Source organism: Amblyomma maculatum, chromosome 1, assembly GCF_055883805.1.
Source record: "Amblyomma maculatum isolate TAMU_Amacu chromosome 1, ASM5588380v1, whole genome shotgun sequence".
NCBI classification, from domain to species: Eukaryota; Metazoa; Arthropoda; class Arachnida; order Ixodida; family Ixodidae; genus Amblyomma; species Amblyomma maculatum.
This window is the reverse complement of record NC_139344.1, coordinates 330,211,048-330,283,136: the sequence shown is the minus strand read 5'-3', so window position 1 is coordinate 330,283,136 and position 72,089 is coordinate 330,211,048. Positions and strand designations below refer to the sequence as shown.

General features: G+C 43.4%; 2 protein-coding genes across 3 annotated transcripts; both read left to right on the top strand.

Annotated features, from left to right (window-relative positions):
• Nucleotides 1-3,328: 3,328 nt before the first annotated feature.
• LOC146207413 (uncharacterized) lies at nucleotides 3,329-10,172 on the top strand. Its single transcript, XM_084576737.1, has 3 exons — nucleotides 3,329-3,395; nucleotides 5,547-6,332; nucleotides 9,561-10,172. The coding sequence occupies exons 1-3, from the start codon at nucleotides 3,329-3,331 to the stop codon at nucleotides 10,079-10,081; spliced, it is 1,374 nt and encodes a 457-aa protein (XP_084432863.1). The 3' UTR covers nucleotides 10,082-10,172.
• A 14,159-nt stretch (nucleotides 10,173-24,331) lies between these two features.
• On the top strand, nucleotides 24,332-44,732 carry LOC146207412 (uncharacterized). 2 transcript variants are annotated; one of them, XM_084587186.1, is made up of 3 exons: nucleotides 24,332-24,497; nucleotides 39,543-40,328; nucleotides 43,316-44,732. In XM_084587186.1, exons 1-3 carry the CDS (start codon nucleotides 24,458-24,460, stop codon nucleotides 43,834-43,836), a joined length of 1,347 nt encoding a protein of 448 aa, XP_084443312.1. In that variant the 5' UTR covers nucleotides 24,332-24,457; the 3' UTR covers nucleotides 43,837-44,732. The 2 variants fall into 2 exon arrangements, with proteins under 2 accessions (XP_084443312.1, XP_084443306.1); XM_084587180.1 differs by lacking the exon at nucleotides 24,332-24,497 and adding an exon at nucleotides 35,171-35,430.
• The last annotated feature ends 27,357 nt before the right edge of the window (nucleotides 44,733-72,089 follow it).

Here is a 72,089-nt window from a genome sequence, read left to right as displayed (position 1 = left end):
GTTCTTAGCCGCTTGGGCCATCAGAGACTCGAGGCCACATTCCAAGCAATTGAAAGCACCTTCCTCGATAACGCGCTCCTTGTCCAAGTTTCTGGATATAGCCTGGTTCACTGGCGCGTGCAACGCATGGCTGAGACAGAGCGCGGAGCCTAGCGCATATAAGCGCAGGTGGGTCTAGGTGGGTCCAGGTGGGTCCAGGTGGTTCCAGGTGGGTTCATAGCGCATATAATCCTTGTAGGTCCACCTAAAAATGCGTGCTACGCTCGATGGTGCACCGATGGTGTCGTGGTGCACCGATCAATATAGCAGACTTGAGCGCCGATTCCTTATATGCAAATTTTAATTTGCTCTCAATTTAAAGCCCTGTCGACAGTAGACGAAAATATTTGAAAGGAACTCTGGAAGAAACAAAAGCTTTGTCCGCTCGACTTCTGACATATTAACAAATGCTGACGTAATAACAGCGGCACCAAATCCTGTTCTATGAAGATCGCCGCCATCCCTTCCCCATATTTGTCTCCCTTTGAGATCTCCCTTCGTACTAATTATTTAATTATTTACATGCAGAGGAAATCATGGGAGTTTTCCTATTCTTCCTAGCGTATTCAAAGGTTTCCTTTGGAGGCTTATGGAAGTTAAGAAGCTTAAGAGACTTGCTTCATCCTAATAAAATGATCCTAATTCTATAAAAAAATACAAATAAGTGACATGTGCAGGCCCTCATCTCGGTCTCATGCAATTTTTTGCTTAGGTGGAGCGAGGAACCTCATGCCGACAGCTCAGGGCGTTGGTGTGGCAAAAAAAAAAAAAGGAAGAAAAAGCCTGACGGGGCTGAAGAAAAAACGGATCCTTATCTCAGTAGCCTGTGTGTTACCGTGCAGCGACCAATGTGACGGACTTAAGCGCAAGTTTTTTAACTTAAAAATTTCGATTCACTATTTGTTAAGGCCCTGCCGACAATACAACAAAAAATTGCCCCGAAAGAAAGGTTCTCTTCTGCCTTTTACGCAGAAACGACGTCCACGAGTTTTAACTAATTATGATGCACAAAAAGCGGCACCAACTATTGTATTATAAGTCTACACTCTTATTTCTATTTTGTATCTGAGCTCTCAATCTCCCCATTGACTTCTGAATTCTTTGTGTGCAGTGTGAACCCTAAGTGTTTTCGTATTCTGCTTAGGGCATTCAAGGATTTGCTTTAGCCTTAACGAAGTTAACAAGCTTATGAGTCCTTTGCTGATCCAAATAGGTTTATATTAATTAAAAAAAAAAGTGCCATGTGCCGGCTCTTCCTCACGTGTGGTGTGCAGATGTTAGCAGGGCTTAGCTGAGAGCTTTGTTTGAGAAATCAGGCGGGATCACAGTAACGTAGAATTACTGCAACGTCAGGGCGACCTTTGCGAAGAGCTTGCTGTGGGTATTGATCCGGGTAAAAAATACTTTGGGAGCTTTTTGCAAAATTTTTTTAGGAAATATTTAGTATTGGCCATGCATTATAAGTAGGGGGGGCCAAAAAAAAGAGCTCTGCACGCATGCAAAACAGGCTTCGTTTTAATGATTTTTCATCCAGGAATCGAAAAGTTCATGCTTATCTTTTCAAACCGGGTCACAAGCGCCGCGATGTAAACAATGAGCTAACCAGGAAGTGCCAGCTTTCAGTACAGCCCCAAATAATTTATAGGCCGTTTCCCCCTGTGCACCAAGATTCATGTTTTATTTATTTTATTGTATTCACATTGTCAGCCCTGTGTAGGGCTTTTACCGGAGTGCGAAGAATACGAAAAGCGCAAGAACGTGTAAGTTATCAGTGCAGGTAATTTTAAAAATAGCAAGTGATGCATACAGTTATTAGCACTTGGAAATACCAAACTATTTGCTGTCAGCACACAATCAGTCAAAAGGCTATATAGCAAGCCTACAACGCTCGATACCCTCAAGGCGATGGTCATTATCCGGAAAGAAAATTAGTGTGCTGCCGATAAACTTCTTTGAGATTCCAATGAGCTAAATACCAAGTAAAATTTACATCTTAGAGTTTATATCAAATTTTCACTGTTGTGAATGCGAGTAAATAACTGAAAATCAACCTTCACAGATCTCAGCGTCCTAACTACGAACTTTGGTGAGCTCTGTACAGAGAACGCGATTTTTTTTCTCGTCTCTTTGGACAAAATATCAACTTTACACTACTGTTGCCGCACAAATTGCAGCCCGCTTAGAAATGTCTCGCTGCGCCCGCCAATTCACCAAAGGACGCTGTGCCACCTACAGGTTTCGGATGACACGAAGAAGCTGCTTGCACGAGCTTTTACATTTCGTAACAAAAACAACAGAAATACTGAGTACAATTCTAAAATATTTATAAATTGGTAGTGCTGTGAACTGAGCGAGTTACCGCTTGCGTTCACCTTTGCTCTTTGACTGGCATGGACTAATGGCTTCTCTTCACGCGCTGCTGGTCGAACCGTGGAAACGCCAGTTACGGCTTTTATGTTGGACGCTAGCACGCCTACAGGCTCTGAGCAATTACATTTTCCTCGTGTTACAATGGCGCTTTAGGACAGCCTAGTAATATTTTATTGAGAACTATTTTTAGGCTAAGTTTAGAGACCTTCCAAAAGGCTTGCAAGGTTAGAAAAGCAGATGCCTCTTTTGAGCTACCTGCTGTTTCCGTCAACAAAGGTTGCATGTGTGCAGCTTCCCTAACATTGCGTTTTCGCAACAGTTCGTGCACTGGTAAACCCACATATACGGAAAAAGAAAAAGAGAGCCCAATTACACACGAAGAAGCGCAAATCGCACACCTGCCTCATTTCGCCCCTGTTGTCTAAAGCGGGGCAAAACAAATGTAAGACAAGAAAAGTTGTCTTTTCCTCTGCGAAGTGGTAGACGGCCCATGGTATGACCATGCACCGATCGGCTAGTCGTCGGGTTCAGGGACGTCCCTATTCCATACGATATGACCGCGTTAGTGGGCGCTGCCAATTCGTGCTCTTCCTCTGACAAGGGTCGATGAGATCGGAAATCGGTGCTCCAAGGTCCTTGTATCCTGAGTTAGGCGCGTTGCCCCTACGTCGCGCTGACTTTTTTCTACTGCTTGATTGAAGCGATGCTTTATACCTATGTGGGGTGGCATTTAATATAAAGGGGTAACTTACGACCGTAAGCTGATGTGTACGTGTGGCATAATAAAAAGAAATACATTAAGACACCGCTTCAACAAATGACTGTTCTTCCAGGACAACCTGGCACACAGCGCGTGATGCTCCGAGCAGAGGCGAGAATATATTAGTGATTACACGATAAGCAAAGTCTATATACGCGAATGTGGACCCGCAAATGGAGCTATGAAAGAAAAGTACTGCTCATGTCAGCTGATGGCAACATGCAGGGTGGGCTGAACTGCCAAAACAACTTAAAATACGTCCATATTCTCGTCATCACCAGCATGCCATCGTCCTTAGGCCTTGTCCTCTGCTGGGCAAACGCCCTTCTCACGTCCCTCCATTTAATCTGGTCATGTGCCAGCTGCATTCATTTCATTGCTTCAAAAATCCTAGCGTCATTCTCCAGCCTCACTTCCTGCCGTCCCCTGCTAGGCTTACCTTCATTTTTAATTTACGGTCACCTTTACGGACTATCGGTTCTTTCCATTGAATTACATGACCTGCCAATTACAATTTCTTTTTCTTGTTTTCTAACAAGACATCCTTCTAGACCGATACGCAAGCTTCCTTTCTATTAACCTTAGGCCTACCCTTAGCCGTTCCATAGCTCCCTGATTGGTCCTCAATTTAACCTGAACTCTTTTCGTTAGCCTCCAAGTTACTGTCCCATAGGTGAGCAAGTGCTGGTGCTATACAGCTGATATATTCTTTCTTCTCGAGGGATATTGGCAACTTGCCATTTAGGATCTAATAGTACTTACTGAATGAGCTTCATCCCAATCTGATTCTTGTAGATATTTTCGTTTCGTGGTTCGGATGTGCGTTTATTACTTGCCCTAAGTAGACGCATTCAGTTAGCACTTTAAGCTACTCCCTACACATCGCAAAGTGATGTTTCTTTCAGAGGATGTAGAACATTACTTTAGTGTTTCTGTTTGTTAATGTTTATGCCTGCCGTTCTGCTTTGCCTCTCTAGATCATTAAGCATTTTATCTACAATTATTTACCTGAGCTACTTAGCAAGTCAATGCCATCCGCCAATCTCAAATTACTGAGATATTCTCAATGAACGCTTATCCCTCAGTGTTCCCGATCCAGCACTCTGAATACTTCTAGGTAAGCAGTGAATAGCCTTGGAGAGATCTTGTCTTCCTGCCTAACGTACCTACCCTATAAAATTTTTATTATAACTTTCTATAAACAACCACTATAAATATCATCTAGCATTTTCACATATGGCTTATCTACACCCTGATTTCACAATGATTGCATGACTGCAGAGGTTCAATTGAGTCAAATGCTTTCTCATAATCAATTAATGCTATGTATAAGGGTCATATTCCGAACATTTTTTATTAGCTGATTGATTAATAGATACGATGTGTAGTACAGTACCCTTTACGAAAATCTGCCTGATCTTTTATTTGGTTGAAGTGTAAGGCTGTCCTGATTCCAGTTGTGAGTACCATAGTAAATACATTATACCTAACAGACAGTAAGGTGATTGGTCTATAATGTTTCAAGTTATTGACGCCAGCTTTCGCCTAGATAAGGTTAATATTAGTGTTCTTCCAATATTTTGGTACGGTCGAGGTCATGAGGCATTACATATGAAGAATGGCTAGTTAAAAGCATAATATCCCGAGCCTTGTTCAAAAAATATGCAGTTGTCTGATTGTACCACGTTGCTTTCCCCGTTTTCACAGCTTCTAGAACTTTCTATAACTCAGACTTTGTTACTGACGGAACGTCTGATTGATCTGCATTACTGCATTTATCATTATCGTCCTGACTGCTTCAGCTGCTGTATAAAACAGTGTAGAACTCCTCGTCTACTTTATCTTATCCACGCTCATAAGGATATTGGAGTACTGGAAAAGGAGGTAGTGGCAAATTGTTACACCCGAGTGGCTGGATATCCTAACGCCTCAGCAAAGGAATTATCTTATTCATATCGATGATAACATTGGAGCACTCATGTATGAGATGATGGCAAAATACTTCTGGGTGGGTGGATATCGGAAAGCAATCTGTGCGACTTCTTGAGTTTGGACAGATCGTGGGGTTTGTCCTTCAGCAACTCCAATGTGCAGAAAAAGGTCTGGTACTCAGGTGTAAGTGCCTAAAAGAAAGCGCAAGCATATAGACGCAAAAACCAAGAACCATCTTTGATTAGCAGATCGGATCAGGATGACGTTGAGGCCAATTGACGTTTAGACTGAGAGCCTCACCAGTGGCGACACGAAAGAATAATTTCTTTCATTCAGTGTTCATTACATGTGTTTCTTCTTTTGCGGCGTGCGCGAAACAGGAACCAGTGGAAGCTTCAACTTAACAAAGAGTTAACTTTACCTTAATGTATATTTTTGTACGCAGGTACTGAAGAATCCGATGAATCGCCCTTGAGCTCCTTCTGGTACACGACTGGGCCACTTTTTCTAATCATCGGAGCATCGTGTGCAGTTTTCTGCGCAGTCAACTTCGTAATCACCCATTGTTCATCGGCGAGTCTTGCATTCGATTCAGGCTTCCTGCGCTTCTTGTACGATTCCTGGACGAAACGAGGTATAGGTACCATGGACTCCTGGCAGTTTTTCGCCGTTTTCATTCTCTACAGTTCACTGTCCATCGAATCCTTGGGTGGGAGTAAATATCAGGGCCCGCCTACGTCGACTGGATTTACGCCCGTGTACTGGCACTCAGGGTTCACTTACTATGTCTTGACGATGGAATTCGCTGGTTACTTTCTTTTGGGAAAAAACCTGCGTTGCTACAGTATTTACGAAGGCTTACCAGGGTGCACTGTGGTACTGGCAATCATGGCACTAATCGTGGCAGTGGCACTGTACGCGAAGGGAATTCTTGATCCCAGTCCAGGAGAACATAGCCGCAGGGAAAGTATCGTGTTTGATTTCTTCTGGGGCATCGAACGTTTTCCGCGGGTCGGCGACAGATTCGACGTAAAGATGTGGATCATGTCCAGATTCGGCATGATGCTGTGGCAGCTCCTAGTGTTGACGAGCTGGAAGGCGCAAGTAGATGTGTACGGCTGGAACTGGGCCATGGCAGTGACGGCCTCGTTGCAGACAGCGTACATTGCAAAATTCTTCTGGTGGGAAGATGGCTACATGAAAACAACAGGCGTCAGTGTGGACCGAGTAGGTAAGTGAGGATAAAGCAACCTTGGTAATTGATGCCTACATATAGAATACGTAGTTCAGAAAGGAATAAGAAAAGAAAAAATGTCGATGTGCCGCTAGCTGAGTCGGAAAAGGGGGTGATTCCAAGGCATTTTTTTGTATACAATAGTGTGTGAAATGTTCTCAACGTAAAGTGCGACAGAGCTACATTTATAACCTTGATATGGTGCAACGTTCATCCCACAAGGCAGCAGTAGAAACACCATTAGTTATTAACAACTAGTGTCATTTGACGCTTAACATGTCAGCAGTCACCTTTACTGAACAGTGAACAACTGCATATGAAAGGTAGTACAAAGGAGGAGGGGGAGGGAGAACATTAAAGATACAGGGAGCGATCACCTGAACGCTGATCATACGCAGGTCAATTAAAGCGATAAATTCATAGCATCGGTAGTAGTCATCTAGAACTGCAGCTCTCAGCAACGTAATATACGCTGGTGCGAAGCTTTAATTATTGGTTTGCTTACAAAATAGTTCGCATTCCTCGATGTCTATCAAAACACTTAGAGGAAGCAGTATTTGCCAGGAAGACGTGCTGTGGGCGTCCACACGCGATGGAACACTGGAACACACAGAGCAGGGGCTTGCCTGCTATATAAAGCGGGAAGTGATATTAAGTAGTCTTTCATAAAACTCATCAGTATTGTTTAATTCGAGAAGTGCGTTTCTTGATTTCCCTCGTTAATGCGCTATGATATCGCAAAGGAAGGGGGGGGGGGGGGGGGCAACAGTTCAGCGACGACTCTTGAAAGCGTCAAAATCGAATGGCTGAAGAAATTTGGAGAACTGGTAAAGTCAGACTGCCAGCATCGGTGACTAAATGTAATGCTGTTCGATTGGTTTAATTTAATCCCATCTATCTCTGTGTTAGATGTTTTCACAGTCATAAAGTTTTATTCAATATTTCTGCACTCAATTAGTGGTGTACAGCACTGGCAGTCGCACACCGAAGAGGGGCATAATGGAAGGGCATAAGGGCGACTTCGCATGCCTTACGCTAGAAACTCATAAATATTCATAGAGAAACCTGAGCTCATCTTTGTCCGATATGGCACTTTTAGAAAATTCCTAACACCTGCCCTAACAAGGTACAAAATGTTAGGTAAACAGACAAGAACGACAGTTGATGATGTCCAAAGTTGCCATAAAAGTTAATGGAGAAGTTTTGTGAAATGTCTTTTTATTAGCGATACATTCAGGTATGCGTTGACCTCATAAATGCAGCCAGTGTGCCGCGAATCCCTCTGTGACGCAACGTCGCAGTGGTGGTGCTGGGCCAAGAAAAGCTTGTAAATTGTCGCCATTCTCTGCTTTAAAAGGTGACTACAAAGAAAACCCTAACGTTTTCTTTTATCTCACATACACGAAATCCATTTGGTGCAACGATATGAGCGGTATTGTCAACAAGCACTTTCTAATTTAGATTGGTCTATGATTTCTTCATTTAAACATTACGGCCCGGAACCTGCTGATGTTTGACGTCTTGATTTAGTGCATACCTTTAGCATGGAAAAAACCTATGCTAGCCTATACGTATACTCGAGTAACGGACGCCCAGTGGCAAAGGCGGTGAAAAGTTGAAGCTTGGGCATACGGAATATCCCACTGAAAATCTGAGCGCCTACTAATCCAATCTTCTGTAGCACTCTTCCCCTAAGCTGAATGTCTTTTGCATAGGAACACGCTGTGGTGGCGCCGAATTTCGCCAGCAGATATAGTCATAAAAGGGATGCCAGCACTGTATACTTAGCCTAGTTCATTCAATAAAGAAATGGAATATTAGTATTCTGCTGACGGCAAGAATCCGCGGAGAAGATAGCGGTAACGCTAAAAAAGCCTCCTCCATGATAGCCACGGTGAGCTAAAATGCCGCAGCTCTTCAAGTGATTCCCAAGCTCTCGTGGCACATGCATGCGAAAATGCGAAGTAAAATGGCTTATACAAATATTTATTTAAACCTTAGGAGTGGCCGGCATGCTACACTGTCTGAATTGAGGTCGAGAGCTTGATGTGGAGTGTAGCGCAAGAAACAAGGAAAATTTATTTGCAATAGACGTCTCATAAGCCACATCACGAGTGACTCCCAATAGATGCCAGACAAAATTTAATGCGCTAACGTAGAGGTGACAACACTCTGGATCGCGACTCTAAGATCTGTAGCCCCCTCCCCGGCTATTAGCCCATGTACAATATTTAAATGAGCTACTCCACAATGCTACCGCGCTATTCGAACCGACCTTCAAAGCACTTCCTTCGCGAATTTGGCAGCACGCGGCAGGGGTACAGTGGATAATTGCTGCTCGATTAGCATTGACTGCGATCAGCAGTTTTCTGAATGAAATAAACTTAATATTTCCCGTACCCTTTTATACTGTGGCTCTTGACTAAAAAACGTGGGTACTCGCGTACGCCTGTTTACCTCTCTCTATGATGGCTACATGCATATATGCCTGTTTGACAACCCTTCTTTTAATGTTTCTCGTAAACGTTTTTCCATTTTACATGCGGTTGCGTGAAGTAATTAAAGAAAAGTTAGACTGTGAGCGATAAATGAAAAAAAAAGTAAAATATGGGATTTCACAGTCTTCTAACGGCCTCTGCCAGACGGGTTATACTGCAACGTGAATGTGCACGGGAAGGGCAATTAAAGTGCACGATAGAGGAGGGCGAGTAAATGAAGGGAATGGAAGCTGAAGGAGTATGTAAGGAGGAGAGCGGAGCTACGAGCAGTTCTGCAAAAATGCGTGGAGATTAGCTGCTTCCGCTCAGGTCAACAGCAGCTTTAGGACGTACCGAATGCGTTTCTTCCGGGCCATGTGAGAAAATAAGTGCCTCTAATGAGGCGTCGAGATGTCTGAGTTCTAGCGCCTATTGTGCAAGGAGGTATTTTCGTGACATAAAAGTAAACATCCAGAAAAGATGTGTTCCAGTGTTTCGGTGTGTCCGCAACGCACAGACAGTGGGCTGTGCGAATCACTTCGACGATGCCAGCTTTCTGTGGCCCATACACGTCCGATGTGTATGCGGAAAAGGATGGCCTTCACTCGCGCAAAAGAACGAGGTGGCGCTGGAAGAGTGTGCACCAGTTAGCTTTCAGATAGAATTAAAAAAACTATGTGAAGGGAGCTTGTATTTATCACATAGAGAGAACTGAATCGTGGTTTTTATTTCGTGTGTGCATGCGCAGGTTTCTTCCTGTGTTGGAGCGGCATCTGTTTCCTGGGACCTATGTACTCCCTAACGAGCTTCTACATGGTGGATCACAGCCCAAATATAAGCGTGGGTTCTGCAGCAATCATATTAGCGTTTGGATTAGTGATGATTGCGCTCACCTACTGGTGCGACTACCAAAAGCGCTTGGCCAGAGAGAAGCAAGATAATTGCGCCATATGGGGTTCTCCGCCTGTGCTGATCAAGGCGATATACCAAGATTCCTCTGGCGAAAGCCACACTGGCGTACTGCTGGCATCGGGGTTCTGGTCCATTTGCCGACATCCGCATTACGTCTTCGAAATTCTCACCGGGATTCTCTGGGCTCTGCCTTCAGGATGTGAAAGTGTTGTGCCGTACACGTACTCTATATTTCTCGTGGGGTTCTTGATATATAGGACTTACCGCTTAGAGGATATGTGCGCAAAGAAGTACGGTGAGTACTGGGAAGAATACTGCCGCCTTGTGAGGTACAAAATAATACCTTATATTTATTAGGGTTTCCGTGCTTCCTCGTAATTATTTTCTAATCCCGTTGCAAACCTCAAACGCTCTATATTTCTGAAATAAACCATTGCAAACCCACCCTTGCCGCCTGCATCGAACGGCAGACAATAGAAATGATCAGCTCATCCTTAAGGATTCTGTTAGAAACCGCAGCAGTCAAGAAAGCTTTACTCAGGGATTATCCACGATATGCATATTTGCTTGCTTCATATATAGGATAAATATATTTTATTCTTGACTACATTTTATGCTTAAGAATGCGTTTTTCTGTACCTCCTGGTGCAGCTACCAGAAATTATTCTACATTTTTCCTTTTATGTTCAGCAAAATGAAGAAGACGGCGATAATGTAAAACATTGCACTATAACTTTCTCGTCATGTTACATTTCATGATATTTGAGGTGTCAGTTTTGGTTCCTGCTGAAGCGGTAAGGCCTGTGAAATACTAGTTCCCAGATTTGTAACTCCTTACGAACCGCCACGTACAACCATATCAAGCCATGATAGTTAAGCACTGCAAATTATTAAATGGGTACCTCTGTGTCTTTCAGTATCTGTGCCATTCATTTTTGTGTGACTGTTTTCCTTTTTTTCTTTAGTGGCAGCACGTTAAAAGGCAAAAATGCGCCTATTTATGCCACCACCTAGACACACGAAGGGCAGGCATAAATGGAACGAATAAGCATCGCAAAAAAACAAAACGTTTTTTGTTGTAGTAATAGCTCATTCGTTGCAAAAGTCGGAACATTTGAATACCACGCCCTTAACGGAAGAGAATTTGTGGCAATGTATAACTGATCCTCATCTCTATGTCCTTTATTTATTGAGTACACTGAAAAAGGTGCCACATTTAAAGCATCTGCGGTAAAATCAGAATGACCCTAGTATATGACGCCAGATATGTCAGTTTCAACGGCTGCCAGCTCTGTCATTGTAAAGGATGCAGCTCTACCAATGTCATCATCATCATCATTCTTACTACGCCAACGGCAGGGCAACAGCCTCTCTCGTATACCTCCAATTAACCAGGTCCTATGCCAGCAATCACCGCCAAATCTGCGGAAACTTCCTGATCTGGACTACCTACAGAAATTTTGCCAATCGCTTGCTGTGCTAGCCTTCTCTTGAAATGCAGGCAGTTGAATCTAAAAACCATCGGCTATCGCGCCGGTGTACATCCTCTCGAAGATTGGACCTGTGTGCGCTCCGCTTAGAGTCTGGACGTAAATTATCACAGGACATAAATCTGTTCCAAGCTCCAACGTTTCCGAGGTCGTTGAAGGATGACAGGTGAAAGTACCTTTCTTTAGCATAAGTTGGAGCTTGTGACGATACGCTTCGATACGTAATGCCTATGTAATACTGTAGTATCATGCGATTACTTTGCGGCAAATGCTTAATTTTAGAACAACCTAATTTGTGAAACTGCCGATTAGCCTTGCAACATTCTTCGCAACAATTTTCGGCAATGTCTTAAAATAATGAAATCATCGCCTTTATTTGTCTATTTGTTATCTGCTTTATATTATCGCTAATAATGTACGTGTCTGAAGTAATTACGGCATATGTGCCGACAAATGCTGACTGCACCAATAGGCAAAATTGAACGCTGTCCCGCAATTGACAATTTCCGTGAAACCAATGCAGAAGAAAATATTCTGAATATCAATATGGTACGTACTGCGTCCTGCTTTGTGTGCGTAAACCGTTTTACTCTGGGTACTTAGGTGTGTTACTATCTAAAGCTCAAGCGGTTAAAACAGAATAATTGTTTTTTTTTTCTTGCCTATGGTGCCAGCCGATCACAGGTTATTCGTGGGATTTTTTCATATTGCTGCCTATGATGAAAACAGCGGCGTTACCAGATGGACAAGTCATGCCCGGGAGGTAATGACCCATGGTCCCTGCGGGAGTATTACAGGAAAAGCGGATGGCATGTAAGCCATACGACAAGAGTGTTAAAATGAACCAATAGGTCGCTGACCTTAAGTTCACTCGGCACACCTTTAAAATATTCAACTTTCTTTTTCTGTATGCTTTTCTATCTATGCGGCTTCTGTAAAGAAAGGATAAACTTAAATGGACTAAATACAAATTTACAGATGCGGGATGGCCGGTTGATGCTCCAAAAGCCCGAAATGCAAACTTAGAGATGCACTTACCCAGCAGATATTGAAATTCACTTACGAAAAGACAAACATTTGGTTCAAGTTGGTCCCCTGTGTGAAGGAGCGGAAAAGAAGTGTTGGTAATTTATAAGGGAGGTCACCATCAAATTCCTCCATGGGCGATATGTAACCGGTCATTAAAACGTGTGGGTTCACTCATATCTCATGAAGTATTTAATATAATTTTAAAGTAGTACTGTCGGTGCCGTTAGGTATACAGCGGAAGCTCATTCCGCCGGCGAAATTTTAAAATTGACGACTACATTTTCCTACTTCTTTTCGGTTTTATTTTTCCACACGCGCAGAAGATTACTAAGAACGAAAGATGAGCTCTAACACTAATTTAATCCGGATGAAGTGTCGGTGTTTTCAAAGCCGGACGCGCAGAAGTGCGAAGGCAGTCATTCAACGGTAATCGTTGCACGTGTAGCAAATAATCGATTAAGGACAAAGCCTTTGGGTTAGAGTTCTTTATTGTACGACACGAAACAAGACGATGGTGCAGGTAATGCGTTGAAGAATGCGGCATCAAAGGCACCAAAGATTAATTCATCTTCTCAAGCTAGTGAGTGTCTTACACTTAATGCGGTAGACCAAGGCATCCAGTATAACGAGGCACTGCGCAGAAAATCTGAGCGTTTGGATTCCTGAGGTGCAGTTCGCACGAAGAGACGAATCTACAGCTTCATAGTATTTGTCAGCATCGAAGCCGCACGAGCAAGAATGACTGCAATAGACCTTCGCACACCTTCACCGTCCAGTGAATGACTAGAGTTAACAATGGAGAATGCTTAATCACGGGCCTTTGTAATGCATCTCATATCCTATAGACATCTTTTCTCGAGAGATCAAGTCAACTCTCCTAACTATTATTTCGCTTTTAATTACGCCATAAACTATACAAGCAATGCCCAGAGCCGAATAGTTTGTGAAATTCGTCGTATATGTCCGACAAACGGCGTCGTAAAAAGGAAAAAAAAAACTAAAACATTATGTCTGAGCAGCTTAAGCGCATAAAACAACAACCACAAAAATTCAAATATCGCGATGATTTGAGTCCCTCACTAATACCGCTGACTTGCGGAGGGTAAGCAGTAGACATGAGATGGCGCGGGTGTGGCTAAGATTAACACGTTCTCCATAACCTTAGCTGTAAACGACACGCCGCTAGCGGTGATCATCTGTGATGGTACGCTATAAAGCTGCATGATGCGATGATCAACTGTGAGGCTGCGTGATGAAGCAACATGGTGTGTAGCATAAACAACTGGGCGTTCTCAGAAGAAGTGTCAAATTGTACCGTTTTGCTTTCAGCATACTGTGCTAAATGGTTTATTTGAGCTAGAACCCACTATTGCCGAAAGCGGACAGAGAGCCGAGCCCTGGAGTTATAGATGCCGTCAATCGAATAGCATATGCGAGGTGATACAGTAAGTTGGAGCAGATCCGTAGGCTTGAGAGGCGATGACTTACGATGTAAGCCAGCTTACGATGTTCCCAGTGGCAACAAACGTTAACCATGGAGCAATGCCCATGGCGTAGTTTAGCAAGTGTGCGCGCAAGGCGTAAATGTGAGAAGGTAGCCAAATCGGGAGAAGCAAATAAAATATCTTCGTGGAGGTCTGGTGGCATAACTGGGCTGTGTTCGGTGCATGCTACTCGACTTTTCCTTGAACAATATGCCGTTGAGCAGACAGAAAGCAGGCAGGCTTTGAGACGACTGACGAGAATACCAACAATCCAGTCCCAGTTGTGATTAATGAAAGTGAGGTGGTCTCCGTCAGCTTGCTGCCGCGCCATTAGTTTAATGTCCCTTACCGCTCCAAGGAAACAATGGTCGTCATCGGTGCTATCATAAGCTAACCCTACCGGGATGCGCGAGATCATGTAAGCGTCTTTATACCTCTTGTCGGGCCGGCCTTATATAAAATACCCAAGTCGAATTCTGTTGTCAAGCTCCTTCCGCTAGGAGGCCTGAAAGACCTCTAAGGTGAGCCAGCAGCCTAAAGAAGAGTGGTCTCTGACCACTTACAGAAGGTGGCAGTAGAAGGAAGGCTATCATACAACTGCTAGGCAATCTTTCTCCTGTGTAGAATAGTTCTATCCAGCTTAGTAGAAGATCTGGCTTACATATGCGAAGACACATTTCACGCTATTTTGGTGTTGATTGAGCACAGCGCCGAGGCCAATGTTGCTGGTGTCCGTGTGATAACTTGGTGTTAGCCCTTTCCTCAAAGTGTGCAAGAGCAAGACGTGTCTGCAGCCATCGGCGGAGCTCTGAAAGCATCTTGCAGTTCAGCAAGCGTCACAAAACAAAAGCCAAATGGCAAGAGTGAAAGAAACAAGAGGAAGAGAGATAAAACAAATTGGCGGCACTTAATTAGGCTGCGCCTTTTAGGGCATAGTGAGACAGCGTTATAGGCTTCCGTTTGCCGGTACCAATTGCGTATCATTTTTCCTGTGTATGCGCTTTGCAACTCTCTTTATAGTTAATTCATTAATTTGGGCCTCTATGAAAGCGGAGCTTTTAGGCGGCCGCTCCAAGTTTACGTGTCGTACTCGCCGTCGGCTGCATCAGCATTGCAGCGTAACATGTCTTCTAGCATGTGGAAAGTATTACGGAAGCGCGACACCATCTTCTGCAACTGGTAGATGGAAGAGTGGAAAGAAGCCAATTGTTTTCTCGAGGTTAGAAGAGGAATATAGGATTAGCGGCTATTGGTGGCTCAGTGGCATGTAGGGTTGGGTGGGATTAAAGCATCGATTTCAAACAGTTTGAGCGTCCCTCTGTACCATGGAACTAGCGTCACTGACTCGAGGTCCAAGGGTTCCAGTGAGTTCTGTTGCCACCTTCCTTCCACACATCAAAAGAAATACAGCAGTTGGCAGCACTTGCCAACTCGGCCCCGTCATTCAGTCATGCAACCAGCCTACCAGCCATTGTCCGACCATGTTACCTACCAGCTCACCAGCCAGACGCTTGGTGCTGTTTTTCGCTCAAAACGGAGATGATTCCAAAGAATGATTTTCTGGAAAATGAGAGTTTTAACTCTATTATGTTAAAAGCTCTGGGTGCGATGGTGAATGGACTCCATGCTGACTGAACACGAAAATACCTTGCGGCAGTTTTGGAATATATCAATAATTTTATAGGTTTCACTGTGAGGCTGCATGTAGAATGAAGATAAAGTTCAACAGTAAAGGTCCGAGGGCTGTCGCAGACCATACGCTGACCGTTCTGCGGAATCCCCAATCCGTGTAAATTAACTAGTTTGTCCATTGAAAATACGTACCGCTTAGTGGATGTGCCGGATTCCGATTGTGGACTCAGAAGCCGTCCGAAAGAGCTGATGCTTAGAAGGACTACCTATATAGTTGTCCAGTATGAACACCTTGAAAGGAAATGATCAGCTTATAGGGGCGTCCGGGACCAGTAACCAACTTTCTTGGTACTGCACTGAGCAGATCAGGCTCCAACCGCATTAACGGGACTCGTGCATATTTTCTGAAACTAGGGATGAAGACGTCCAACAGCGGCTCAAGCATGACCAGCAAGTGAACATATATAGCCGCTTGAACAAGAAAGAACATGCAGCCGGTGAATGTAATTTTCAATCTTGCGTACACCCCGATCTTGTCCAATAACCAAAATGCGGTTACTGTTTGTGACAGTTTCGTCGAGGAACTGAGTCAGTGCTTCAGGGATTCCTTGTCGTGCAAGAAGCCTTTTCCCAACGAGCTGAGTGGCCAAGTGAGACCTGCACAACGTAAAGTACTGCAGCACTGCTAACCGTGCCATGACAGAAGAAGACTAAGTTGACCACCTTCTAAAAGCGATTACCGAAGACGTGTACCATTTCTTCCTCATGCAAGAAAGCCTTGCCACTTCTAACATCGTTCATCATTGCAGGACGTTTGAAGTATGAAAGACTCGGCGCATAGCCCCCAAGTTCAGCCTTATTTCCCATGTGCCCACCATTGCCAGCGTAGAATATTAAAACCATGACGACAGCGTGTTTCATCTGGCAGATCGTCCGCGGGGAGCGGACAGAGAAATTTCAATATTCTACATACGAGGCCATGTGCCATGAATGTATGCTCCTGACGCCACTCTCTTGATCATCCGCCTCCTGAGCTGGACCGAGCCTACAGTCGTCCACGGTGTAGTACCGGTTGCGAGTCAGTCACTGACTAAAAGCAGCGCCGATGTTCAAGCTGTTTCTTGGAAGGCAGCGTATCTGGGGCTCGAGGATACTACTGCCCTCCGAACATCGCTGTTTTTCTATCTCTTCGCTACTACTACCCTTCTAATGATTTTGCCGTTCCATAAGCTCAGGGAGAGGCTCTGGTTTGTTGCCTTTGTGGTCGCTGTGGACGCAATTCTCGGCACGGTAAGCGTTGTGACCAAGATCCACGCTTTTACGCACGTCCCTAGACTCAGCCTTCGTTAGCATTCCGTGACCGCCAGCCCTGGAACCCACCTCTTTCCCGGCCACTGCGACAAAGAAGGGTCCTAAACAAATCACATGTTTCACACTGCAGTTCCACACTGTCTATTCAGTGACGTGGCCGTTCATTGTGGCTGGGCCACCGCTCTCTATCGCCACGTCGAAAAAAACTCCTGCGGTCGATAGACATGAGGTCGCGAAACATTCGCCTTCTCTAATTCCTCTGCCAGTCCTTATGTTAAAAAGCAGTGTCTGTGTTTATGGCTGGCATAAATACTCTAGCTTTAATAGACACAAGCGCCGCTGTATCTGGGATGAGTCTTGATTTTAAAAACCGCCTCGGACAAAATGTTATGTCTGCTTTGGATCAGCATGCAAGTTTTCGCGCTGTTGGGAGTGAAACTTAGCATCCTGTAGATATCTACTTCTTTCCAGTCACTATTGCCGGTGAAAAGTTTCGGACAAGGTTCGTCGTGTTACTCCATGCCATGGATGTGAGTTCCCTACAGATTTCGTCAGAGCTACTCCAACCATGTTACTGTGAATATGACCGCGCCAAGGGCATAACCCGCACCTTGACTAACATGTTGGCCATCAATGTTACCATTGACCATGGCAATTTGGACACAGTGCTGCTATTTGTGCCTGTACTTATAACACTGGCCAGCATGGTACAAATGGGCAGTCATCTCCTTTCTCATTTACGAGCCTTCGAGACGTACCTTTCTGTGCAGAAGTTTACCATTTTCTCTTCATTCGTATGCATACTTAACATGGACTCTATGCCGGAGCAAGCAAGCCGACGTGTGCATCTTAAAATCACCACGAAAGGTCGTACAAAAGCCATGGGTACGTCGACGGCCGCGTTACAGTTATACGCTCTAGGTGACTGCGTTTGGCGCTGGATACTTTTCAACCAAAGAAGCCACAACCAGAGATTTCTATCGACATATCTATTCCCTTTGTCATCCTCGATCGCCTCAGTGTCGCTAATTTATTTCTAAAGTTACCTCAAGCTATCATCGCTGCCTCAAAGCCCAGGTCACCCACGTCGCCCACCTAAAATCTTGCCATCATCGCGCTAACTGATGATAACCTCAATCAAGATCAAACGCTCTTTCTATAAATAATTGTCCAAATCTCCAAGTCATAGAAAATACATGAATGCGTTCTTCCTCCACGTATTTCAAATATTAGAACCCAAACAAATACATATCTACAAAGCATATAGATTCTATCAGGTATATTTCTTAGCTTACAAATTCTGTTAATAATACCTTGAAGCGTACATGATTTACGGAAAAATAACGCTACAATAGGAAATTATTGCGCCAGGTTTTCCCGGTACTCCATAGATATATCTTGTTATCACTTACATCTCTTCCTTTTCAACTACTTTTGTCATTTGCACTATCCTCGTTGGCACCGTTTTCTTGTTAAGATCGTTTTCCCTGTTGTTGTATATACCATCATTCTGCACTTCTCTTTATTCTGGCATTCCTTAGCATCGAACAAGCCTTCTCGTACCGTTATCGTTTTCCCTCTCTTATTGTGTCTTCATGTTTGGTTCAATATAGCTGTCTTTCGTGAAGCCCCATCGTGTTTATTTGTTTTATATCAACCCCACTTCCTCTTTTCCATGCCACATCTATCAGTCCGCATATTTATGCCACAGTTTTGCGAGGTGGGGTCTCAATAAAACGCTTCTTTTGCAGGGTGATGACAGTCATTCCTCCATCGGGAGAGGCCGGTTCGGACCAGAAAATTTAATTCGGCTCCTACGACGGAGGGAAACATTGTAAATTTTGACCTAGATTAAGTTTTAAAAGTCCTGCAGCCGTGTTTATAGTCCCTTTTGCTGCAAATAATTTTGACATGGCTAAATTAGCCCGTGTTTCAAAATGACTAAGATATCGTCAGAAAAGCAACCATTTTGCCAAGAACAAAGGAAAAAAAAAAAAACATGGTAGATCATGTTCACTTGCACCCCCTCGCTGCGGTTTCTAGTCTACGAAATGGAATGGCACCCTCTTCTATTTCCTCAATTACCTCCACCCCTCGACAAAATCTTACCGGAATACAATTTACAGATCACAGATGAAGAATTTATTTACACTAATTATAATTGCTCCATACAGAATGTTTTCTCCATAAGAGTGCGCCGTCTCAGCTTGGCCCCTGGGCCCAATCTTCTCAGGTGCTTTCTGTCCAATGTGTATTCTTGCTTCGTCGACTCTTCTCTCCTGGCGTCCACATCACAAGGGGGCCCTTTGTCTGTAGGTTTTTGCTTCCTTTCGATCTTCGATCTCTGCAGGCAGAGGGCTCCGGCCAGTTCGTGGAATCTGGCCGATGTTGTGGAGGGCTCCTTTCATCTTCAACCAGGCACGGCTCTTTCGATACAACGGCAAAATATCAGATGTCCTTTTAGGAGCGATGCGTTATGCGGCAATAGGAGCTTCTTTCCTTCTGTTCCCCGAATCTGCGGCGCAAGCTTGCTTTCCTTTTCGCTACTCAGAACACTTCAGCTGCACTATGCGTCTGCCACACTGCGTGGGCCCCTCACACGCATAAAAACACATATCTAGATCCCTTTAAGTCCTTGCAGGAAGGAACCGCAGTCGTACGGACAACACAAGTCATGGCCTCTTTCATAGGTATCTGCTTCTCAGAGTTAAGGCCTTGTTAAAAGATGACAACATTGTTTGTCAACGCGATGGCTTGCGGTCATTGCACGTTTTAATGCGGTAGCGGTAAAAGCCCTGATGGGCGGAAAATCTGGCATGGCAGAGTTGGCTGGAGCTAACTGGAGGCCAGGAGTTGAAAGGAGAGGATAATCAGAAAAGGGACATGAGTACCGACTATGACAATACTTTAACTTGTTATTATAATGCCTGAATTAACCATGTAATACCTGTGAAATAGCCCATTTCACTCAGGAGAACGATAAGTACGTTCCTTTGTCCTCATTGTCATAAACCATAAAGAGTGCTATTTATAAGCCAATTAGTTTTTATATATCAAAACAAGTGCTGCACCTTTTGCTTCAGCCTTATGTATCTTCCTACATAAGCCTATGTGTATGTGGCTGAGAATATCCCCGAAAGAAGACACGGCTCAGCCATACTCATCATCAAATGCATTATCATAGCGATGTGCTGTCGGTCACACTCTGAGAAACAACTATTAGTCGGAGCACTGACTCAGCGACACCCCCGAAGAAGGAAATGCAAGACATAAGGCTAGTCGCCTAAACAAATCCATGCGTTTAGGTCCACGTCACCACAAAAAGCAGACCACTAACGTCGTTCTAGTCTGGATAATGTGAACCTTTTGCCAGCACACCTACTACACGCTCGACATTCTCAGTGAAATTTACTTGGCTGTCTCGCTTCGTACTAAGAGCATGGTGGCTAAGGGCACACCATATATAACCGGCCTAATTGCACCTTTACACGACATACGGAGAGAACGAAAAGTATTTTATGAAGTGTTGTACGTGATAGGAAGATTACTGCTCGATCTCTAAGCACAGGACAAAGCCGCGATTTTTTAATGCTGAAGTAATCAAAGAAACTGTGCAATAGCGCTGTACAGTGCTTAGCTTTAAAATAAAATGATTTAATTATAAGCACAAGAGCCAGCATTTATTCTGACGTTAATCTGATTTTTTGGACTTAAAAAAAAAAATGCTGGTAAACCAATCTACCAATGTGCCCTTTTCTTTCAACAAAATATTATAACGGCAAGTAAAGAGGAAAAAGCAAAACTTCCTATATGTGGGTGGCGGGACGTCTTCCCAGGCAAACAATAAGAACGAAGCAACTTTATGATCCTAGAGATAAATAAAATATTTGCACAGAATATAGAGTTATTGATGAAACGAAACATGAGCAACACACGACCCTATAAAGGAAGCTATGTAAACATCCTCGGGGCAATATTATCCGCATAAAATTCTCCATAAAATCAAATTCGCAATCCCATTTGTGGAAGGTAATAAAATCTAATAGAGTATAGACGCGCATGTTTCTGTGCCATGTTTTGCGTGCGTTTGTTCGAAGTGGATGACTAAAAAAAGGTGTGCAGCTTCATTTTTGGTGCGCCCGCAATTTAATGTTGGTTGGGCAGACAGCCTGACATCTAACACAATTTCATTTTTCGAAATCAATTGTCTTGCCTATGAGGAAATCGAAGTGCTCTGATTTTTAATTTGCACGCATGAAGCGCATGAAGCGAGCCAGAGACCCCGGTTCGCAGAATGAGGGCGCAAAGAAAATGGGGCAGAGCGGGAGAATTCGACTGCGCAAAAGAAGAAAAAAAATTTTTTTTTGCTTCTACGCCGAGAGCGAGTCAAAGACCCCGGCTCGCAGAAAATTTCCAAAGGGCTGTCGGGGCAAAATGCAGAGACCGCGGAGTGAGCAAGTCTTCTTTTTGAACAGTAATCATACGATACGATAAACTTTAGCTGTTGCGCGTCCGCGCATTTCTTTTTCGTCTACGCATGCAGGGCGTAGTATTGGGCATGGTTTGGCTTGTGGGATTTATCCCGAAGCGATGTTATCCACGAGAGACACCATAATGGACGGTTTCGGACATTTCGACCACCTGGGGCCTTTAAAAGCTCTAGGATCATGAAGGGAAGAGAGACCCCTTGTTTCGGCCCCATATGTGGACGCCGCGGACGTAATTTGATCTCACGACATGCTAAAATCTGCATTCTAGTCATTGGCCAGGAGAAAAAATGCAGCGTAGTTGGCGACAAAGAGAAATATTTAAATTAGTTTTCAGCTTGAAATAATTTTCAGGTAGGCGCTTCGCATCAAGCGAAAGAGGATCCACAAAGGAAGCACAGGCAATGGCCATTAACCCTGTCACGCCGCACACTTAAAGTCGGGCTTAAGGTGTCACCAGAATTGTCCGATGCCAGTTACCAAGAACTTAATCATTTACATCAAAGACAAAGTAGTAAAAAGTGAGATGGCGCTCGAAACGACGTCACCAAGACCTCTTGTCTACGACCTCCCGCGAAGCAGATCACTCACTCAGGAAAAGCTCGCCATAGAAACTGGTCCAAGCCAAAGGGCTAAATTCTTGCCACGGCGGCTAGAACACCATGTTCTTCCTGAAAGGTCTAAAAGTATAGACTCTGGCACCTGGGTTATTGGAGAAAATTAACATCTTGAATACTTTTCAAAATAATATTTTAGCGTGCTTGTAGGCACCACGAAGCTGCGAATTTCATCGCAGACTCTATTGGATGCATGCGCAGTGCAAAACTTTACTAAATTCTCAGTGTCAGTTTAAAATTTTCGTGTTGAGAGTGCAGTGTTTTTACAAGGCGTACGAATTACCAGTTGCTTATGAACGGGACCGTGCACAAAGCTGCAACTTCTTTCTAGAAGTATTGAAATGGACGACTGGTTCACTTTCACAGCTACTGGCGATTTTTGTGAACTATAGGAGTCGCCGCGTTCGAACTAGGATGACAACTATAGGATTCTAGTTTACTGTAATGACGCCTCAATACGTCACAAACAATGAGCAGCCTGTGTGCGAAAAAAGTTTCCTTCTGTACACAATTCAATTGCATTCTGTTATGGAATGTAAGTGCCTCAGTTCAGTTCAGTTCAGTTCAGTTCAGTCGTTCAGTCGTGTCCGACTCTTCGTGACCCTATGGACCATATCACGCCACGCTTTCCGAGCTCTCACTATCTTCCTAACATCACATAACTTCATCTGCAGCGCCTCGAGGATGCCATCTAACCATCGCGTTCGCTGCCTACCCCTTCTCCGGTGACCCTCAACCTTTCCCAACATCAAATCTTTCTCCAGCGACTCCTCTCTTCTCATCAGATGACCAAAGTAGCTGAGCTTTAACTTTAGAATTTGAACCTCCAATGAGCAGTCAGGGCTTATGGTCGACAATATCGACTGATTTGATCTTCTGGCAGTCCAACGAACTCTCAAGAGTCTTCGCCAGCACCACAATTCAAACGCGTCAATTCTTCGGCGGTCAGCCTTCTTCACAGTCCAACTATCGCATCCATACATCACAACTGGAAATACCATAGCACGAGTTATACGGATCTTGGTTGGCAGACTAATGTCTCTGCTCTTTACTAGGCGGTCAAGGCTAGCCATGGCTCTCTTTCCCAGTCTCCTAATTTCATGGCTGCAGTCTCCTTCCGGGGTAATCTTCGAGCCCAAGAAGAGAAAATCTGTCACAGCTTCCACTTCTTGTCCCTTGATGCTCTCGGACTTGATAGGGAAAGACGCCATGATGTTTGCCTTTTTAATGTTGAGTTTAAGCCCAAACTTCTCACTATCTTCTCGTACGCGCATCAGAAGTTTCTTGAGTTCCACTTCATTTTCTGCCTATAAAGTGGTATCGTCCGCATATCTAACTAAGGTTGTTGATACGTTTCCCAGCAATATTCACTGCAGCTGAAGACTCGTCCAGATATTTTTTTGGCATTAGACGAATTAAAGCAAAAAACGAAAGATAAATTGGAGATCGACAGTGTGAGCCTGCAAACTTCAGCCATGCGAACGAAACCGCATATGATCGACTCCTACCGCCTTTTTCGTCTCTGAAGTCAGAAAAATATGAGCATGTTTGCAGTTCAACGCTGCATCGTTAGGTTAACAAGACATTGAAATATGGTCGTACGATGCTGAAAGCTTAATTTGTTCCCGGTCGCTTCGCTTTCAACCGTACTCTGCGTCGATATAGGAAATCAAGAAGCCGAACTACAGTACCATTTACGTAACAACGCAGTCCTAGTATATATAAACATATATAGATTAGTGAAAATACTTGTTTAGAGCGCTGGAGCGGTGTGCTGTGGAAGAAATAATAGCACTCCGCGACTTGTTAATGGAAATGTGCTCGTTTCTTACATACTTATGCAGTTTTGCTTCAGCGGGAGTATTCAACATGAAACATAGCCCTTCTTACGCGATTTGTTTCATTTGATATGTAGTTAGTGCGTGGTTACAAGAAAACAAAATAGAAAAGTGTTCACAAAGCGAAGCAGTGCGTAGTAATACGCTCAGGTATACTTATTTTCCTGGGAAGCTCACCTTTTTCGTTGGATTTTTACGTAACCACTCACATTAAGGTATTCAGGCGTAATTGAAAACCTTGCTTCTCCTTTCCTGGAAGCTTATATACTTTAATACATTTCCCATTGTTATACTATCTTCGTGAATTTATTGAAAACAAACAAAAAAAAACAAAAAGAAAACGTGCTACACTAAATGTTCTCTTAAATTGGCGTTGCATAATTCAAGACGAGTATTTTATTGTGAGAAAAACAGCGTGGCACGATCGTTACGTAGCCTTAACCTAAACTAGTTAGCGCAATTTTTTTATTGTGAGCTTCGCAAGAATGTGAAATGGAACACGCGAGACGAGCAAAAAACGTATGTGCCGCTCACTCGGCACGCGCAGTCGTAAGGCAAGAGGGCGGTAGGGGAGTGAGTAGAGGAGAGTGGTAGTCGACTGAGTTGGGCCAGATTTGAAACAGGTTTTCTGATGAGAGAAGAACGGGAACCTGCTTTCCTCTCACATCGATGCGCTGCGTGTGGAGATGAGTACACAACGTATACATTCAGTTAGGCCTCCATCGAGTGCAGCAAGACGCCGAGCATGCAGGAATTCGAAATGCAGGCCAAGGGCCGAGGAGATTTGACGTGGGTTCTTACGCCTTGAGATAATCATAACAAACCGTTTTCATCAAGTATTCAGCATGAAGCCTTCTGTTGACACCAATAACAGACGCGTGCATGGTAGGTGGTTAATATTTTTTATTTTTGTCCACATGTTTGTCTGTAACACCGATGTAGCTTTACTTCTCAGGTAGACTGAAATGAGTACGTTTATTGTGGGGAAAATGTTCGTGTTTCTAGCCCCAATAGCGCAAATAAGGTTCGCTTGGTAACGCTATATTATTGGCGACACAAGCTCCGACGTGTAAACATGTTCCCAGCATAAAATTAGCCGCGTGCTTCGTGCCTTACCAAACGCAATATCGCCGAATCTCATATCATTTAAAGCATTACATAACAAGTTTCTAAACGTGGATTTGTATGCACAATGAATACATTTTCCGAGCTGTAAAGACAAAGGTCATTACTTTCGTTTCCGCATGAACTGTTTGGAGGGCCAATAAATATCGCATCAATTTATTATTAGATACGCCCGGCAGTAGTCTCATCGCAAGCCTAGCAGAGCAGCCTTGAGAAACGTCAGACCGTTTCGGCTATCATTTTTACCCAAAACGATTTCCAGAATTGCCTGAGTCACTTTAACATGGAGTACTGAAACGTTGAATGTACTTGGATACAGAGCTGTCAGGGTTCATTCGTTCAGAGTGTTTCTAAAACCTTGATGTTTGCACAGCTTTCAGATCTTTGGGAATCCCTAGAAAAGTGCAGTTGATAAGCTCCCGTCATTTTACGCAAGGAGGAGGAGGAGGAAAGGCAGGGAAGCTACCCGGTAAAAGAAACCGGTTTGCTACCTTGATTTTACGAGTCCATTAGGCGCACTTTTTACGACTGATATAAACGCGTGACCACTGAGGTCCGGTACGAACGCCCTACCCTGGGCCTTATTGCAAAATGTCATATCCACAAATACATTGATATAAACACACCCTTTCTAGGCGCGGTTTTCATTTTTATTTTGACGGACATTGCTCAGCCAGTAACACAGGTAGTTCCTCTGAAAGATTCTCTTTCCAATTAAGGTATATCTTCAAGAACACACTGACGTACAATTTCATCTCATCGTGGTAGGTAAGCCGCTCACATCGACATGAATTGTTACGGTCTATCGTTTGCTGCTCATAATATTTTTAATAAAGGAACGCATTTAAGGACAACATATACACTTCCCTATGGTCATGCTTACAGCTGTCCGTTTACGCTACGAGGAAAGGACTAGATCTACCGAGTCCTATAATTTAAGAAAAACAAGTAATTATTATTGGTGCTCAAAAAAAGGATTTTCCAGGCAGGTTGTAAGAACCAAAGGAAAACAAGTGAGCTGAAACGAAATTTGAATAAGTTGGATAAGTTGGGAGCTGAAACCAGGCTCTTCGGATGCGAGAAGGACACGTTACCGATGCGCCACGCAATCTCATTGGTCCAAATTGAATAAAGGTGGCCCTAGTGATTGCGCAAGCAACCGAAGGACCTGGTAGCACACTGAGTTCACCTCCTAAGAAAACATTTATAAAAGAGTTTTATCTTTTTATAAATACCCAATATACTCGCGAAATAACCAAGAACTGACTCCTAGAAAACGTTGCTTTTTATGATTTTGAAACTCGTAGGATGTCTTTCCTTATGGTCCCTTCTCTATAGCATCCGAGCACGCGATCATAGATTCGCCCGCGCTTGTTCTGGTCCGCGCTGGCGTATGCTTGCAGGGACCGCTTTTGCTTTCTTCGTGTGTGTGTGTCGCATCTGGTTGGCTTGTCGCGTGCATAAAATGTCGCATTTTGTTCTCCTCCTTTCAGTCGAAGCAACAAAAACCCTTGCCACGCTATAGCTGTTCGAATGATGGTATCCGCCATGCTTAATTCACTTGCCGGTTACGCAACTGGAAAGTAAAGGAAAGAAGAAAATTAGCTGGGGTTTAGCTTTACTTAAACTTGGTAGGTTGCGTAAGCAAAGCCGACGTAGCTTCTCTTTCAGTTCAAACATCAAAGATACATTAGGACCTTCTCCACGAAATCTGATGCATCCCAACTGGCTAAAAAATTTGCTTCCGAAACAAAGTATCGACTTTGGAGCTTGTCGACGCATCACTACCAATTTCTTTATTCAATTGACCCACATCTAAAATCAAGGCTTCCTCCGAAATATCTTCGCCAACTAGAAACTCTTTAACACCGACTTCGTCTAAAATGTGCATGGATTGCGCTACCGTTTCGGTGAAATGAACAGCCCGTATTGTGACAACTGTCGCTCGATTGAAACTGTGGAACATATCCTACTTGAGTGCACTGCGTACGCTGACAAGCGTGCAAACTATGAAAACAACATGGAGAAGCTCTCCCCAGTGCCTTTAACAATGAACAGTGTTTTAGGTCCCTTACCCTGCCCGAGGCAACAAAGACTCGCGATGAACTTTTTATTTGCAAATTTGAAAGACATTGGACTCCATGACAAACTCTAAATTCACCTCGCATGTTTCCCTCAGGCATTTTGCAAGCTGTGAACTCTATGAGCACATTTGTCGGATCATGCATTTCATCATTACATTTTATACCATTACTGCGTATTTAATGGCCGTGTTTTATGTCCCCCTTCAATTCTATTATTTCCCTCACCATTCTTTTTTCAATCTTTCCCTCCCGAATTCCCCTTCATACACAGAGTAGCATGCCAGCGAAATCTAAACGCCGGCAAAATTATCTGTTTTTCCATTAAAGAGTCTCTCTCTCTTTCCGTTCTTTCCTTTACTCCTTTATGTCACAAATTTGGAAAACACGGCTGCCCTTGACGCTAGTGCTACGTGAATTTCGTTCATTTCTCGGACATTTATAAAAAACCGCACGCTGACCACCACTCAGTGTCACACAGGGGTGCAAGTGTCACGTGACCTCTTCCCCACGTCGGCAGAAGTGAGCATCGACCAAGCGGAGTGCATAGCACTGGCAGGAGAGAGATCACCAGGCACACGCATTGTGGAGTGAGACGGTTAAGTGGGCATCCCTCAGCACTCACAGCATAGTGCGAGATTTCAAAAGAGGGCTGAACTGAACTGAAAGCGACACAGGATATATGGAAGGACGCCATAATGAAGGGCTCTCGATAACTGCAACCCCTTAAGATTGTTCGACGTGGGACGCCTTCTGTTTTGATTTCTTTGAGACGCTGCCGCCACCGCCGAAATCGATCCCTGGTCCTTCGGTTCCATAGCAGCGCGCCCTAACCACTGGCCCACCTAGGCGGTGTGGACGAAAGATGGCCAGTAGCAGTTACATCAAAGCGCCCAACGTTTTCGTTCGCACTCTCGAAATTTTAAAAGCCCATAACTACTGCAAATGTTTGGCTGAAAATTTCCGAGAGCACTGTGGAATCTGCACTGCAGAAAAGCGAAAGCTAAGCATTGCTGGTGCACACGGTGCATTACGCTTGCTCTCATTACCATTACTAAATAAATGCGCTGTCATTATTATTACTAATGTCATAATTATCATTATCACGAATTGTAGCGTCATTGTCATCTCTATTATCTTCCTCACGGTAGACAAGGAGAGTTATAATGCGCGTTTCACGATCCCGAGCGTGGCGCAGTTCGTTAAAGCGCTCGGCTGGGGATCCAAGTGATGGAGGTTGGATATCCGGTGAAAACAAGATTTCTATTTTTCGGATGATGTCATTAAAACGTCATTTGAATGACGGCTATAGTGTCACCGAACGAACGCCAACAGTACGATCCGTTAAAGGCTTTTGCCCTAAAATCGCTACCTGCAACTATAGCCGCTTGCATTTAATAGTTAGAAATGACTAACTACATTTTATGATCCCTCCGTAATTCACCTTTGTTAAGACGGCTGCTAACACTGGTATACCTTACCGAAAATATTCATCTCACTTCAAATACCTTAGTGACAAATGTAATTCCCTGAAATATTAGGCACAGTACAGCTCTTCAAGCCCCCCTCCCCCATCCGACTCCCGGCGACGAAGTTAGAGCGCAACCTTAATATAGCTTTCGCTCTCGCGAGACTGCGCAGACTGTCTGGCTTGGGAGTACTGCACACTGTTATGCACCTGGGCTTTACTGGTTTGCTCGTCTTGCTCCGCTTCGATAAGCAAGTATGTTGTTAAAAACATTAGATCAATTCTTTAGCTCCGTGTACCCATGCCAGCCACTGTCTCACTTTACATAGTTATGACAAAACCGGACACGTTTCTTTAGAAAGACGACATATCGGCGCCGTGCACCGATAATGCTTTGGTAATGGTCCTCCAAACGGGCAGCAAAACGAGTTCATTACTTAAAGAGGATTTGCAGCCTAATGGACTAACTATAAGGAGCCCGCACTCCCTTATTTTCCTCTGCATTTTCACATTTCCCATACTGAAATTTCTGCCAGCATAAGCAAACCATTTATCCGGCTAGTTATCCAATATGTCTTGCTTTCAGGCGCCTGGAAGACTGGCGCTACCCGATATGTTGCTTTAACCGCCTATCTATAGAAACAAAACAAGGTGCTTCTTTTCTTTTTAATCCGCGATGAATATCAGAGCACAAAATTTTCTCCGAGCACTCTCGAGCCAAGCAGCTCATCATTTCTGCTGTTCTGTCTGTAAACATGCCTCATGGCATGAAGGAAGTTTGGTTTAGTTTGGTTTCCCGTCCCAAACCAGCTGCGGCTATGAGAGACGCGATGTATTTTCCCGTCTTGCTCCTTTCAACTTCCGTGGTTGTTGATTCAAACAGTTCCGTCGTCAGTGTGCACTTAGTTCTATTTTACCTTTGAGAGACATACGACTAAAGCGTAGAAAGGAGCAAGCTTATCGCAAGTAAAAATTTGCATGAAAATAAAGCATTACATATTGTGAGCAGTACACACACACACAAAAAAAAAAAACAATATGCGTGGTCTCCTATGACATAGTATAGGTTATTTCAGTCAGTAACTACATAAGCCGCAAATAAGGGCGAATTCGAGCTTAGGTACTGTGCTTGACTAGCACTCACGTTACCATAGCACACAAATGACCCAATCAACGGTGCCTCCAGAGCACTGTAGAGCTTCCTTAACCTGACCTAACCGTATGTAGCATCTCATTAGTGAAAAACCAACGCGGTGCTCGCTGTGGTCGCCATGGACGACAGCCCCTTGAGTGTATAAAGGCTCACTTATAGCTTTTACGACCCTTAATAGCTTTCATTAGCCATTACCAACTCTGTTTACGATGCACACGGTTCTAAACACGGTCCGGTGGACTAGTTCTTCTCAAAGAAATAAGAAATGTTTGCATCAAAACAGAGATTAGCAGCTTTGCATTTTTCCACTCCGGTGCAGGTTCAATACTCGCCGGCAGCCTCAATGCATGGCCAATAAAACCAGTGTTATGTTTTTATATTTGAACTTGCCCGCGATTTTCGCTTTCATGCACTGCATGGATAAATTACTCACATTCGAATAATTCCGCTCAAACACAAACGCTTATTTAGCATGACTGCATGGGGATTTTGTGAGTATAGGAAACAATTTGACTTTGATCTCAAATAATGAGTATAAATATTGTGCGGAATAATAATTCAATGTTATATTTCTTGTAAGCGTCAAACGAAGTAGTGTTTGCCTCTACAGTGCATGAAATCTGGTTCCCCTGTAAGATGCTAACTTTAATCACACCAAATGCTGCAGTCATGCTAGGCATTGTTGACCGGCACATTTAAAAAAAAAAGACAATAAGGGGGGGGGGGGGGGGCTCGCATACTGTCGCCACACACACTGGTCATACGAATATATTGTGAAAGAAGGCCAGGTCCAGACGACAAGGTCGTGAAGGCAAGGCAAGGTATGCCGTGTCAGCGTTTAATCTGATGGAGAAAACCCAAGCGCGCGCCGCAGCCGGCGCCGCGGGACGATGATGATGGTATGTACAAGAAGAAGAAGAAGATCATGGTATGTACAAATGAAAGAAGATCCGTGGAGGGGGCTCACAATATGGTCATTCATACTTCTTTTATTACGCTAATATTATGCTGTTACGTTTTAAAATCGCCAATATAGATCTCCGTTTAATGGTTGATTTTTTCACCCCATTCACTATTGTTTAATGCTATCAGATCGCCAACATTAAAACGCCGCACTTTTAATTAATGAGCAGTAAATAACGATTTTACGACTTGGCATTCACTACTGACCTCATATGTCTCAGAAAATTTAGAAACTGATCTAATCCTCTCGCAAGCAGCTATCAATACCTGAAGCAAATTGAGATAGCAGGTGACTTATGCGAGAAAATTGCGGGTGTAATGAATACCTTGGGATCCCAGCGTTTTCCTCCTCCCTGACTAGAATCCGCCATGGATGTCATTTTTTCTCGTGAGCAACTCGACACTGCCCTTGCGGGTGTATAGGCATTCACCTTCACTACGGCCATATGTAATCACATATGCTACGCTGTCCCGGCTTGACCATTGACGCGCGGGAGAGCTCCTCAAAGATTATAACCACTCTTGGCTCGGCTGTGGTGTTCCTCACTAATGGAAGACCAGTCGGCTGATACCGCTACTAAAAGCAGGTAAATCTCCGTTCGAGCTCAGATCCTACAGGCCAATAGCTTTGGCCCGTTCCATGGGCCATTTTTGATACACCCGGAGTGGTACGTACCTCGAGCGCTATTAAATATACCCCAGTGTAATGGCTGATTTTCGGTGGGTCGCTCCTTTATTGACAACGTCGTTCAACAACAGCAACGAATAAAATGTCTTGCCACGGTAGTCTTGGTGTGACAGGTGCCTACAACGCGGCCCGTGCGGTCAAACTTGGAGAGTTGCAAAATGTGTATATCGGTGGTCAAATGTTTGCATGGATAGAGAGCTATCTGACTAAAAGATTACTTTCTATTCACAATGAACATGGCCTGACACCTGCGCATTATACTTAAAAGTGGTGCGCTCCAGGACCGTGTTCTCAGCCCTACTTTGTTTGATCTGGCACTCGTCGCGTTCTTTGACATTCCTAACACCGTCCCAATATATATGTAGAGCGATGACATCTACAATTGGACCTCCCATGTAAAGTTTCTGTAGGTGCGTACGAGACTTCAGCAAGCTGCAACGATGATATCCAGAAACAAGGTTTCAGCGCTTCACCGGAAAGGTGCTCGCTAGTGGCATTGACGCAAGTGATCGACGCCTCATCCTGTATGAATCGACGGTCACATCATATCTTACTACAAATATCATCCTTTTTAATGGATTCTGATAGCAATATTTCAATGATCCCGCATTGCGCCCTATTAAAAAAAACAAAACAAAGAAGGCTAAGAGCTATCACTGACTTACTCCGATTTCTTGGCGGAAATCATCCGTACTTTCGAACACGTACATAAAGTACTTTCGAACACGTACAGGACTAATTTGCGTGCCCTCCAGAAAGTCTAGAACCAGGCCTTTCGCGTATGTCTGGGTGTCCCTCGAGCAGTATCATACAGATAATAATTGCACTCTTCCAATTCCATCAACTTTCAACGTATATTACTGTAGGCTCATTGCGAATGCGCATACGCCATAATTCAAGAATTTCACATCAACATTTCGCGCCTGTGCCTCTGCAAAAGCCACATTATGCATTTGGAAAGGTCACAAGGTCGTAGCAATGCATCAGTTGTCCATCCCAAAACAGTTTACTCAGACAGCAAAGCCTCCCTCTCCAGTGTGGTATCTGTGGCTACCAAGTGTGTGCCTTGCTTTACCAGCGATAGTGAAGGAACGGGATTTATCAACAGTACCCTTTAAGCAACTGACACTGTCCATGCGTGCCACCCTTTGGCTATTTGAACTGCACTCACGCCTATAAGGGCGGCTCACCAACCTCTATTAGTTCTAATTGCGTAGCATTCGTTCTTACAAGTCAGACCAAAATTAACCACGTATTTTCGCATATGACTAACTCTACTAAGCCAGAACTGGCCGCACTTTGTGCGGCTGTAATATACATCTGTCAACAAACACCTCTAACGTTGGCTGTGTTCTGTGACTCTAAAGGTGCTTTGCATTGTCTTCAATCTGCCTTGAGCCATGTTGATCATGAGCAGATTCTAGCGGAGGTGTGCCATCTGGACAACCAGGCAATAGAAGAGAGCCACGAAATTATATTCCATTAGCAACCAGGTCGTAGTGCAATTTTTGTAAACAACTTTTGACGATGCTGCATGAACTGATAATAAGACAACCAATGTTGTCTGGATACTACTGGCAAGAGCCGATACAGCAAGGCACCTTCAACTGCTCGCCCGAAACGTGAGTACACATAGTCATTGTCTACCCGCGGAGGCTGGACGCCCCGTTCGCACCACTTTGACCCCTTACTTCGATTCGGCCTACCCCAGTGTGATCCAACGCTGCTGTGCCGCCTGTGGCTGGGTGTGGCGTTTACAATCGCCTATTCCCATCTTATCCAAATATCAGACTCTCCAACGTTGAAGCATTGTAGGTATGAAGAAACGATTAAGCGTATACGTTTTTGGATGTCCTTGGTTCGAGCGAGAGCTTGCCTTCCTGCCTGCTACACTCCACCTCTTGGACTCTCGTCCTCTTATATAACGAAACATTCTGGGGCTTGGGATAAAATCTTCATCACAAAGGAAAGCAGTACTCATACTTAAAGATTTGAAGTTGAGTTCCGACAGCAACATTTAAGTTCCCACCCTCTGTCGTCTTATCATAGTATTGTCTATTGTCTATGGACACATTAAAACTTATTTTGTCGCCTCTTTTTCTTTTCTTTTTCTCATTTTGTTGTCCTCTCCACTTGTAGGGTAGCCTACTGGGCGTCTCATAGTTAACCTCCTTGCATTTCGATTCATCTGTTTCTTTTTTTCTCCTTCTTCTATCTCTCTCTCTTGACCCATTTTTGTTTACAATAGTGTCATATAATTACGAAAGCCTTTCGCTTCTTCGGTTGTCAAGACGTAAACGGTAAGCACTAATTCAGAGAATACTTTCGTTTTCCTTCATTTTTACTACGCGATGGAGTACAATTTCTTCAATTGTTCTGTTATATTTCTAGTTGGTTTGTTCTCCTGTTCCTGACACTTTCTAACACAGTGCCCGAAGGGCCTCGCGATGACTGCTGCGTTTAATAAAGAGAGTAACAAGCAGCAAGAAGGTTAGAATGCATGTGCTTTACAAGTTTTCGAGAATCCAATATCGGCATTTCTTGAAGCGACAGATGCGTAGCATAGTGGAATTCCAGGCGAGTCTTCAATCTGCTAAACGCTCCACACAAAGCAAAACCTTATACGGCAGACGACACGCGCCCCTTCTGCATAACAACGACTACAACAAGGAAGCCGACAGACGCCAAAACAAAGCGACAGCAGCGCTATTCCGACGCGTGGGTGTGACGAATTGTTCTTGGCATGCAATGGAAGAGGCTCGGTTCAGAACAAGGCGGTGTTTTCCGGCGGGGCATCGGCGAATAAATGGCACTGGAGCACCACGCTGTCCTGAGAGGGGATCGATTATTTATAGATATCTCCTTTAGAAACAAATTTACTCTCGAAAGTCATGGAGAAGTATTTTATTTCTTGTTTGGTGCCCCGTGCTTCAATCTTGCAAGAGGCAGTTTCGCGCTCTGATAGCAATTGAGAACAGCTCGCTGTCACGCTTCCATGTTTTGGTGCGCATCTGTTCAGAGGAAGCGCTTGCCTGTAGCTTGAGAAATCTAGTGACCCACTAAAGCGTATACGGCAGAATGTAAAGAGGCCGGGCGCTGCTATTTAGTGGTTGTAAATGTACTCTAACTGAATAGTTATCGACGCTATGCCAGGGCGCAATAAATGTTAAAAATCTCAAAGGCCATTAGACGAACTGAAAATGAAGCTAAAATGCTAGGTACACAAAGTGAAAACGGGCTCTTAAGAAATCAATAGTTTGCTTTTTTATTTTCGGCATAGATAACCCTGGCTCGACTATGTTGCTGACCTTTTTTAACATGTATGCCATGCTTGAATACTAGAACTAGGCGGAGAAAGCACGTCTCAAGAGGCGCGCTTTCGTGATATACACTGCGCCTGAGATTAATCAACATCATTTATTATCCATTGATATGTCCTTGTGCAATGAGCAGAATAACACTACGACGATAGCAGTACAAAAGTACGAACTATATAAACGGCACAAGCGAGATCAGTCATTATGATTCCATTTTTGGGTATTAATACGGGACCTGCATTTTTAGGCAGATTAGAAACAAGAATAAGAAAAAAAAAATGAATCGTTAAAATAGAAACTTGTTCAGTGTTTCTGAAATATTCAACAAAAACAAAATACGACTTACACTATTCAGAACAGGTCCCGCATCCAGCTGGAAAACTTTCGCATGCACGCGGAGAAACCCGTCGGGGAAATATTTTCGCAAATTCCTAGCAAACCTTTGGAACTCCCTTAGGCTACAGCGACATTCCAAAAAGCACTCAGCGGCATGTTTGACAGAAGGCTGAGCGACACGTGGGTGCGATTTTATGCGACGACCGTGTTTGAACTTGCTGAGCTCAGGGGGACTCGCATTCGCTTTCCCTTCATCGCGTAAATTATCCACGGAAAAGCGACTAGCAACACCGACGCCTAACTGTGCCGCGCTTCCCGTCACCGCACGAGCGCTCTCGGAGTGCCATCTGCTAAGCGCTTATCGTGTAGCGTATCGCTGAGAGGCGACGCCGCTCGCGTGGAAACCTCGCCCAAGGTCAACAAACCACTCAACGGGGCTCGTCCGCCGGCATCCCGATCGTAGCCGCCATTCTAGTCGCGCGCTGGCGCTCTGCTTGTCGAGAAAATTGTTCCGTCACTGCGCAGCGAATCCGCACGTAAAGTGTTCGTAAACACGGGCCACTGAGCTGCGGTGTGCTCGCTTCTATGAATATTATTATCGTCACGAAGGCGGCAAGTACAGCATACAGCTAGCATCGGATATGCAGCAGCAGCAGCACCGACCGAAAGCATATCAGCGCATGCCGCGTAAGTTATGAGGAGGTTTCTAACTTTGAACGAAGCGTTTTGACTGAATTCTCAATTAAATAACGATGCGCGCTCTGATAAACTTAACTCGGGCCGATATTTGTAGATTTCGCGTGTAACTTGGTATCTTGAATCTGAGAATTTCAATACAGCCCTGCTCAAATAGCTTTGAACGGTAATAGAGTCGAACGTTGAGCTAGTTGGTCACACATCTCTTGGAAGAAGGCAGCAGAGCAGGCAACAACTCAAATCATAAGACGCAGCGTTGCCCTCGTGTTTGTGCGTGCTTCTTATGATTTGTGTTATTACCTGCTCTGCTGCCTTCTTCCAATAGCTTTAAACCCGAAAGGATTCGCAATCATTTGAGGTCCGCCACCTGTTAAAAAAGCTTCTAAGCTTGTACAATGGTCAGGGTGGACAAATCAGTGGGGTTTGGTAAAATCAGTGGGGTTTGGTAACACGTGCCCGCGCATGACATCGTATGAATTCTACTCTGCATAGAAGTTTAAATATTAGTGGGGCGCCGAAGAAGGAACGTTGAGTGGAAACGTTCTCGTGGCTTTGATTTTCAGCTCTGTTTCAGAGAAAATGTTACAAGTATACATGGCTGAGTTGACAAGGCTACTAAAGCCACATCCTTCAGGTATTCATTTTAATACATTTCGTCAGACAAATAATCATAAGCCCTGGCTACAAATTTAAACACATCTCTGTCGGTTACCTTTCTCACAATCATACAGTTCCGTAATGGTCTTAGCGTGGCGTTTACGAACACTAGCCAAACTTTGGTCGTCGTTTAGTAAAAAAAAAAGGAAAGGAAGAAGCCTGTTCTTTGCTTGTTAGGTATCGCTATTATACCTACTGGAGTTTTGCTTTGTGGCTGTTAGTTGATGGATAGTGACGGTTATTCAATAAGATATAATTATTGCTTTTAGGAAGGACGATTTTTCAAATCTTTTATTGTAGCCTATCCTAAAATTTTAAATCACTGCTCTGGCCATTTATGTTGATTCCACTTTATATTAACAAGAGGTAGTGTCTTCGGAAATTTAATTCAAAATGATATTTATTTCTGCTTTGATATAAATATAAAGCAACATAGTACTTTACATACTGTGTTAGCACCATACCCTCAATTCGACAATACAGCAATCTCAGTATATGTTGCGAAGGTTGCCGGGTTAAGTGAACGGAAATATGTTACTCGTATTCTCGCCCCTACCGTAAATGCTTTTGCCTTTCATGGGAAACGAACATCGTTTATTGATCGAAAATGCGCCAGCCTTCAATAACAATTCATGACGCACAAACTTTGCTCAAGAAGTGTCACCTACATATTTTAGTGGATTTTCTAGCAATACCATACGTTGAATAATATCCGTAAAAGGATCCACCTTAACTTATGCTCTATCTATGGAGCTGTGATGTGTAAGGAACAGACAGTAAAAAGAAATAAAACCGGTTGTATGTAACAGTCTGCTTTACATCAGGACCTGCTACGTTTACTAGCTACTGATTTTTTCTAACAAGGCCCATGGTCTGGTTATACGGCACTGTTTATTCTCCTCTTTTTTTCGCACCCGTAAACTGTTTAGCTGCTTATATTAAAAACGCTGAAGACTAAAGAAAGAAAAGTCGTATGGTGGGTAGGAGTGCCCATCACTAAGGTTACACACTGTCTACACAGATCCGACGCACAGCGAATATTGTTCATTACCACGGGGACAGCGTTAGATAGCAAGCCAATTAAAAAACCCCAAGTTGCTGGGTCACGCGCACTGAACCTAATGAATTAGGGTTCTATAAACGTTACCGCCATTCTCCGATTTCCATTCTTAGATAATTAGCGCTGTTTAATTTTAGTACGCGTATAGCAACGCTCTTTGGCATGACTTCTTTTTTTTTTTTCGACAGCGTAACATGAGCACACCACCTGCACTGTCAAAGAGAGCTTCGATAAACTCATTATCGCGGTAAATTTGCACTCAGAACGCGTCTATCTCGCACCCGCCACTCATAATTTCTTTTTGTTCTACCTACGGCGTATAAAAGTTCCAGGCACGTAGATTAGAAGTTTTCTGCAAAATCAGCACTCATAGAAACATGACAAGGGATCTTTTGAGGTATAGCCGTAATTATATCACCCAATATCTTACTAACCTTCTATTTCGTCCATTTAGGTAAAATTTCAGTATCTGGGGACATGACTGAAACCTAGCTACAATCTCGCATACAAGCGTTACTGGATTGGACGTCTTAAGAATTTAGACCCTGGCTGTCAGCTCCTTAGTACCATGCAATGTGCTTCAAAAATAAAAGGAAAATAACAATATGGGGACGTCTGCATATTCATTGGCGCAAAAAAAAAAAAAAAAGAACAATAGCTTGCATTTTCGCGGGTTGTCTCCTGGACTGTTTGTACGTGGCGCGTTGGAGCAAGCGAACCGCGGAGATGTGATGTGAAGCGAGCCTATAAGTTAAAATGGCATACAAAGAGAAGAATTCTACGGTACACTTTCTGAGTTTTGCATCGAGAGGTTTGGTGGTCATCGTGGCGTCGTGCTAAAGAAGTGCAATACCCTTCTCCGACGTGGAGTCTTTGTGAGTAAGTACGTATACTAGGAGACAACAACCCTCGTAGAAAAGAGATTATGCAACCATTTAGAGCACTAGCTATATTCAACCCCAAATCCCTCACCCGGATGTCCCTGATTTGACCTTGATTAGAGACAGAACTCTGGCAGGAGATAGTTGAGAAGTAACATGACCGAGTAGGGTATCGTTGCTGGATACGTGCGATGTAAGCCATCACGAAGACGGGAGAAGCTGCCTCTGTCAATTCGAATTGATCATTCGAGGTGTGAGGGTGGAATAAGAATCAACTTTCTTGGGATCTTGGATTCGGCGCCAGAAACGATACTCCTAGGCCATGCAGGCACGTTCGTACGGCTTAACTAAAGAGAGGAATATATACATATGTCGGGTAGTTGCTTACGACCGGTAGCTGAATGAAATGTAAGCTTAAAACTGTATACTAATAAAAATGTGTAAGATATTAGAGGTACGAATTGAAGGATTGATAATTAAGCGATCAGAGACTAGATGTATACGCGAACTAGAAACCTAAGGGGGAGGCGCGCATACAAAACCTTTAAAAGCAGAGCTCAAGTGTTTTCTACAATATAAGAAAGGTAGCTCAACTCAGTGAAAAAGTCGCTCATAAGGATGCGTCTGATATAAGCTTTCATGACTTAACCTTGAGAAGAACAACATAGCCACGTATTGGCTGTAAATTACACTGATATAGTCTTGTGTATATAGCCAAGTCACCACGTCACTATGGTGACCGATGTGTGCTATGGTGGACGTGCTCCTGACATTTATTTCAGCCCTTAATTGACTCCTTGATCTTTGACCTATATAACCCTGTCATTTGATATGACGAACAGCCGCTCGGTGGCGTCATGGTTACATGACGTTAATACATGCCTTCTGTATAACCATGCTAAACGAAGCTACCGCTCGTTAAACTGGATTCAACCATAAGTCAATGATTGCCAACGTTTTAATGACACTTGTGGAATGAGTTGGAAATGCCGTGACGAATAGAACAGCATGCGACAATGCGTTTTCGCGAGCTCGCCGAGCACACATGGGGATTTACCGAGTATGGACAGTGGATAAAGTGCGTGACTATTCATATGGCTATGATGACCACTGTTAACGCTTTTCTTTCAGATCTCTGATATAATAATAATACTTTATTTTTCCTTTACTACAAGGAAAGGAAAGGAGCAGCCGCTAAAAAGCTGCTTCGAAGAGCAGCTTGACGGGGCGGCTGCCCCTGCATATGACGGCATATACGAAGGCGACTAGCTCGTGCTGTATTCAAGCCTAGGTATCTAGTTTTTTTCCCGCCTACATTCCACAATAGAGAGCCTGCATGTATACGTGTATAGAAAGAAAAAAGCCAAAGCCTAAAACTAAGCTCATTTTTTAATAAAGGCGAAAAGGCTTTTCGATAATTTGGGCTGTTTTGTTTACTACCATCATAGAAAATGTATTTGTCTGTATTTAATGCTTAAGTATTTTTTATTTATTACGCTATGCAGGCCTCAAGGTAACGGAGCCGTCTTCCCTGGGCTACTTCTGGCACAGGCTAATACCCGTGTTTCTCATCCTTTTCGTGCCGAACGTAGTGGTGTGTGCCATCTCCTTCGTAGTTACCTACGCCTCATCTGTGTCGGAAGCCCTCCAGAATGGATTTAGGTCATTTTGGTACGATGCCTGGACTTTCCATGGTGCTGGAACCCCACAAACTTGGGTGTTCCTCGCTATCTTCATCGCTTACAGCGGCCTCTCTCTTTTGGTTCTACCTGGGGAGATCTACTACGGCCCACCAACGTTAACAGGGCACAGACCAATCTACCGCAAGACTGGTTTTATCTACTACGTCATCACTATGGTCATAGCCGCCTTCATCCTTCTCGTGCAGAATGCACGGGCGTGGTCGATATACAGAAACTTGCCTGGAGTCGCTGTTTCTCTCACGATCATTGCGTACGTCGTCACGACGCTTTTATATATCAAGGGCAGAGTGAAGCCATCTCCCGGAGAGCACGGAACTACGGGCAGCTTTATTTTTGACTTCTACTGGGGCTTGGAGCTGTACCCTCGCATAGGGGAGCGGCTGGACATCAAACAATGGACGAACTGCCGGTTCGGAATGATGATGTGGCAGCTGCTCGTGCTGGTAAGTTGGAAGGCCCAGGTGGAGACAACGGGTTGGAACTGGTCCATGGCAACTACAGCTATGCTGCAGACAGTATACATCGCCAAGTTCTACTGGTGGGAAGATGGCTACATGCAGACCATTGATATCATCGTCGACAGGGCAGGTGAGTTGTTTCAAGGATCAACCTCGCACCAGCAGTTAGAAACATATGCGACCGCTGAAGTCATTACTGAAGTGTCTACTGGTATATGACACATATTCGGAAATTCTGGAGAAGCGCACTTCTTTAATGGAAAATTGCTTATCTGCGCATTTTTTTTTTGCAGGTTCTAAGTTTGCACCATAACAATGAATAAATCAGTAGATCCTTCATTTGGACGGTTGTACTTAATATTTATTGTCGAAACCTCATGTATTCGTTTTCTATGGCAATTCTACTTATTCGGTGTAAGAGCAGGATGAATTAAGAAGGTTTTGCTGCGCGGTAGAAGACTACATCATTCTCATGAATACATTTATAACATCGTATTATAATATTACAGAGCTGCCTCACAGCTACCGCGAAAAAATGCACCACAATGGTTTTCTGTGGTAGTTATAACTACTCGATGCGAGAGCAAGATAGCCTTTAACATCAAACATTTTCTATGCATGGGAAGATCACACCATTCTCATCAATATATTATATGACTTCGCAATTAAATCTGGAGCCCTAGATAACTGGACGAATGCACTGGTTTCTTTGCAGCCAGATACGCATCACAGAAAAACCAGGCCCACTCGAAGACAAACAGGAAATCAATGCGGGGAAATCTTGTGAGCAGATGAGATTTGTGGTGGTTTCATATAATTTTCCCCCAAGCCACAGCAACAAAAACGCACTCTTTTTGTGCGGTATGACGTCTCGATGTGGATATATAATCACCTGGGAGTCTTTAACGTACATGCGCGGACATTGTAAATTGCAGAAGTTCCTATTGCGTTTCTCTTAAAGCTCCATTTGAAAAAAATATGTGGTTTTGTACGTTATTTAAAGACTGTTTAAGTAAGCATATGATTTCTAGCTCTCTCCGCGTTCATGGCCAGCGTAGAAAAAAGAACCTGAAGATACCTGGACCCTGTTCGTGGAAATTTATGAAAAAGCCGTTGCATAAGCGACACATTTTTAATTGCTTGATGAATGTTCAGTGCAATATGTATATATATATTATCGTCCCGCGGCGCCGGCTCCAGCACGCGCCGGGGTTCACCATCAGATTAAACCGCACGGCGTACCTTGCCTTGCCGTCACGACTTTGGCGTCTCGATCTAGCCTTCTTTCACAATATATATATATATATATATATATATATATATATATATATATATATATATATATATATATATATATATATATATATATATATATATATATATATATATATTGTCTGGAGACCGAGGCGTCGATACGGACAATCCCGGTAAAGATGTCCTGGTTCACCGCAGTGGAAGCAAAGCGGACGGCGGTCAGGCGTGCGCCAAATGTCGGCTTTGCGTCGGGGCAGCGGACGATTGTCGAAGTTCTGCACTGGCTGCACCGAGGGCAGCGGAGCTGTAGGTGACGCGAGAATGGGTGGTGGTGAAGGGGGAGCCTGACTCTGCAGAACTTCCGCATATGTGGGACGATTGTCGGTCCCCGACAGCAATGGCGGGCTCGGAACTACAGGCGAAAGAGGGCTCTTGAGTGCCTGCCGCACCTGCTCCCGCACTATAGCAGAAACGGAAGTTTGCGATTGCTGCAGAGGGCTCCAGAACTTGCTTAGTTCTTCGCGCACGACGCTGCGAATCAGTTCGCGCAATGAATCGGGATGCCGCTCTGAAGATGCAAATGATTCCGCGATTGTGCTTGTATTAAAAGGTCGGTCATAAGCCACGGCACGTTGGTGTAGCACCTTTTCCATTGTGGTGGCCTCCGCAAGGAATCCGTTTACAGTCGACGGTGGGTTTCGCACAAGGCCTGCGAACAGCTGCTCTTTCAAACCCTGCATCAGGTGCCTGACCTTTTTGTCCTCGGACATGGCGGGATCGGCTCGCCTGAAGAGGCGCGTCATGTCCTCGACGTACGCTTGGACACTCTCATTCTGTCTTTGGATGCGAGAGTGAATGGCGCGTTCTGCATGCTCGCGACGATCTGCGCTAGTATAAGCCTCGAGCAGTTGACGACGGAATTCCCGCCACGAAATTAATACTTGTTCTCGGTTCTCGAAGCAGATACGGGCGCCGTCCTCAAGGCTGAAGTAGACGTTCCTTAGTTTGGCAGCATCGTCCCACTGGTTGAAAGCAGCGACACGTTCAAACTGAAGGAACCAGTCCTCCACATCCTCAAAGAGGTCCCCATGGAATTACTTCGGTACCCGAGGGGCCTGCAAGGTGTAGTTACAGGCCGGTGCGACGCCCGTTACCTGCTGAGCAGGAGCACTAGATGTCATGGCGGCGGGTGATGGCTGAAACTCTGGAGACAGTCCCTGGAGCCGTCGACTGGAGCGATGCACGGGGGTGTCCAATGGTACAGGGCTGGCGCGACGTCTTGTAGATGGAGATTCTTGCATAGGCGATCGTTTTACCCAGCACCTCCACCAGAATGTCACGTACACGGTGACTAAGGATACCAATGATAGCAGGGGGTAGCCCAGACACAACAACACAGCAGCACAGACGCAAACGTGCAAGCGACACTTTGTCGTCCTCCTCAACTTCGTCCTCCTTTCACACCTCAGTCATGCGCCACCTGGCAACGCTAGGTGGCAATATATATATACATATATATATTGAACCCTTTCTTATAAAGGGTGTTGCATTAAGGCCAGCTTTTTGGCATATTTCATACTGAAACATGACGATGCAAGAACGCGTTATGAATAGATCCTGCGGGTCCACGCAGAAAGAATATTGTTATCAGTTTTGTAGTAAGCACGTTATAGCCATTTTTGGCATGTGCATGATTCTGCAAGGCAGGCAAAGAATATCCACGAAGCAGACGGGTCAGCTTAGGCACCGTCCACTGAAGTATTTCTCATTAGGTTAGCTCCTACAGTTGCATGAGATTATCATCTAAACTTTGGATTTATCGTTATTGATTCGCCTAATATACGTATTGCGCTTTTTTTGCAGGCTACTACATATGCTGGGGCTGCATCTGCTTCCTGAGTCTCATGTACCCGCTCACGAGTCTTTACATGGTTGAAAACAGTCCCGCATCTAGTCCGCTTCAAGCATTTGTCATATTTCTCATGGGTCTCACGATGATAGGCCTGAACTACTGGACGGACTACCAGCGGCAGGTCGTGAGGGCCACAAATGGAAAGTGCACCATCTGGGGATCTCCACCAAAACTAATCAAGGCTTCATATCGGGACGCGAGTGGCAAGCAGAGGACCAACTTGCTGCTGGCATCTGGATTCTGGTCGCTGAGCCGTCACGTGAACTATGTGTTCGAGGTTCTCGCCGCTCTCTGCTGGGCCCTGCCCTCTGGATATTCGAGCATTGTGCCATACCTTTATGTACTCTACTTAGTTGGGCTACTCCTTCACCGAAGCTACAGGGACGAGGAAAAGTGCTCGCTAAAATACGGACACTACTGGAAACAGTATTGTGATCTAGTGAAGTGCCAGGTTGTGCCCTATTTATTTTGAAGTGCTTTTCTCGGGCCTCTTTGAAAAAGTGAAAGTGCGTGTGTTTAAACTTTCTGTGCCATCACTGACACTGGCTTTATTTCTAAACGTCCCGGACAACCTCATTTGTGGATAAACATATAAAATTTCAGCAGTTTTAAAAACAATTCATTATAATTGACTGTCTTGCATGCCAATTTATTAACCTCCGATTTAGGCAATAAGCAGAAAGGTCAGTTGGCCTTTCTTTCTTTTTTTTTCTCTTGAACATGAAATTTTTCTGTGTGAATGTAGAGGCCAAACGACATTCAGTGCGCAAGAAACATACATAATAATCAAGAGCGCTGCATATTCCTTCGCGGTTTCGTTAGAATATTTCAAGCAAACACAGTTTCTGTTCACAAGATCTTCATTCCTACGGAAGCGTGCCAGGAAACACAACCATATCGTGACGCACGACGAGCACCCTGCGTATAGATGAGCTGGGGCAAACTGTTTTTTATAGTTCCTATTGTACCATCAGAGCTGATTCGAAAGAAGACACCAGATAAAATTTCACCTTCCGGCATTCACCAGGCTGGAGATGTGTCACGCTAGTAAATAAGTACACGACAGTGCATTGCTATGATTCTGCCATTGTTGCGAGGAACGTTATAACTCCCAAGCGGTGCGAAGGTTATGTTGCCTCCAAGGCAAGTTGAGCCGCGCCGCCAGCCATGCGTTCATCACAGCGCCTTATCTTCTGCCAGCCATAATTGACCCCTCCACCAAAAGGCTGATGTCAAACTTGGCGGTGCTGCTGAGGTGATCCTAATTCTATAGGCTAACTGTCATCCCCCGTCGACATGCAGCCCAGGCCTGATTTAATGCCTAAAATATCGAAACAAAACAATTAAAAAAATTCTTCAATAAATCCATATACGAAGAAACCAGACAATCTTCCTAAACTATGGCTCCATGTAAGTTCCAGTTCGCAAGTTGAACATGCGTGCAACGTTCACAGAATTTGTGGGCAGTTCTTCCAGCACAACGTAAGTACGCTAGCACTGCTTTGCAATGTTAACGGGCAATTGGAACGAAATTTTTCGTTCCGCTAAATTTTCCGTTCCGTTAAAGTTTTCTAGTTGTATTTCATAACAGATTACTGAAAACAAATATATTATATTACGTGTGTTTGTCAGGAATTCCTAGCAAAAATTCTTCGTTTTTCGAGCCGAAACTAGAAAAGGTTAGCTTTAGTGGAAGCCGGAAATTGGATAGAAAGGGCACAATCGGGCCCTGTGTAGCTGTCGTTCTAGCTATTCGGCGGCTTCCTGCTGCATGTAGAGTAATCAGGAAATGTGGATGCGATATATTCGAGTATAGTGAAGGACGCGAAAGCCGACCTATGGAATTTCAAGCACTGCAAACTAACATCCACTACCAAAACGGACTTCGGACGTGTTTGCCCTGTATCTTTTGTACTACTGAAGCGCATGCGACGAGCGAGTTCTTGCACTCCGTGCGCGTTCGTGCCCCAAACGCCCGGACAAGCCTTGACGTCCTAATCGCAGCGAATGTAAAATATTTACCATTGCAACTAACTAGGTCCTCTAAGTCACGTTTGAGCCTCCAACTACTCACTACGTACCGTCTGAAGTATGTACACTCAAATGAGCTCGGCTTGAGGACAGTACTCGAGCGCCCGTTCCTATACATTATATCAGGTAATCTCTCTGCTATAAAACTTTTAAAAGCTTTACCAACAAAACCACTTCGCCGAGCAGCGAAAGAAATTGGTTACGGGTATTGTTAGAATGCATTGTAGTTAGAGTAATCTTTCATTGCAGTTTGTCCTTAAGCAATGCTGGATAGAGCAGCTTCATCTATTGCTCCACACTGATACGACACACGGCTGCACAGGTATTGAGACTGAGAGAAAAGCAAATGCACCGGACGGCCACTGACAGTGGCTCTTCTGAGCCACCAACGCTGCCTAGTGCACACACAGCAAAGTTTAATTAGAGTCAGAAGAAAGATTGAAAGAGCTGACGCACTGTCGCAATCGCCGAGGGCTTCCGCCACCGCCCTCGTGTAATGTGCGAAGCACGAACAGCCACATGATCACTAGCTATCTCCTGCGCGTGGGCGCAGCTCTTTCTTCTGCGCTCATGAAGTTTACAGACAGAAGCCCGGAAAAAATTAGCTAGATACGGAGGTGGGAGCCTTAGAGCTACAACAGTACTTTATTTTCAATTTAAGAGTGGAACATATGCGTTACAGATAAAAAGAAACTAAAGATATACGGGACACAAGATTGTAGCTATGTTGGAAGGAATTTATTTCGTTTAATTTTTTTAAACCTTAAAAGCACAAAGGCATTTCATGAGGCGGGGGCAAAAAAAGGTATAGTCATACCAATCATGCAAATAACAATTTTACAAAATAATAAACGTAAAGAAGCGCGAGAGTAGCAGGAACAAATCATAAAAGAGGCACATTAGCACAAAACCAAATTATGTGTTAAGGTGGAAATTATGATCTAAAATAGAGAAGATGAGTCGTTTGGGACGACAATTCTCCCGATCTCTATGCGCGGCGTGCAATATCGTAAGACAATGGATCCCATCATTTAGTGCATCAGAGAAACGAAAGAATGTATCACTGAACTGCGGAAAAACATTAGGATTGACGGGTGACTTTATAGAGAAGGCAAGGGTATATCGAGGAGGGTTTACCAAATTGTTAAACTTGCACCAACATTTTCAAATTAGCCGTTTTTTTTTGTTTTATTCAGTACTCAATGCAGCTTTATATAGGGTTCTAGGCTTTCCATTACGATTTCTACGGAAATGTCCGACTTACTTCCGATTCTGGAATAACAATTTCGCATTGTTTCAGAAACCGGGATTTGCAGGAATGAATGAAACTCACAGAACTGCCTGTCATAATGTGGCTATGAAATTACGCAGCATAGAATCAGTTTTCGACTATTAGGTGATGTAATATAAAAATGGATGTTTCGGAACGTTTTCGGGTGACAGCGTTTCCAGGAACGCCTCACATTTAAACAAGGTTACCACAAGCTGTAAAATTCTTCCTGCACTCTTAAGCGTGGCACCGCAGGAGCTGAAGGATACGGCTAGCGGGTGCAAAGGGCATGCCCATTTTACTAAATGAAACAGAGCTATGGGGATGCGAGGGCAGGCAAAGCGAGAGGTACTCCAAATAGCTCGATTTGTTATACTAAAGATGTGCACCATCGATTCGGTAAAAAATATGGATGAAAATAAATTCACCTTTGCCAACAAAGAAAGTTCAAACTACAATTTCAGAGTAACAACATTTGTCCCCACCTGCTAATAAAAAAGCTAGAACGTACAAACCTGTAATTTTTAACACTCTTTGTATATTCTTCTAAGGACGACAGATGGAAGAATGAATAGAACGGAAGAAAGCAAGTGTTACTCAAGCACACTCCAAGGAAAGAATGCACCATAGAACACATTCGCTACGCCAGTAATCACCGAAAGTTCCGAGCCGTTCGTTCGGCGTCATCTTGAGACGTTGTTTGGCCATCGAGATGCTTCGTGTCACCCAGCCGACATACGAGCAAACAAAGCTGCGCAATTATTAGCGACACGTGAAAGGAAGAGTGCGTACCAGATGAGATATTGGGAAAAGAGGAGTGGGGTAGTGTAAACATATTGCTCCCTAAAGAGAAGTGCTTGATGCAGCCGGGGGGAGAAAATGGCGCAACCAGATCGACAGACGTTGTAGGGACCTGCCTGAAAAGTTCTGCGGCTTTCTCGCGCCTAGCAACTGCAAGAGAGCTGACTCGTGTCAGTAATGCAGGTGGAACTAACAAACAAATGCAGCTGAAGGCTGAGCTTTGTCACTTAGATGTTTAAGGGGCTTGAACTCATTCTTTGGAAACTTTGTTCATCATTCGCCATCATTCGAGATTATTTACATACAAAGAAGGAGAACATGCTGTACAATGACGACCCCTTACCTCTCAAAGTATAATTATGCTTCCCCTGTTCATAAACATCTGAAGAAAGTCTTTTCTATTCTCAGTGAGCCTTCCAGTCCTGAAATGCTGAACTGAAAAGGTAGCGAACAAAAAAAAAAAGAGAAAGACTTATCACAGAATATATTGTTTGATCCGTCCAGCGTCTTTCGCTTCATATAGGGTCTTGATTTTTTTCTTATATCCCTTTGTGACGAATAAAGATATTGTGAGCCCTCCACGGATCTTCTTTCATTTGTGCATACCATGATCTTCCTCTTCTACATACCATCATCATCGTCCCGCGGCGCCGGCTCCGGCCCGCGCTTGGGTTTTTCTCCGTCAGATTAAACGCTGACAGGGCATACCTTGCCTTGCCTTCGCGACCTTGCCGTCTGGACTTGGCCTTCTTTCACAATATGCTTGTATATGACCACCGCTTTTAACGTGCATGAAACAATCACGTTTCCCATTGATACAGATTCATGAGCACACATTCAAATAAAATACAGTCGACCTTTTCGCTTCTGAATTCTGTTTTTTGCGCATAATTCGCCCACCTTAATAAGAAACGAGGCAGGGGCCCGCTGATATTTTGTGCGTGAGACACACTTTCATGAAAAGTGCTCTTCTTTTATTGATTGGTTGCGCGACTGCAGCACCATACTGCGAGACTTGCTGCTGCCTTGGCAACGTGTTGCTACGCGTCTGGCACGCGATTGCTATGCACAGCCGCTTAGCGCTGCCATGCAACTGTTGTTATGAAGCTGTTTCTAGGCAGCAATTCTATGCAGCTGTTCACCAGTCGCAACTGCTACACAAGCAAGACCACATTTGGCTCCAGGTAATAGCCCCCGGACTAGGACTTTGGCATTAAAAGGGACAATAGCCCGCGGTAGACATGCTTTGGATCAAGTCATAAAGAAAGCTGAGTATTGTAAAGAGCATTCTGTATACTGCTTCATTTATTGTGAGAAGCATTCCTTTCTATATCAAACCCGAGGTCTCAAGCCTGCATCTGCTAACTGGGTTCCTTGATAATGTAGAAACTGCACAGCGATTGTAGTCTTCCATTGGAAAATACATGAATTTTGAAAGGATTTTTGCTAGAGTTCTATCGTCGGGGGAGCAAAAGCTGAGTTGTGCGGCTTTTACCTTTCTATCGCCTAGGTTTGTGTAGTCAATTTAAATGAGACACAATTTTGACGCCGATTAAGTCTCTCCTTTTATTGTTGGTATAGAGTGACTGACGCGCCATACTCTGAGACTTGGTGTTGCCTCGGCCTGGACTCTAGCGAATTTCGCTCTGATTGTCTTAGTCAAGACCAAGATCAAGGTCAAAGGGCATGTTTCAGGTCAAAAATCAAAGATCAATCATGATTTATTCCGGTGATGGCTATCATGTATAAGCGCAGAGTCATGAATATGCTTTGTTAACTCTTACAGTGTTTCTATGCGGCTGTTGCTATGCAGAGGCAAGGGCCCAGCACGGACATGGCTCCAATAGCAATAGATGATTTTGTTCGGGTTAATAGCATCCGTTTAGGAATTTATCATAAATAGCAACATTAGGGGGAGGGATGCGTCTTGTTTGACAGTAGAGGCTAAGCGCCTCCAAGAATTGTGTTTGCCTCATCCCCGGCTAGGAGACACGATAAATATGCGTATATCCGCACGGCGGGATATGAAGGAAGCAATCAGCTTACGAAGTTACACAGACCAAACGAAGCGTAGAGTAAAATTGCGAAACATAATTCTCTTCTCCTCCCATCCGACGTCTAGCACGTTTGCCTCTGCGACGAACTTAGTCACACAGACAAGCTCAGCGTTTCCGTTGCGCGGATGCCGTGCTTACAGGCATAGCTGAGCCTGTGAGCGCAACAGGTACGTGTCGTAAAACATAATCGATATATTTGTTTCGTATTAAACCACGTGGAGAATTTGAAGCGATCACTTTTTAGTGTCTAAATCCATTTTCCCTATTATATTACACTAAAACTGTTTGCCTTATTACAATGTTTTTGAATCACCGGCACGAGAATAGAGACTCTTCCATTTGTTGATGGCATCACTTTGCGTATACCAGTTTTCAGCTTGAGGTATCCTTCGCGCGGAACTCGTATTTTGTTAGGAAGGAATTTTGAGCAGATGCTGCAGAAGACTTCAGTTATATTAGGTAATAGAAAAAGTGCTTATGAAAGGCCCCTTAGTGGCTTTGATTTACGTAGCGGAATATGTTTGCACAACGGGCAATATAATCATTGTAATTAATCTGGTTGCTAGGCCACATGTCAAGACAAAGTGCTTGGCGCGTTGTCTTGAAACGGGCTGGACCAATATCATGGAATTAACTGTTCACTTTGAAGTGCAGATGGGCTCCTGTCTGCCCTTATTGCTTGATATTTTTGCTAGACCGGAGGCTATGTATAGACAAAAATATTAAAATGTCGTCACTTTAACTTTTCTATTGAATTTATGACAAAAATCAGGTAGTCCAAGAATCATCACTTCATTGCGAATTCTGCAAATAAACGTTCCATGACTTTTCTATTTGATGCTTAACAAAGCGCTTCATTAACTGAGACAGTCTTATGAAATTTGTAACCTAAGCCAACAATACAATGCGCCAGTTTTAATTCGCGTCAGTGGAAGAACTACAAGTTTAAGGCCATGCCCATTTCAACATCTTAGAATGTACAAGAATTCCAATGATGTGGATAATAATTTAATGAAAATAAAAAGCTATCTTTTACCACGTGAAGAAAAAACGTTATAATTTATCAGAATATAGTGGTGAATATAGCACTGAAAATAGAGATAGTTAAAAAACTATGAGGATGTTTAAACTTCGCCATAAAGTGGTCGCGCTTTTAACACTGGCTTTTTACATAACGAGTTCTTTTATCTGTCCTCACCCCTTTTCATTTATTATGTTATTTATGCATTATTATTACACATCCCATACACCATTCAGTAAGTCACATTCACCCCAACGTGTTCACTGGATGTCCCTCTAGCATGTTTAACCAGGCTTGTAACAGAAGCACTTAAGTGCGTCTCACATATCATTTTATCCATTCTAGAACTCGTAAACGATAGTTTCGTGATTATCGACGGATTAAATGTGGCTTACACTGGTTGTACTGCAAGTATAATTGTAAAAAAATGCCTTGCGAATAAAATCGCTGTGTTCTCTTTCGTGAGGCAAGGCTGCCCGATATCGCCATTGCTCTTTTTCCTTTATCTAGAACTGTTTCGTTTACCTTTCTTCATAACAAGAAAATATCAGGTTCTCAACTTCAGTCGTGCACACTTAAAATGCTGTCATATGCGGATGATATATATGTATTCTGCAAAGATTATGCCTGCTAAATAACCAGGATCACCGCTTCAGTCTTCTCGCAAAGCTGTTTACCTACGAACAACAAACGCAGGGTGCTAAGGCTGGCGTGGTAGAGACCTTTCAATGTTCGCCCGTGTGGCAGCTTTCAACATTTTTTTGTAAATTCTACCAACAAGGGGCAAACCTAAAAAACATGCTGTAGGCATTTCCATGAGATCCCCCTTCGCGGGATATGCAGCTGTCCACGTGAGAGCAGTGGGAGGCCGATATGCTCAGCTCAGACCCGCACACATCCAACTCCGGACCATTGAGCGCGCAACCCAGGTCACCAGAGCCCAATGACTACACGTCTCCGAGCGCGGAAGTCCCTGCATAAGATTTCCTTCTCGACAAAGAAAGTTTATCCTCTTCCCCTTCATTTGTAGCCAGAGTGTGCCATATGCTAAAGTATTCAGGCTGCGTGTTAATGCGCTGAAGATGCACCTTATTTGTGCTGTTTTTGAACCGAAAGCCTTACTAAGCCCCCTCGGCTCAAGGTGAGTGACGAGTCACGTGTTACCTTTAATGAGCAAAAAATATGTCATCTTTCTCCCCCGGGAATGGAACCACTGTCCTTCCGACCATGGTCGACCACCCAGTGTGCAAATCACTTCCCTACGCCGTGCCCATGAAAAACAGATCGCAATTCTTGTCTAGCGTGTGGATGATAGTAGCAATGACAATGACAATACAGTTTATGATAATGATGATAGTAGCGATGATATTGTTAGCGGCCGGCAAGCCGATTAACAAAGGAAAAGAAGACGTCTGATGACGATGAGAAATGTGTGGTGAATGCTGGCGGGTCTAGCCCGAGCGCTCCTGCTCGCGCCGCTGCCCACTTCTTCCTCGTCAATGACACTAACCGGGGTCGCCGAGGGATTGTCTCGATCTTGGAAAAGGAAGAATGACGAAGATGAAGAGATGCATTCTATGACAATGAGTGTTAGTAGATGAGTGAAGACAGAAGATAAGGAAGATATAATGGCTTCCCGCTACGATGATCTCCGGATGAAGTGTGGCATAGGAAGCATGCGACCACAGGTCGCCAAGATCCGACGGCCGAGCCCCAGAAAAGCATCCGATGACATGCATGGCAGGGGACGTCTCATTTTGTTGGGGCGTCTCGTTCCGGTGGGGTCCTCTGGTCGTCTTCCTGGGTAGGTTGGGTCTTCTGTGCGTGTCTTGTGGTCGTGTTGGTGGCGTCTCGAATCGAAAGGGTCTTTGATCGTCTCTCCGTGATGACGTGAGATGACGTACCTTGCAACTCCAGCCAAAATGTTACGGCCGCGACTAACGAGGAAAAGGGAACAGAGAGGTGTGCGATGACGATGAGACGATTTTTAATGAATGCTGGCGGGCCTGGAGTGAGTGCTCCTGCCCGCGCCATTGCCCGTATCTTCCTCAACCGTAACAATAGAGCCATTTTTTTAACCTACTCCAGCCTGGAGTATCAAATCTCCTATAACTCCAATGGTTATTGCTACACTAGCGTAGGTGGTGTAGGTTAAGAAAATGGCCCCATTAGATTAACGGCGTAATTAGTGATAATGATCGCGATGGTAATAGCGATGACAATGAGGAGGTTGATTAGGGTAATAATAGGGATATTATCGATAGTGATGATGAGTAATAATAAACGTAACAAGCGTAACGAAGCTTTCGCTTGGTCTGGGTTCAACAGTGTTAAAGAAAAGAAATTCTTATTTGGGGCTCAAGATGGAACAGCTTCACCTGCGTAAACTTTTACTACTGCGTCTGCAGCAGGTTTGTCTGACTTATTTGTTCGGCTAATGTTGTCTGCTTCCATATCTTTGCTCGAAAAAGGTTTATTTTTTAGTAGAGTCATGGTGCGTTAAAAACATTCTTTGTCAGAGTTCATTGTTTACTGCAGCAATGTTGCACCTTGATCGTTGACAAGGTATAAATATATTTACCTGTAACGCCTCATGGCATTCGTGATCTACGGTCTAAAATGCAGGTGGTGTTTCATACATGATTTATGTCTTCACAGCCTTTGGAGGACAAGAATTCAGCGACTGAAGCGAGCCAAAATCATCACCAACATCTCCCATCACTTTCCTCCGCGTCTCTCCCCTGCGATCAATATTTCTCGCCATGATCTTTGAAGCCAGAGCTCTCTTGTCGCTCTGCCCCGCCCTCTTCACTATCGAAAGTAAGTCTAGTAGCGGCCTTACTTTTTCGTCAACGGCTCTGTATGATAGGCCGAGGAGCCTGATGGGCCACTAGACACGTGCCACGTAACTCGGGATCCGGGATTTCTGTGCGTATCAAAAGAAAGCATGCTGCTGTATTAATGGATACACCTGAGAACCAGTCCTCTCCCCGCCCCATAAGCCCTACAGTGTAACGTATTCTCTTTACCAGACACCAAAATAACATATATGTGAGCTGGTATGGTAGCTAAACTGAAACGAGGCAAAATATTGTTACTTAGCGGCATTCGCTGATAGTGCTGAGGATGATGAAGTGCGACAGACTCGCCGAAGAAGAGGACGTTGAGGCTATCGGACTGTGGATTATTATTATTATTATTATTATTATTATTATTATTATTATTATTATTATTATTATTATTATTATTATTATTATTATTATTATTATTATTATTATTATTATTATTATTATTATTATTATTATTATTAAACTACAATATAGTTATACAATATTATTCAATATTGACATCGACATTACGATATATAAAATATCAGAGGAAATAATTCCCTTTCTCAACGTTTTGTTGAATAAAGGAAAGAGCGTTAAACGCGCTATGAGGAACGAGAAACTGCTGATGACAACGGTGTATTTTTATGGCACAAGAGAAGCGTTAGTCAATGAGCGCCTTGACACATGGCACTTTCCCTTGCACAAGATCGGCTCGATGTTCTATTTCCCAAACATTTCGCACCACGTAAGCCGAGCACTGGATCAAGAAACGCTTGTGCTCCCGTATCACCTGGGACGCCTGGCGACAATGGGGATCGAAGCTCGCACCTAATGCATGCGCGGGGCTTGCACATGTCACTAGTATACCACCGCTGCGAAGGGGCGACATACTCAGTGCGGTGAATGAACACAACGTTCTCGAGCATTAATTATGCATCTTGAATTGATTTAGACTTGGTTATATTTTTGTCTAATTTTGGGTTAAATGCTGAGGACAAAGTTAATGAGGAAGATAAAATCGAGCTCTCCTAGAGAAGGCTAGGGCTGTACGCAATCATATAACCATATCGAATATCGAGCTCCGGCTTACTTTTTCATTTCGCAAGCGAAGCAGAGTGTCGCAAAGTCTCACTTCAGACGAAAAAAAAGGCAGTAGTAAAGTGAAGCCCTGCATTGTATAAAACACAAGCTAAACAGCCTGGCGTGCTTTCTTTTCTTTTTTGCAGCCGTTCTAGCAGTTGCGAAAGTAAAAGCCGTGCTTGGTAAGTATCTTCATCATACGTATTGATCGCGGTGGATCGTATGAGCTTTCCACGTTTTCGGTTTCTCTGAAAAATGTAGTCATTTTATTTCTTCGTGAAGCTTTGAACTATTTTCTTCTCATCGAAGTCGCTCAGGTGCTGCGAAGGGACGGAGGAATGTGCTGCGCGTGCTCTCGAAACCGCATTACTTGCTAGAGTCTTCATATGTTGGCTGAAGTTTGTGACCTGTGACATTCTTCCCCAATTACTTCTACCACTACACACAATTTTAGATGACACATTTTAAACAGCGTGCAAGGAATTCGCAATTTTAGCGAGTAAAATTAACAACATACACTCCTAACGCTGTGTACAACCGTGGCCATGGTATAATACTGAAAAACACGAAAGAAATTGCCACTGAAAATGGTCGTGGCCGAGAAAGATATAGATGTATTGTAATGTTAGCTTCAAAATTCAACTCACTCTTGCTTCGTCCTCAGTAGTTCACCGATTTCTGAAGCAGACAAAGCAACTATTCATTCCCCACCTGCACGTTGCATGTGATTGTTTTACAATAAAGGGTTAAAGTCACTTGAAGAAAGGTCGCTCGATCACATTTACAGCGCGTCCTTGACCGGTAGTTGCGAAATCCAATGCGACGAAGTCGACCGTAATACCCCTCTAATTTACGATGACAACCGAGCCAGCGACCACGAATATTGGCTTGTTGACAGGACACGATGTCGACATTCTACGCTGCCACACCGACCACCTACGCACCACCCAGGGTCGTAGGCGAATCGCCTGCACCTGTCACTCAATTAGGGCTGTCGCGCCGGGCAACTCGTGAAGGCGACCGGGCTCTTGATACGTTGTTTCTCGTCACGCACATAAATCCATTCCTCGTTAGCTTGAGTTTCGACAAGGAAGAAACAAGCTATCTTAGATACAATTTTAGCAAGGATGTCTTGTAATTTGTTGAGCAGTTGCCGATATAAGCTTAGAGTTTTCCAACGTAGCAATGAAGGACAAGAGAGAAAAATGGAAGAAGGGAGCGATATATGAATCACACAGCGCTGTGTAATGTCTTCATTATTCTACTCTTCTGCATTTCCCGCCGAAGCCTATTTTTGAAATGCATGAAGATTAATATTTTAACCTTTAATACTTTGTTGTATATCGTATTTCTTAATCAGCCGGGTTACACCACGACATATTCAAGAACAGCATAGCAGTGGAAAATTAATTTTGCTTCTTCGTCATATATATATATATATATATATATATATATATATATATATATATATATATTTAAGAAAGCAAGGAAGCAAGGATTTTTTTTTATTGATTCCAGCCAACCGTTAGAACCATCCCCTAACTAAAGGAACGAGCTAAAAGAAAAATATGCATCAGAGGAGGCTTAGAAGCAGACTCCTGGACGTTCCCAAGCGAACGACGAGTGCAAAGAGAGAAAAAACAGCACCAAAACCAAGCCCGCGTCAGCTGGGCATTCAGCAAGGCACTCCGAGGAAGGCCGAAGGTTGAAATGCAAAGTGTAAGTGCATGAAATACATTAGGGGGCGATAAGGCCACCTAAAATTAAGCACAATGTATATGCAGCAAATGCGAATAAGGAAATTATTGGCGAATCAAAATCCAACTAAATAAAGCGAAATTAACTGATGTAACTGTTAGCTTTCTGCTGAAAGAAAAAAAAAACAGAAAGACGATCACGATACTCTCTAGGGAAAAGTTCGAGCGCAAATACTTAAAGGACTACAGACACCTAATCTTTGGTTTCGTGTATTTTCCTTTGTAATGATGCTGAAGACGTTACTGTACACGTATTACTACTTCATATTCGGCTACGACTGCTAAATAATTTATAATCAAATTTCTTTTTCCACCTGTTTCGATTTCGGTTTCAACAGTCGAGCGATGGCTGCGGCATCACATTCTAGTCTAGGTTATGTGAGGGATAAAAATACAGCAATATAAACACTTCTGTGTCCTTTGAGTTCACTACAACGATAAAACCAGCCTGTCTCACGAAAGGGAATCGCTATAAGTGAAGAACCAGCGATTATATCGCTATTTGTAATGCCGCGTGTCAAGACGTAATTGTGACGTCGCATGCAGTCATCTCTCGGCTGCTGAAACCTAAACTGTCCAGAAAAGAAAATTCAATTATAAATTATTTAGTAGCCGTAGGCGAAAACTGCTTGCGGATCGACATACAGGAACGTCTTGCACCACTAACAAGGCGAAAAATGTCACCAAAATTTGGCGTGTGTACTCCTTTAAGCTTTTTGCGACCTATTGAGCCAAAGAATCTGAGAGAATGCTGTATGTATGTATGAATACGTATGTACGTACATACGTATGTATGTACGTACATACGTACATACATACGTATGTACGTACGTACATACGTACGTACGTACATACGTACGTACGTACGTATGTACGTACGTACGTACGTATGTATGTATGTATGTATGTATGTATGTATGTATGTATGTATGTATGTATGTATGTATGTATGTATGTATGTATGTATGTATGTATGTATGTATGTATGTATGTATGTATGTATGTATGTATGTATGTATGTATGTAGGTATGTATGTATGTATGTATGTATGTATGTATGTATGTATGTATGTATGTATGTATGTATGTATGTATGTATGTATGTATGTATGTATGTATGTATGTATGTATGTATGTATGTGCAGAAGGCCCACGAGCAAGCGGCGGGAAGCTGTTGGCTCTTCTTTCTTTTCTACTAATGACGGTGATGAAAGCGTCGATTGAGAGCCATAGCCATTTAGACATAAAGAAGGCTCATCGGGTCTCTAGTCTGGACACTGTTGGCTGAGAAATTATCTTCTTCTCGTCATTGTCTCGTCTCTATGGCTCATTACACTCTTCCGCTCGGTCACACCGACAACAGCAGCGATGCGGCCAAAGCTGCCTTTATTTTTCTCGCGAACCAGATAATTCCTTCTGAGAAATTCTCTATAACCCTTGACATTCTCGTGGCTCGTGACTTTCTTTCACTTGGTTACATCTACCAGAACGGCGACGCGGCTGAACCGCCGAAGGAACCCCTGAAATCTGCTCACTAAAAGGGTAAATCTTCAACCAGGAAAATTAAAGAGAAATTTATTCTTGTATCGTTCTAACATTGGACTGTGGAAAAAGGTATAAAACATAAAGCGATCACGTTAAAGCACCCCATCATGCAGTTTAATACGAAGCCCGATTATATCGATGTATCGTAGCTCAGCCTTTCTCTTTATATGTGTCGCAACAAATATTACCTCAGTTCCTGTTTATTTTGAGTCTATAAAAGTATAGAATATATTTTTTCCTGTCCGGCAAGAAAGGAGTTCTTTTTACGAGTTAAGAGTTCATGGAAGTATCACTAGAATATGTGGAATTAACTAGCATATGCAAGAGGGTTCTTAGTTGCGAAAACTAATCTTTGTCGCATGTAAGTGGGCCGTTTTACAGTTGCTTAAATCCTACCTGTGGAAAATATTCACCCCATAGAGTTTTCACCCAGGTAGGGAAAAATGAAGCAGGCCCATGTCCTTGCCCCACGTGAACACAGGAGTTCCTCGAGTACAGCACGAGGCGACTACTCCGCTTACAAGCTACGACCGTGCAAGCGTAGGGGCTTGCAAGCGTGGAGATAGAAACTTCACTGTGGGATAATTTTGTTATTTTGTTTGCCTCTATAGACTTAGGAGCCGGATGAAGTGGCTCGTTAGGCGAGGCAACGTTGAGTCCCACAGCTCTTTTTATGTTTTTTTTTTTTTTTCACCACGTGTCAAGGCTTTTCCTGTGCAGAACAGAGCCGCTGAACAACAACAAAAATTACTAATGCGTGTTTGTAAAAAGCAAGGATTCTTAACAGAAGACCTAGACTATATGTTCCTCTCGGTTACCTAAAGTGCATTCAGGATGTGATAACAGTGAACAGACATGAGCTAGGCGGAAAGATGAATAGCAGGCATTCCGTCCCTATTATTGGAGTATAAAAGTATGAAAGAGCCTCATCTAATAGTGCTTTTATTTTTTCACATCCTTTCCCTCATGTCCACTTTCTCAAAAGTTCCTTCCAAAATAAATTCGCTTCCACGTTTATGACATTACAGCAAGAAATGAAGTCACTGCTGGAGCTGTCGGAGGCGTTATGCTCGAGAGGCTGCGAGTTATGTGATCGTCGGATGTCCCGTTGCTACCAGAAGATAGAATGTAAAATAGCGGTATATTTTCAGTACTAAGATTCGCTCTGATGAATCTTGCGATTACAGGCAAGGACAAATTTTCATATAGCGCCACCAGAATCAGCTCGACTCCCCATTTGTCACCTCACGCTGCATATCACGACTATTGACATACACACCCCGCTCCCGACTTACGCATGAGGTGCTCTTATTTCAGCATGTCAGTCTTACTTGCAGGGCCTCCGAGCACAACGCCACTAACGTCTGCTGCACTTATGCTAACATGAAGTAATGAAGAGGGATGAAGCCCCCGCGAGGCGAAGCCGACGAAAGCGGTTGCAAGCTACGCTAGGTGAGCACCGAAAGTCGTCTCTTGCATAGGCCTTCTCTTGCTGCTACGCACTGTGCTGGCATCTCCTAATCATATATGCTTTAGGTTTGAATCAGCAACTGTAGAATATTAGGCAGTCAAATTTATATTTCTGAGCTTTTCTCACTTTATCACCTCTGATCTTTGTCATTTGTGTTTTCCAGCAACGTCTATTGTCCAGAGCTTTGGGGTGCCTTGCAATACTTTACGCCGAAAAACATTATCTTGCACTACAAGCGCATAAAGATAAAATGTACGAGGTGTGACTTCTACTAAACGGTTAATGATTTGCACTACAAAGGAAAGAAGATGCTAACTAACTATCTCACCAGGTACATATTCGGCAGAATTGAACTACTTAGTTCCTGAAAGCGAGCAAAATGGGAACAAACCGAGCATTTTTGGTGTACACTATAGCTTGGATGATAAGACAATATTTCAACAATTTTCAGACCTCCTGAATTGCCATAGCACAAGCCGAAGGCCTGGTGCGCCAATATTTGCTTTGAACAGTTTTGGTACAGTGCTTCTTACCTAGACACCTCGTGAATTTTCTTGCCTCATGGCTTTCCATGGACCTGAATTTACTAAGTACTTAGGGCTCTACTTCTTATGTTCTTCAGTTATCGCCGCTGTTAAGTAACCTTCTCTTGATATGTGTGTGAGGTTAATTTGAAAGTGATTATTGAATAGTACTTGGCAATAGATGACAATTGATTGTCCTACAAATAACATTTGTGACGCATATAGTGGTTTTCGATTAACAATAATCTCAAAATCGTTCCGGTCAAGAATACTGGAACATTAGAAGAAGGAAACTCGAAGGTTATAGTTGCTTCAATAATGAAAACTAGCGCTCGCTTACAATAAGCTACATTCCTCCACCCACCACCTATCTCCCGCGTGTGAATATCAGGCCCAACACATTGAGCAAATCTCCAGTGGCAGGCGCATGGAAGAGAGAAAGTATCCTTGACAAACACTGAAGTTTCTTATCAGCGTATGGCAGCCACAGTCGAGGCAAAGTATTTGCACATCATGAAGCCCTTTTGGGGAAAACCGTGTTTTCTCTATAAAAAAACACAAATCTTGTAAAAGGTAGCAAATAATACCCACCATTCTATATCTACTATAAAGGCGGACAGCCACAATATGCAGCTGGACGACGATATCCAACAACCAATAAGTCCAGTGCTATGGGGACGAAGAGTTTAAAGAAAGGCTTTCTGACGGATTGTCAAGGTCAAGAAAGAGCAAGGGAAGAAATGGAAGGCATAATGTGAGTTTTATATTACGGTTACAGCACATAGCTGTAGAGTCCGAATGGGTGGGCGACTTTGCGGAGATTACAGGATGACAGTTTAGGAACAATTTGCTTTGCATTTTGCAATGGCTGCAGAAAATTCCCACTCGCAGGCGTGTCCAGAAGAGATAACCAAGCGTTTTAGAGAAATCGTTTCACACTGTTCACGGTGTTTAGTTTTGTTCTCCGATAAGAAATTTAGCTGCACTACAACTTTAAAATTACCGATCACTTGACTCCTCCTTCATTCTACTTGCTTTCTAGGTACTTGCATTCCATTAAACTAGGTAACACTTTCAACGCGCTGCTATTTTGCGGCCCATAATGTGCACCTCTTCTAGCTGGTCCGATTTCCCCAAAAAATGTCACCCATAAATTTACAGGGAGGATTAGCGCGAGACAGACGAGGACAAGGGAGGCACACAAGACGAGCGCTAACTTGCAAATGAAACAGGAAGCGAAAAAATGCACGAACTCGAGTAAACTGTAGACGCATGTTCAGCTATCCACTGAGTTTAGATGAAGAGGTACGATAAGCTAAACTGAACCAAGATAATCTCAGACTGCACGAAGACAGATAAAACATGGAAAGGTACCGGAGCATACGAAATAAATTACACAGCACATATAAAGAAAGCTTCCCTTTGCAACAGAGCAACCAACGTTTTACTCACGCTCTCATCCGTACCTAGCATACTATATGATTAAATGATGCCTCAAAAAGCTCCCTTGCTAGTTGTCCTTTAGAACGGCCAAGAACATTTGTTTTTCCGAAGAATATAAGGCATTTGCAGTTAAAACAATGCTGACGCAGGTTGTTAGACTGGGATAATTTAAAAGATGCAACGTGTTCCCTCGTCTGTCTCGCGCTGAGCCACTCTGTAAATCATCACCCACCAACTGCCCCAGAACTCCACTTTGCATAAACCACAAAACTTGCCATTTTCTTAGTTGGTTTTTGTTCGCCTTCATTCCAAAGGCGGCAATGCACAAGACAGAATATGAAAAGAAACTAAAGGTCTAAACGCGTCATTACATTAGGTTTTTTTAAACACGACCCATACACAGAAGTCATCATTTTGGAAATAAATTTTAATTGTTAGGCAACTAATTAACATTTTAGGGTGGCCTTATAAAAATATTGATGAAAATGGCTCACTCTTTTCAATGCGTAGCAAACAGTTGCTTTTGTCCTTTAGTCGCACGAGGTAGCTGAGAGTGCCATACAAAAATTAGTGCGCTGAGCAGTTTATATTAAAGAGCAAAAACTTACAAGAGTGCAGAGACCAAACTGGCGAAAATTTTTTTAAATGGCATTTGCAATCTTACGATGTGCGAAAATATGCGCTCATAAGCTATTTCACTTTCAATGTGCGCTGGTCCGCAAATCCTGGGCACAAAAAGCTTCTTTCGTCACGTGGGGAAAGGAGTCGCCCATGGTTCAAGAATATTAATAGAGGACTCGGAAAAGCACGCTTAAAGAGTCTTGTGTTTATTTTTATTTTTTTCGAACAACGCAATAAAACTGCAGTTTCGTAAAGCCCGCCCTTTCTTGGGTTTGGTTTTAAAACACTTTATTCCCTCCTTTGGTTTAGGCATTTTACCAAGATGCGTGCGTCTGCGAACCACAGCTAACTAATACGGGACAAGCACGCTTTATATTGCTTCAACAAATGTGCGCTTCCTCCTTTTTTACATGCTGCCTCGTTCGCTCACTGACAGATTGTCCCACTTGTCTTAAATGCAAGTGGCTGCATGACAAGAAGATTACTTAAGCCCTTCCCCTCCTCAGCGCCTTCCATGAAAGTTTTACTATGCTTCATTCCACAGCCTCATTTCTCGTCCTTTTTCTGCAGGTTTGTGGGACAAAAAAGGCCTCTGAGCTAGCTTGGCGCTGAGACAACGATCGATACATCATGGCGACTGGCAACGGCTTACAAATTGCAAACCACTGCGTGCACATACTTCACCACCACGGGTCTGTCCTTTATAAAGGGGCTGCCCAAAGTCACACTGGCGGTTGCCATGTTTTCGATGGCCGGCTTTCAATGATAGCTGTGCGAGTGAACCGGGCTACCGGCTATCTAGACAGTTTTTTATTAGAGCCTTCCTTCGTTTTACAGGCTTTGTTTCGTGAGCGCGAAATTTTTTTTCTTTTGCGGGTTAGAAGGGGGAAGGTTTAAATCGTGCGACGTTCTTCACGCGCGGAAGAAATGACTTACACAGCCCATCGCTTACATAACTCAATTTTTTCGCGCAGTTTTCGCGCAGCTTTTGAACTTTTAGATTGAATTATATGTTGTTAAGCCATAGTCACGATGCCTTAAAAACCCATTTAAGCGCTTCAACAACAAAACTAAAAAGCCTCTTACGATGCGTGAACGCTTGAACATTCCTTGTACATCAGGAAAACATTCATCACAAAAACATCAGTATAAATATAACGCAAATCTAACCCATTCGTTTTTCGCATCACTTTTTCTTAAAGGTAGTATACACCAACCATCTCATTTTCTTGCAAACTATTAGCTAACATGTTTTCTTCCGCTCGTACTCGGTCACTTCAGGAATCCGCAAGGCATAGTGTCTGAACCCTTGTTTTTCGTATTTACTTTGACGATCTCCTCACACTATTACCTCCACCATTCAAATATTTTCTGTCATTTAGCGCTCAATTTCTTGGTGGAAACAACACTTGATGATAATACTAAAACATCTTTGATCTCTTTTCATCGCCAAGCAATGTATGCTTCATCTAAATGAGTACTTTTGTGCAGCACTGTCGTCCGCTTTTTTTTTTTTAATACTTTAGCTTTACTTTAACACAAAATCTAACCAGTACAGTCGTATCATGCTATGAACATATCTAACGAGGCATACCATGACCATGACTTTATACGTCGCAATCCCCGTTTCACTACATCACTCGTCAAACTGCTAGCTTACCAAATCTATTTTTTTTTTTCGTCCTAAACTAGAATATGTATCTGTAATTGAAATCCGCATCAGTTCGACCACTTTTTAACCTTGGGAAAAAAAAATAAACTTGCAGGGTGGCAAACCGGTTTCTTCCGGTTAATCTCCCTGCCCTTCTTCCTCCTACTTTTCTTAGTACACAGAAAACACCTTGCCCCTCAAATTGTTATTTTGAGATGCCTACTTCTCTTTCTCGCCTTATCGGTGTCTCAGGTTTAAAAACTAAAGGTAACATTCCAAACCTTGAAACGCGACGTGAAATTGCTCGATTGCCCCCTCTTTAATTGTTTAGTAGCACCAGTCATGTCATCAATTCATCACTGATAGTTCTTTACACCCCCGCCACAAGAACTAGCGCTCATTCACGATCGTTTTTTCTTCATGATACCTCGGGACTTTAATGACCTACCTAAGGAAGCCGTGCACCATATTATTGCCATTGATTTCAAGAACGCCATAGAAACCATCTTTATTTAACTGTCATATACCCGCCCCTCATGTAATGTCCCATAGAGTGTGCTTTGAAGTCCTGAATTAAAAATAAAGGAGAATAAACAACTACCACCTCGTAATCCACCTCATCGCATTGCTGCGCAGTTGTAAGTTTCATATGGGTGCCGGTATTAGACCAAATTCACCATTTCGCAGAAGGAGAATGATTAAAGAATAAAAAGCTTTGCCGCACAAGGTAAATCTTGCGCATTCCCACCCGTTGGCTGTATTAAATGACTCTGTTGTTGACAAGCCTTATAGAACAACCAGAATAAAAAAAAACGGGAGACGGCCTCCACAGCATTTTTCTTCAATTAAGCGCTCTAATAAAAAAGCATACAATAAAGTCTGTGGTTGGATTCTAACTTTCTTTTTCAAGACCCAAAAGGTGTGGTTTAGACACAAAAATTTTCAAATTTGAAACGAAAACAACTATGTTTAGTACCGACGATAGTTTGCCGGCATGATGAAACGCGCAAATGAATGCTTCCTGCGCCATTATAAAGCCTGAGAAAGGCAATTGTTTGGATAAGTAAGCGTAAGATATGAGCAAAATGCGCTTTAAAATGCTTGCTCTTGTACGTACAGCAGAATGAATATAAGGAATGGAATGCGTTTCGAGATTAAAAATTTTTAATATTTCTTAACCACAAAAAAAACCTTAATCATGCAAGGTCAGCGGCCCCACGTTAGACAACGTCGATAAAATTTCAAGCAGAGCTAATAGATTCGAGTGCATGATGTAATGTCATCGCTGGGCAAAAATAACAAGAGGTCATTATAGAGCGATGCCCGCTAACACGAGTGGAGTATAAGCATGAGTTGTGCTTCACCCTTTGTGAGTTTATCATTCTTCGCTATGACATTTTGCTTTAAGCCAGACCATCTCTAAAGCCATGCAAACGCGCGGGGTTATGTGTCGTGGCAGAAGCGCAATTTGTTTGCCGCCATGGGGTATCTTATCATCGTATGCAGCGGGATGAACTAACGAAATATGATGAACAGCGTAATCTTCGGGTCGAGGCATTGCACACTGTGGGATAATGTGTGGAAATACTCAGCAGGGCCACTAGACGCCTGATTGTTCCGGCAGTCTAATCAAGCTCCAGGGCAAAGGGCAAAAGTGGTGATGTGAAATTTTGGTTTGGCTTATGAGGCTTAACATCCCGAGGAGTGACTCACAACGAAAAACCTGGCTACACATGAGAACTTTGTTTTCATTTGCTTATGTTCTGGCTGAGAAAGACGCTTCGCCAACGTAGAAAAATTATTTATGTTTAAGCCTTTTACAAGCATAAAATGTTTATTTGGTTCGGCCTGTGGGGTTTAACGCCTCAAAGTGGCTCAGAGTATGAGAGACGCCAGAGTTCCTGGCTAAGGAAATTTCAACCACGTCGGGCTCTTTAACGTGCACTGCCGTCGAGAAGCACACAAGTGCCTTGCTTTTTGCCTGCGTCGGCCTCCGCGGCTAAAGAAATAAACGTCATTGTAGACTTAAAAGGATGCCTGCTGCCAGACATTTATTTCTGATGCAATGAAATAGTGCTGTGATTACACCCTGCTTTGTTGCATGCACAGAAAGAAACTAACTTCTCCCTTTCTGTCAAATTTATTAGACTGCTCAGATATCCTTGAGAATTACTTTTGGACGCAATATTTATTTTGAGTTTCAAGCTGTATTTCTTAAGAGCATAATAACCTGAATTAAGACGCGGCTCCAACGCTGCAGCCAAGTACACGTTCACATTGAAAAAATAGCTGTATGCCAGATAAAAAAAAGCCCCAGAACCATTATGGTGACTTATTAGTTGCCTATCTTGGTAATGTTGCCTTTCCAGTTCTCTTTCGCATTTCATACCTCGACTTACACCTTCTCAGATGAACTAGTGAGATTACGATATTTTGTCACATTTATGGCGAAATACTCATCTTACAGACAAGCGGTAATGTTTTCTTTGTTTCTTCAACTATATCCCAGTTGAATTGGTCTTGCCAAACAAAGCGTTAATGGCGACATAAGTAACAGGTACATCTAACGCTCTGCGTCTATACAACTACGCTGTCGCACTGCTCTTGAGTGAATCCTCACCGTCAGTTTGTTGAGCAGGATTTGTTTCGAGCTTTGTTGCGATTGAGTAGCGGATTCGGCTCTCGACTAACGTTCCTTTCAGATTCGGACCGGCGTGGGAACGATGCTCAGGCTTGAGCAACCTGAATGTATACTGCTCATAGAAAAAAGGTTTAAGAATTTGGCATGGCGGCCAGAGATTCCTCTGAACTAAATACGCTGGTGAGCTCAATATGGTGATGCGTATGAAACATTGCAACAGAACTTTGTTCTTTATTTCTCAATGCGGTTTATTCGATCCTCATCCCTTTATGTAAAATACCACATTAAAAAAAAATCTGCCTCATGATAAAACATGTTTCAAGGTATCGAATAATACGGTATGGAGAGAAATAATGGCTACAGCCATAAAATAGCAGCATTCTCGTCAGAAGACAACTTTACCAAGCATAAAGCAATATATACATTTCCGATAGACGGTTTTACGGAGAGAAGGAAACTAGCTTTGAACCTGCGGCGCGCGACGCCACTCGTCCCCTTTGGTATTGGGGACGTAGTGGTAGCAGCGGAGCGACATGCTATGTATATAGAAAGCACAGCACTAAGCAGTTTTTGCACGCAAAACGCCCCGAATAGCTGAAAAGCGTCTAAGCTGCTCAGCTGTTACAATAGAAGGCGGGCGGTGCGCTATTTCTATAGTTGATTATATTTTGTATCCTTTTTTTTTTTTTTACATATCCTAGACGAGATGCCGTCTGGCAGAAAGAAGTATTGCGGTTATGTCACCTGAAATTTATGAAAATAATAAAGAACATCCGCATGTCTCGCCTAAGACAACGATGCCTAATAAACTCTACTTTTTGTTCAGTAAAACAATGCAACATTATTTTTTTTTCTCAAAGCACGCATTCCGCAATCTTTTGCTGCCGGAAATAAATTTGAAAGTTGTCATGGGAACAGCACTGTTTCTTTAAAGTAAACAAATTTTGCGACCGAAAATGGTGTATAAAATAATTGTTCATACAATAAATTTTTGCTGAAGTCATTTTAAGACATTATTCCACAAAGTCAATATTCCATAAGGATCGGTTGTCCATTTTCTTATTCATGTGGCTGCACGTCAGCATGACGGAAGCATCACAGGCACGCAGATAGCCGCCAGTCACGAAATTAAATTCCAGGATACCAGGTCCCACCGTCGACAACGGTCATCACCCCTTGCCACACGCACCAGCGAACAGGTGACTGAGTAGATTATGCAGCGAATGCTGAAATAACGCCTGCACCCCGAAACAGCGACCTATCTAATTTGAATCGATAATGAATCCTTATAGAATAAAACTCAGGTAGAATTGTGAAACCTCCTCGCAGAGTCGCAGTATCCTTCCAAGCAGCAAACAGAGCATGCATGATCGGTGAGCGCGATTAGCATTGCGTCTAAAAATGCCATCAAATGGCTACATTCGCTTGCTTTCACTGCTCAAACTGTTGCGGTAGTCCATCTCTAGAAATTATTTAAGAATAAAAAGTAGATCGAAAGCTGCCCCGCATTACTTGCTTCTTCGCCCTCGCGACCAGTGGTACGCCACCGCCTAAAAAATATTGTACACACTAATTGTAACCAGGCTTGTAGTGCTCGGCTGATCCAATAAGGCGCTTAAGTTCCAGTCATTTCTGACATAATAGCTTAAGTTTTGTCAAAAAGCTTTTCTTTTTCAGTCAGGTACTTTGAGAACGCAAGAACGTGAATACGAGAGGTCAGAAATGCCGATGTGCGCTACTTGGCTCCTGCTCCGCGGATGCGACCATACATATCAGCATCGCGGCTCGTGGCACCAACCAACAAAAATGGCAGCGCCAATAATAAAACAATTGTCAATAAGATTATAAGTTTGGCATCTTCCCCTCGATTTTCTTTGTACGTAGATCAGCGTACAGTCAGTTTGTCTATATTAGAGAGATTAGCAATAAACATAAATTTTGTGTAATTTAAACTTTCGCGAGTATAAAAGAGAAGTTTAGGAAAGGTGAAAATACTAACGCTGGATATTTCTGCGCTAGAGCTCCATCTGAAATATGGAAATATAAAAGAAAATGCTAGTCTTGCTTTTAGGCACGCATTACTGGTGCATTTTCGGAAACACCGCCACACGAGTGGTATAGGTTTCACATTAAGGCGCCCATTCGATTATTTTCCCTTTACAGCATTGTGATACAACGTAAACCAAATTGGAAATCAGGGAATTTGAAAAAGATGCAAATGAATTCTATGCACTTCAGTGAACACCAGATATTTGCACAGACGTTGCTACGGATGTTAAAGAAGGACAGTGAAGACAGCGTGCTAGGGAAACCAATGGGGATCGTGTATATGTTGCACCTCACATATATATCCTATTGAAAGCACAGAAATATGCTATTACGGCATTATTTAATTCCAAAAGTTGCTTCACCTCTTCGCCGTGATTGCACTATCGTCGTGGCCGCACTGACCTTGAGGAGAAGAAGGAGAAGCGAAAGAAGAAAAAAAAGGAGAAAGGAAAAGAAAGGAAACAGAAGAAGGAGAAGAAGAGAAAGAGGAAGAATAGGAAGAAGAAGAAAAAGAAGGAGAAGAGGAAAAGAAGAAAAAGAAGAAGCAGAAGAGAACAGATAACTCAGTAGTTGGTAGAGGCGAACAATTAGAGGAGAACAAAAACAACAGCGAGTTGATAGGATAGAAGGTTCGCTCGAAGGTTGTGAAGGTGGTGTGCCCCGGAGTTCGACGTATAGACGATGTCATACCACTAGAAGTCTTCTACACCCGAATGAGAATGGTCAACGACGAGAGGCAAGGGGTGCTCATACGTGAAGTGATTCATCTATGGCATAATTAAAGCTGAAACCATAGAGTAAACTACTATGTGCAAGAGCCATGTCTTTACTTTCAAGCTGAACCTAAGCTGATACATGCAGATTGCTCTCGCGTAACTACAGGTTTAACCACAAGCTAAATCGCAGCAATTCTTTTTTGTATAAACATACTTTACCCGTCGGGGATTGTACGAAACATTGTATTTCTAAAACTTCCATAGATTGCAATGAAAAATGGAGAACTCTTAAGTTTCGCTTTTAAGTGCATGGCGCAACAGCGCTAATGATTCCCGTCTCCAGTTCTCCTTAATGATCCTCATTTGCGTATATGTATAGTGATACTCCCTTAATAAGTCTGTATATAACTTGTGCCTATGTTATCTCAAATTTTCATACAGTAGCAAGCTACCACGCTGTTTGAGAGAATACTCGATACATACATAAAGCCCCGTTTTAACCAAGTCTCGCGAATTTGACTGCTTGCGATGCGAAAAGTGCGTTTGAGTCGGCGTCGATGGCTCCCGAACCCCGGTTTCACTTCGGTTATTGCGTATAACCAAGGAAAGCGTAAGCACTTGGCAGTTTTTCTTGAGTATACAATCTGGCAGCAAAAGTTACGGAATCCTTTGAAGACGGTAATCTTCTGCTGCATTTTCATTGCGTTTGCTTTATATAGTTGCCAGAAGATAAAAAGAAAAAGGCGGAATTAGATAATTCAATGGGAAAATTACCAGTAAAATAAACACTGCGTAATCAATGTGGAGAAGGGGTATATAGGAGCCAGTAAAAAAGAATATATGTTTTAATACAGCTTTTTGTCTTTTCTATAACCACTGGGTTGTCACGGCGCTATCACAGCCTTGCGCAAGAAACGTTATAGAACACGAATAGCGAAGAGTTTCACGCTATCTGACGAAATCTCACCCCTGTTATTAATCGCGAAGTGACAAGGAGTATTGACGATTGCAGGAGCGAGAAACCTCAGCGTGCAACGAAATCTGGATACGCTGAGTTTTGACACCTTTTAGAAATAGTTCGATATATAAAAATGTTAACAGGTAAGCTTATTTGTAACCTATACTCAAGAATACATTGCCCCCATGGAAATGTTTTGCTCTATGAATGAATAAGCCGTCCACCAGCACACTGATAGTGCACTGCTTCATACGCGTTGCGAGCTACAAGCTGATTTGCATTGGAGCAGCGGCGGGCAATTCTTTGTATCAAGCCGCGGCATATTATTGAATGCCTAATACTACGACCAATGCCCTAGAAATAGAAGCATCTCGGATTAAGATAAAGCAATAGCTGATTTCCAGGGCGCCTTCGGCAGTAAAGCAAGCGAAGGATGCTAGTGACAGCAACCGCTAGGCGTTTTTAGTTCAGTTGACTTTATCAAAGGCAGCAATGCTGCGCAGAAAATGAGCACCAAATACTGTAGACCACCATCGTTCAAGCCCATATTCACCTAGTTACACAGCGCCATAACGCAAGAGCTACAAGCAGGCGCCCTAGGCTGCGCAGCCAATCCACATCCACGCGTGAGCTGTGACCGAAAATCGCTGGTAGGAAAAGCGCATTGAAACGCAGCCGTTGGCATTCATTGCTGCTACAGGCCTGTATCAATATATTTAAACCTTATGCCGAAGGGCGAACTTGCGAAATAAAAAAAAAAAAGAAAGGCGCCACTCGCAGGCTCGACTTTTTTTCTCAATTACAATTAAATTTTGAAACGGATAATTTCAGTATCCGATGTAGCCAACTGCTCGACATGTCCAGCGTCGACATATCCGGGCTCAATTGCTTCACTGAAACTTAACAATATATACTCTCTTTAGTAATATGCCTTTTTCGTCCGTCAAAACATTGGGCTAGAATTTCAGCGCCTCAAGGATAGCGACTTCAGCTAGGGTTTATATACACTCTGACAAAGAGCAGGTGGTCACTAAACAAACTGCTTTTTTGCATTTTCGTGCCGGAAGCTATATTCGCGACTGAGCCGTTCCTAAACACTTGTCTACAAAATTTCAGCCAAATATCACAAAAATTGCGTTTTGCGCGCCTCTTATAATTACGAAAGCAATCTTAGCCAAGAGGAAAAATTCCCCTTTCGTGAATGAAAAATCACCGCTTAATTTCACAACTTTACTTTAGCAGACTTGTATGGCGCGTTTTGACACTCTACGCATTCAAAACAACAGAGAATGCGCACGTTTAACTGTGGCTGCGGATACAATGCCACCAGAGCGTTGAAACTGCGGGCATGCTAGGCTTGGAACGTTGCAAGTTCACTCTTTTCTTTACTCTAGAAGTTTCGGCGTGAAAGTGAAGTGAAAAAGTATGCAGTGAATTAGGAAACGAGGTAAATTTGGTAGTTGGATTCGGTTCTGCTCCAGACACACACCGCAACAATGAAACGATTCAGCATATATTTGCCGGAGGACACCCCGGTCAAATTTATCCTCAACCGCATCATTGTTGCGGTGTGTATGACAACTGAAAATGCACTGGCTCACGATAAGCTCGGGAAAGAAACTCATGGCTGCAAACCGTCAACTACACTGATCTAGCGACAGGTGATGTGAGCAGAAAAATTCAACTACCCTTGAATTTTTTCTGGTTGGTTTGGTAACAGTGCGCCCTTTTATGGCCCGAATCTGTACTTTCATGCTCATTTCCGTAGCCATGAATAAAGACTGTCCCAGTTCTGATAAACATATCCCAATTTATGCAGTATTTATTTAGAGACTTTCGGACCAAAATAATAGCTTTAAAAACAACTTTTGTACAACGGGGATTGAACCTTGCACTTATTTTACTATGTGGCTTGTGCAGCGTGACACAGAGAAGAGGGGGATACTCGCTCGTCATGCTTCTGACTGAGCGGGTTTAACAATTGAATTAAACTTATAAACAAAGGGCTGGAAGAGGCAGTCGAAAAACCTGAGCGTTTCTGATCGCTCAGCTGTAAAACGTTTTGGGGTTTAAAATATCTTCGTTATGAACGCGTGTATGCGGCTGCTAACTTTATCATAAAGTGCCAGTGCCTAGCTCTCAATGGCTCGACGTCTGCGGTTAGATGTGCTATTTTTGTTGACAAAAAATTAAATCATGCTATGCTGCCCGAAAATTGAGTCGGACTCTGTCCTCAGGTTAGGATTCCAAAGGCAAAT

Coding starts and splice junctions, on each gene's coding strand:
- LOC146207413 (XM_084576737.1), top strand. CDS start 3,329: ATGTGGACCCGCAAATGGAGCTATGAAAGAAAAGTACTGCTCATGTCA. Junction 3,396..5,546: donor AGCTGATGGCAACATGCAGG/GTGGGCTGAACT, acceptor TTTTGTACGCAG/GTACTGAAGAATCCGATGAA. Junction 6,333..9,560: donor CGTCAGTGTGGACCGAGTAG/GTAAGTGAGGAT, acceptor GTGCATGCGCAG/GTTTCTTCCTGTGTTGGAGC.
- LOC146207412 (XM_084587180.1), top strand. CDS start 35,385: ATGCAGCAGCAGCAGCACCGACCGAAAGCATATCAGCGCATGCCGC. Junction 35,431..39,542: donor AGCATATCAGCGCATGCCGC/GTAAGTTATGAG, acceptor TACGCTATGCAG/GCCTCAAGGTAACGGAGCCG. Junction 40,329..43,315: donor TATCATCGTCGACAGGGCAG/GTGAGTTGTTTC, acceptor CTTTTTTTGCAG/GCTACTACATATGCTGGGGC.